The sequence below is a fragment of the Zingiber officinale genome, chromosome 2B (genome assembly GCF_018446385.1).
Source record: "Zingiber officinale cultivar Zhangliang chromosome 2B, Zo_v1.1, whole genome shotgun sequence".
NCBI classification, from domain to species: domain Eukaryota; kingdom Viridiplantae; phylum Streptophyta; class Magnoliopsida; order Zingiberales; family Zingiberaceae; genus Zingiber; species Zingiber officinale.
The window spans coordinates 151766637-151838045 of record NC_055989.1 but is presented as its reverse complement, the minus strand read 5'-3'; the positions used below and the strand labels follow the sequence as shown (position 1 = coordinate 151838045).

Sequence of the window (71409 nt, the reverse complement as noted above, 5' to 3'; positions counted from 1 at the left end):
AATCAGACATCCCGACCTGTCGAAATTTCATATCCGGTCTTCTCCACTCGGGAATCACATCTCCCGACTTACCAAAATCACACGTCTGATCTTCACCCATCGGGAATCGCACATCCTAACCCTTGCCAGAATCCCACATCTAAACTTCAATCCGTCAGGAATCAAACATCCTGAATGGGGTTAGTCAACTCTGCGCATTCGATAGTAAGGTTAGATAGCAACACATCTAACTTTAACCTATTAGTCATTCATCAAAACTTAAGTTTGACCATTGGTGTTGACTGCACCAATAGATACTCCATTAACTGCCAGAAGGGAATAGTCGATTGTTATAACTAAATTCATGAATAGTAAATTTGTAGCTCGACTGCGACACTCGACTGATTTTTTTTATCGGTCTATTGCTAAGTAAGGGTTTGCAAACAAAAAGTTAGTAGTTTGAGTAGGACCGTTGAGGTCGGCTAGGAGGGGGTTTTTGGATAGTCCTGTAAACATAAAACAAACAACCCTTCCTCGAACTCTTTAAGCTAACACTTGCATAAATAATAAGCAGAAAGTAAATCAAACATTAAAAAAGACGAGGCACCAGTATTTACTTGGTTACAACCGATGTGGTTGTTAATCCAAAGAAGATAAAGCCCACTATCAATCTCCTTTAGGCGAAAAAGCCTCGTACAACAATGAAGTGCAGAAAACAGAAGCTTAACTCTAAACTAAAGCGCACAAGCGTTGAAAATGAATTACAGGAGTTCGTTGAAAAGCTTCTGGACTAAGGTTATATTTATAGTCTTGGTCGGGGCGCTTGGAAGGGGTTCCGGGCGCCCTGAGGGGATAAAACTTTATCCCCAACGTTCAGATCGCGTTTGACGCGATCTGGTCAACAAGTCTGGTCCGGGCGCTTGGAAGGGTTCCGGGCGCCTGGGGCTACTCCGGGCACCCCAGAGCCTAAAGTCAACCGATGTTGACTTTTTCATCCGGCGACCACTGCTCCGGTTCAGTTCGCCTCGATCCGGGTCTTCTATTCCGGATTCATTTGCTTGGGTGATCTCTGCCATCCGGAAAAGGGCTCACCCGAACCCAACTTTCGGTCTTCTCGAGCGGGCTTCCCTCCGGCTTCTCGTCCCTCGGAATCGCTGCATGTTTCCTTCTCGTCCACCAGCGTACTCATCCGCAATCTTCGTCCCTCGGTCGCACCCTGTGGCGACCTTCTCGCTAGCTGCGTCTCTTGCTCCCCGAGCAATCTTCCGCTCCGGCTTTCGTCCCTCGGAACCACCGCACGCTTCCTTCTCGTCCACCGGGGTATTCTTCCGCAGCACCTCGTCCCTCGGACGCACCGCGTGCCGTTCTTCTGGCTAGCTGCGTCTTCCGCTCGAGTACCTGTGCTCCTAAGCTCCTGCATACTTAGATACAAGGTTAAAACAATACAGGACCTAACTTAACTTATTGATCACACCAAAATAACTTTGGGGTTCCAACAATCTCCCCCTTTTTGATGTGATCAACCCAAGTTAAACTAGGGTCAAAATAGATATGAAAATTAAACAATTGCAATAACATGCAACAAGATAGAAAAAAATAAATTTCAAAAAATTCAATTTTCAATTTTCTACCTCCCCCTAGACTTATACTTTTTCTCTCCTCCTTTGATCACAAAAAATAAGGTTTTTCAAAAAAAAATCTAAGGGTTAAAGAAATTTAAGAACTTTGAAAATTTTGCAATAATTTTCTCAGAAGCAAAAATATCAGAAAAAATGTTAAGTAATTTTTCACAAAAATTTGAGAAATTTCTAAAAAATTACTTTTGAAGATTTAAGAAATTTAAAGCAGAAATTTCTAACTTAAACAACTTTTGACTTATTATTATTTTTTTTATTTAAACAAAATTCATTCTCAAGTTACTGCCAGATATCTAAATTTCCATTTCAATCTTTCATTATTTTTTAGATCACAATTTTTCAGATTTAAAGCAGACAGTATTAAACATGCAGAAAATTATATCATGTTAATTTCTATTATTAGTTTATCGAGAATCTTTAATCGACAAGCTATTGTTCTAAATTCTTTCAACTCATTATTACTTAATGATTTTTTAGTTTTTAATTCGCAAAACTCTTTTCGAGAAAGTAATTTGTAATTCAAAAAAATATTCGAAGAGAGTTTTCGACAATATTTCTAGTTTGCATAATTCTTTCGAAAAAAAGTTTTGCAATACACAAAATTCTTTTGTCAAAATATTTTGTAATTTGTAAAAATCTTTCGTCAAAACTTTTTACAATTCGAGAAACTCTTTCGATAATATTTCTAATTTGCAAGAAGAGTTCGACAGTTGATTTTCTAATCCGAAAAATTCTTTCGATGATTCAATTTTTAATTCGTAAAAATCTTCAGGTAATTTTTGATTAATTGAACCAATTGTTCAGAGGGTAGAGGTCATACCTTACTTACCTCGTCGGCCGTTGGTTCTCCCCCTGTTGAATTGTTTTCTTCCGAAAATTCTCCCCCTTCATCGATGCTTAGTGAAGAAGGGTTTTCTATGTTCTCGAGATGTACTTCGGCTGTTGGTTCTATCGGTGGCTCAGTGTCTATTGAGTCGTCAGCTTCCAAAGGTTCTTCGTAGAGCTTTAAGAACTTCTCCCAAAGTTCATTTGCACTTTTGTATTCGCCGATTCTGTCTAGATCTTCATTTGGTATTACGGTTAGAAGATGAAATTCTGCCCGTCTGTTTGCCATCGATTCGTCACGTTGCTTCTTGTTCCAGAGGCATAGATCGAGTTCTTCTCCATTCGTTGCCTTTGGTTCTTCATAGCCACATTTCAATATTAAAGAAATACCAAAATCAGAATTAAGATATACCTCCATTTGTTTCTTCCATGAAGAAAACTCCCCCTCAAATGTTGGTGGATATTCGCTAGCTCCGACCATCGTTTTGTTGCTTCAGACGACGGTTGGTCCTTCTGAGGCGTCTCGGCTCTGATACCACTTGTAGGACCGTTGAGGCCGGCTAGGAGGGGGCTTTTGGATAGTCCTGTAAACATAAAAACAAACAACCTTTCCTCAAACTTTTTAAGCTAACACTTGGATAAATAATAAGCAGAAAGTAAATTAAACATTAAAAAGACGAGACACCAATATTTACTTGGTTACAATCGATGTGGTTATTAATCCAAGGAAGATAAAACCCACTATCAATCTCCTTTAGGCGGAGAAGCCTTGTACAGCAATGAAGCGCAGAAAACAGAAGCTTAACTCTAAACTAAAGCGCATAAGCGTTGGAAATGAATTACAGGAGTTCGTCGAAAAGCTTCTGGACCAAGACTATATTTATAGCCTTGGTCGGGGTGCTTGGAAGGGGTTTCGGGCGCCCTGAGGGGATAAAACTTTATCCCCAACGTTCAGATCGCGTTTGACGCGATCTGGTCAACAAGTCTGGTCCGGGCGCCCGGAAGGATTCCGGGCGCCCCGGACTACTCCGGGCGCCCTGGAGACTAAAGTCAACCGATGTTGACTTTTTCATCCGAGGACCACTGCTCCAATTCAGTTCACCTCGGTCCGAGTCTTCTACTCCGGATCTGTTTGCTTGGGTGATCTCTGTCATCCGGAAAAGGGTTCACCCGAACTCAACTTTCGGTATTCTCGAGCAGGCTTCCCTCTGGCTTCTCATCCCTCAGAATCACTGTGTGTTTCCTTCTCGTCCACCAGCGTACTCATCCGCAGTCTTCGTCCCTCGGTCGCACCCCGTGCCGACCTTCTCGCTAGCTGCGTCTCTAGCTCCCCGAGCAATCTTCCGCTCCGGCTTTCGTCCCTCGGAACCACCGCATGCTTCCTTCTCGTCCACCGGGGTACTCTTCCATAGCACCTCGTCCCTCGGACGCACCGCGTGTCGTCCTTCTGGCTAGCTGCGTCTTCCGCTCGAGTACCTATGCTCCTAATCTCCTGCACACTTAGATACAAGGTTAAAACAATACAGGACCTAACTTAACTTGTTGATCACACCAAAATAACCTTGGGGTTCCAACAGTTTGGACGATGCACTTTATTGTTATTAATTGTACTGCTATCAACACTAGTTGATTGCTATAAGTAGAATCTAGTACAGAATGTTTTCCGTTCAATTGACCACTCAACTGGTCTTTAGAGCAATTGATTATTCTTAGGGTACAAATGACTACTGCTAAGTGATCAACGTATATAGAGAATTGTGAATCTATCTACACACATGATCCGGGAAGTAATTAGAGAGTGTCACGTGGATAAGAAAAATTAGTAGTCTTGTCAAAGTGATGGTTTGAGCTAAAGGAAAGTCGGGGCACCCTTGACTCCTTGGCACCCCCAACTCCACGATGTCGCGACCCCTGGGCACCCTCATGATCATGCCTCCTTTCACTAAACTTGAATGAGAGACTTGTGATCTGGGAGGTAATTGGAGAGAGTCACGTGGATAAGGGAGATTAGTAATCTTTCCGAAGTGACGATTCGAGCCAAGGGAAATTAAGTCGGGGTGTCCCTAACTCCACTGTGCCCCGACCCTCGGGCACCCTCATGATCCCATCTCCTTAGCGCCCTTGACTCCTTGGTGCCCCATTTCCATGATGGTCAGTCTCCATGACGTCCTATCTCCTTGGTGCCCCAACTCTTGATCACCCTCATAATCCTATCTCTCCCCCCCCCCCCCCCCCCTCCCCGACTCTTTGGTGCCCCATCTCCTTAGCTACTCGACTCAAGATTCAAAACTATTTGAGGAATAAGATAATGCTCTTAGGGATTTTGAAATATTTTAGGAAGCAAATAACAATCTCGCTAGAGAAGAGGACATGTAGAAGACATATGATTAGCCTTTGCTCTATAAAGATAGTCCTCTCTGATGGCTACAGGTACACACACATATGCATCAAATCTCTAATACTCTCATCCATTCTTCTTCCACCACCATCGTTGAAAACTTTTGAGTATCAGAGTGGTTGCGTCGGGGACCCCCCCCCCCCCCCCGGCTGTCATTCTAATCCTCCCTTTCTCTGATCTTCTTCTATCTAGATTCAAGCAAATCTCCTCATCAATCCTCACTGTCACTAGGTGATTGGTGACAAGTTGATATTCATGCCAACTCACCGGTGGTTCATTCGTCGGCATTCCCAGGTGTCACTAAATTGAACTAATACTATCATCAAAGTGAAAAACTATTAGGTAGTTTTAGTGCAATATATGTAAATAAATGTATATCTCTGGTAAAATTAATTGGCCTAAAGGAAAGTTATTTTTAGGCCAGATATATATTTAAAGGTGACCTACATATAAAGAATAGGTTTTGTTGATCATGCATACAAGATGTCGGCACAAAGAAATGCATGTTGCGTGGCAAATAGCTCATATAAAGGATGGTTTTATAAGTTATGTGCATAATGTATCTATCCAAATGAAGGTACTTTATGTGGCCAACGAAAGTTATCATGAGCTATAACTTGACAGGATCGCTAACAAATTACATTGCAATTAAAATACTAATTGTGATGTTGTAGTTGACATTTCACTTAATGTCCATACATAATATGTTATCTATTATAATCTCGCTATGTTCTTGGTAATAACATGAGTTTTTGTTGTTCTCTCTTTATTTTATAGTACAATCAATAATTTCCAATATAAATAACATCCCAGTACTCACAGACACTAATTTCTCCCAATGGAAATAATATATAATGGTTGTTATGTGTTGCATGTGTTGGTGTAATCAACCTCTAGAGTTTTGATGTTTGACAATATACCTAAGTCTGGTCAGTTTGACTAAGAGTTAATCTAAACAGAACTTGATGTTTGGAAGAGAGAATTCTAGTTAGGATAACTAGCAAGGGCAAGTCCTATAGGAGGTTAGTCCTGACAAAGTTCAAATAAGTTTGTAGGATCAGATGTCTAACAAGGGCAAGTCCTAATTAGAGGTTACGTAAGGCAAAGTCCATGTAAATTTGTAGGACCAGATGTCTAGCAAGGACAAGTCCTAATTGAAGGTTAGACATGACAAAGTTCAGGCAAGTTTGTAGGATCAGATGTTTAGCAATGGTAAGTCCAAGTAGGTCAAAGGTGATCGAATGCTTGACAAAGGGCAATGGTAAATTCTTGGATGCAGTCCAAGTATGAAGCATAGTATGTCTAGTAGACTTACATGAGTACGGCTTGATCCTAAGAAATTGACCCTTAGGTGGTAGACTTGGAGGAGATACCTTTAAACAAAAGGTAAGCCTAGTAGGTTAGGTAGACTTACAAGAGTGTATCTTGATCCTAAGGGATTGACCCTTAGGTGGTAGACTTAGAAGAGAGACCTCCAAACAAAAAGTAAGCCTAGTAAGTCATGTAGATTTACAGATATGAGATAGGTTACTTGTTTATATTTTGTATAATTATTTTGTAGGAATTTGGAACTGGAAGTAAAACAAAGAACAGACAAACACATATGGGTGAACTGAACTTGACTCAGGTCAAATCAAACCCAAACTAGTTAAGTAGACCAAACTAGCGATTTGGTTGATCGAATGTGTTTGGTTCTAGATTACTGAGTTGTCAGAAATGTTAACATAGAAATTGATATGGAAAAAGATCAGATTCAACTTGATTTGGATGAGGATAAGAATAAGTCAGATGATGTGAATAAAAATAAGGCTTGATCCAAATATAACTTCATACAGATAAGGATATGATCCAACTCTATAAAAGGACACGAAAGTTCTACTACATTCATAAACATCGATTCTCTACTCTATGGTCTTCAACTCTGCACTCAAAAGACAACAAGGCTCTTCTCGTACGACCGAAGAAGTGCTAGGAAGAGTGTGAAGCACTCAGGACTCCAAACAACGATACTTTGTTTGTATTTTTCATTACAAGTTGTACTTTATTTTATATCTCTTATGCTTATGCAACTGTAAAATAGATTTCTCTACCTCCAGAAAACTTCTGGAAAGGAGACGACTAGTGGACGGACTCCTCCCGTGCTTAGGCCTTGGATGTACTGACCTTGGGGGTTGAGAACCAAGTAAATATAGAGGTTTTTCTTTTTTGTTTTATTTATTATTATTCCATTGCGTACTAACTCTAATATAAAGGCAAACGAACAAATGAAGAAATCGAAAATAAAGATGGTCGATATTCACCCCCCTCTATCAATGTGCACCAATCTTATAATCGGTATCAGAGCAAGAGACTCTAATCGAACTAACTGGCGAAGAGCAAGCATGCCAAGGATTGAGGGGGAGAAAATCTCAAAGGTATAATTTAATTAATAAATTTTAAATTTCATATTAAGTGCTTTAAGTGCAGGGAGAGAGCACTAAAAAATAAGTGTCTTACTCGTAAGATTTAAATAACACGACCGACGTCAAAGGAGAAACCATTGTCAGGAACTCGGAGGTGCAAAGACCACATCAAATGTTTCAAGTGTTAGAATTTTAAACATTACAAAAATAAGTGCCCAGAAAAAAAGACGAAAAACAAATCCACATAATTAGGAGTTGTGATTCAGATTAGTATATTTAATTATGAAAATACCCCTATGCATGATAAATTAGAGAATATTTTTTGCAATAAATTAGATAATATTTTGTATGATAAATTAAATTTAAAATTTTGAATAATTCTGATAATTCAAAAATTAATTTAATTAAAAAAATATTCATGTAAAAAATTCAAATTATGTTAATTCAGATAATTCAAAATTAAATTTAATTAATAAACATATTAACTTTAAAAATTTTAATCTAAGTAATTAAGATAATTATAGATTGATTAGTTTAAATGTTAAGATAAATTCAAAGATAAACTTTAAAAACTTAGAAATTATTAATAATAAATTTAATTAAGAAATGAACATCTAAATCTAGATCTAAATAAAATCGATCTTAATCTTTATCAATTTTTGAATTTGTTCAATCAAGATAAATCTAAATCAAAAATTTCAACTCTAATTAATCTTAATCATTCGAATTTAATTAAATCTCAAGATAAAATTAATTTAATTAATTTAATAAATCCAAAGTTAATTAATAACTCATCCAATTTGAAAAATTCTAATTTAACAAATTCAAAATTAAATAATAAGGAAAATAATCCAAATTCATTTAATATAGATAATTTAAATTTAACTAAATCAAATATTATCAATAATTTAAATTTAATAAATCTGAATAATACAAATAATCAACAAGTCAATATAGATATTAATTATATTAATTAAATCCTTGACAATATTTTTAATTTGAACAATTTTGATTTAACTAATTCAAAATTAATTAATAATTCAATCATTCAAAATAAATTTACTTCAATTAATAATCAAGATATATCAAACAATTCAAATTCTGATTTTACAAATTTTAATAACTCAAAATTAAATAATGATTTAATTAATCAAGATAATCCTAAAGATAAGTTGATCAACTTTAATCTTAAAAATTTTAAATTAAATCTTAAAAATTTAGAAAATAGAACTTCAAATTTAAAAAAAATAAAATCTCATCCTAATAATAATTTTAACAACTCAAACAATAATTATCCAAACAAAACAAATTCAAAAGATAAAATTTCAAATAAAATTAATTCTAATTTCCAAAATACAAACCTTAAAAATTTAAAATTAAATCTAAAAAGTTTAGAATTAAATCTTAAAAATTCAGTAAATAAAACAAACAAATTTTAAACCTACTAATTCAAATTTAAATAATAAAAATTAGAAACTTAATTATAAAATTAATTATAATAAAATACCTTTTAATTATGAAACAATGAATTCAAAATTAAATATGAAAAATATGAAATTAAATCTGAAATTTTCAAAATTAATTACCATAATTCAAGAAAACAAATATAAAAATATTTATAAGTCAAATATAAATTTAAAAAATATGAAATTAAATTATATAACTAACTATCATAAAGTAACTTATACTTATGAAGTTAATTAATAAAATGCTACCAATAAAATAATCAAAATTAATAAAAATCAAAATGTGTCAAATGGATTGATACATTGGTTCACATAAAATGTGTCAAATCAAGAATTTGATATATTATTAAAAAACAATTGAAATTGGTTTGACTTGATTGACACATGCATATTTATTATGAACATGCATATTCTTAATTAATTTTTATTAAATGTCATATCATTTATGCTAGTCTTTTATTAATGATTTAATCTATAATAGTTAGATAGGAAAAAAATAATTTGATTCTTGTCCAACATAATATCAGGGTGGGGTGAGATGATAGAACATTAAGGAAACTTCGTCTAGAAAGTCAAGGGTAAGGCATGCCCTACTTTGTCTACTTAGCTAAGTGAAAATAACTAAAACTAACTCACCACATCTTACACTATTTAGACAAAGATTTTTAAATAACAAGATTAAATATATAATTTATTAAAAATATTTTGTCTAGAAGTGAACGTTGCGTCGATACCCAAGAAGACCCCTATGCCTCGCCATAGCTTTGAAACTAATTCTTGAAATGTATATTTAATTGACTAACGGTTAAACCTAAATCTAATACAAGATCAAATAATCTTTAAAATTAAAAATAAATAAAGCAAAATTGACTAAACACATCACAAAACTCATAAGGATGTCATACTTAATTGCCCTAAGACACTTAGAATTGGTGAGATAATAATGACACTTATTTTTAAAATATTTTGAAAAAGCTTTCAAAATTTATAAATTATTTTTCAAAAACCTATTTTTAAAATAGTGATTCAACTTATTAATGTTTTAATACAATTCATGCTTTATTGAGTATACATATAAATAGTTTTTAAAAATTTATATATCTTTAAAAATTGGTTGACTGACACATTGACATAGACTCTTTAGGTCAACACTAAGTCCCCTAGACACTTAGATAGAATTTTTTGTAACTAACAAGTATAATTAGGAGGTGTCAAGTTAAGGGGGAGGGAGTGTTGAAACATTTTGAAAATGTTTTGAAAATACTTTTGAAAATAAATACTTTTGAAAATAAATATTTTTGAAACATCTTTGGTCTTTAAAAAATCTTGTAAATATTTTGAAAATTCTTTTGAAAATATTTTAAAAATTAATTAAGATATTTTTGAAAAAATGCTTTTGAAAATTCCTTGAAAAATGTTTTGAAAATTCATAAACATTTTTTTTAAAAAAATACTTTTGAAAACTTCCGAAAATATTTTTTTAAAAAAATTGAAAATATTTAAAAAAATACTTCAGTTGTTATTTTAATTTGAATCAACCTCTAAGACACATAAAAAGTGTTCCTTATGGTTAACAAGAATTCCTAAGGGTGTGTCTGATTGAGGGAGAATCTTGATTAAAAGATCAACATAATTTTTTAAATTATTTCAAAATTAGTTTTGCAAATCTTAGAAACTACGTTTGAAAATCTTGAAAACCCTTTGGAAAATCTTGCAAAAATGTTTGAAAATTGTTTAAAAAATCATCTTGCAAAAACTTTGAAATAATTTTTCCAAATTCCTTTAATAAATTATTTTAGAAAATATTTTGAAAGGAAATTTAAAAATAAAATTTTCACAAATAATCTCATTTCAAAAATAGTTTTAAAAATAAATACTTTATCTAAAATTATTTCAAGTGTTTTAAAAAATAAAAATTCACGGTTTGTGAAAGACCTAATGGACCTTAGGTGATTTATATTTTTTTATATGTGTCGAAGAAGGAGAGTGACCTTAAATTATAAACATTTCGAATCTCTTAACTTTGGTATAAAACCCTAAAGACCAATACCTAACTTAAGGACATTGTCAAATATCAAAAATAAAGAGATTGTTAGTGCAATCAATCTTTAGGATTTTGATATTTGACAATGTACCTAAGTCGGTCAGCTTAACCAAGGGTTGATCCAAACAAGACTTGATGTTTGGAAGAGAGAAATCTAGTCAGAATGACTAGCAAGGACAAGTCCTAACTAGAGGTTAGGGAAGGTAAAGTCCAAGTAGGTTTGTACAACCAAATGTCTAACAAGGGCAAGTCTTAACTGGCATGGAGGTTGGTTAAGGCAAAGTCCAAGCAAATTTGTAGGGTCGGATATGTTAGGACCCTTGGCGGTCAGCTGAAGGGAGTGAATAACCCTGCAAAAAATAAAACCAACCTTCCTCGAACTTTATAGCTCAATTATAATCAACACTTGCATAAAATGAATAAACGACTAAAAGAAAGAAAAGAAGAGGCGTGATGATTTACTTGGTTACAACCAGGGAGGTTGTTAATCCAAGGATGATGAAAAGCTCAATAATTTCTCCTTCGGGCGAAGAAGTCTCTTACAACAATCAAAGCTCACAATCACAAAGCTAAATAGACAAGTAAACTATTAGAAGTGTTGTTTCTCTCTTTTTCCTTGTTAATTAGCTTCTAGGACTAGGGATGTATTTAGAGCCCTGGTTGGAGCACTTGGAAGAGCTCCAGGCATCTGGAAGGGGATAAAACTTTATTCCCGTCACAACGAATTATGTTTGACGCGATCCGGATAACAATGGGGGTTCCAGAAGGGTTCCAAGCGCCCGAACCAAGAAAGTCAACCTTCTGTTGACTTTTGATCCCGATTTTCCACTCCGGTTCTGTTCTCCTTGGCCCTAGTCTTATGCTCCGGCTCAGCTCGCTTGGGTGATCTCGGTCATCCAGAATATGGCTCACCCGAACCCAACTTCCGACCTTCGAGCAATCTTCCGTTCCGGCTCCTCGTCGCTTGGAAATGTCGCATGCCTCCTTTTCGTCCGCCCGTATTCTCTTCCACAGCACCTCGTCCCTGGGACGCACCGAGCCCGTCAGCTCTCTCACATGTCGTCCTTCTCGCTAGCTGCGTCTTTTGCTCGTCTCCCCAAGCAATCTTCTGCTCCGGCTTCTCGCCCCTCGGAAACACCGCGCACCTCCTTCTCGTCCTCCCGCATACTCTTCCGCAGCACCTTGTCCCTTGGATGCATCGAGACTGTCAGCTCTCCCTCGTGTCGTCCTTCTCGCTAGCTGCGTATTTCGCTCGACTTCCTATGCTCCTAAGCTCCTGCACACTTAGACACAGGATTAAACTCCAATAGGACCTAACCTAACTAGGTTGATCACATCAAAACTACCATGGGGTACCAACAAGATGTCTAGTAAGGATAAGTCCTAATTGGAGGTTAGGTACGGCAAAGTCCAGGTAGGTTTGTAGGACCCGATGTCTGGTAAGGGTAAGTCCAAGCGGGTCAAAGGAACTGGATACTTGACAAAGCAAAATCCTAGGGGAGTGAACCCTTGGTGGTGAGATCCTAAGGAGTAAGCCTTAGGTGGTAAACTCTTGGATGCAGTCCAAGCATGAAGCCTAGTACGTCGGGTAGACTTATAGGAGTGCGACTTGATCCTAAGAGATTGACCCTTTAGTAGTAGACTTGGAGGGACCTCAAGCAAAAGGTAAGTCTAATAAATCAGATAGACTTACAAGAGTGCAGTTTAATCCTAAGGGATTGAACCTTAGGTGGAAACTTAAAGGAGGGACTTCCAAGCTAAAGGTAATCCTAGTAGGTCAAGGAGACTTACATATATAGGCTAGGTTGCTTATTTATATTTTGTATGGCTATTTTATAGGAACTTGGAGCTAGAAACAAAACAGAGAATAGACAAATACAAATGGGTCAACTAGACTTGACTTGGGTTGAACTAGACTCAAATCAATTTAGTAGACTAAACTAATGGTACGGTAGACCGACTGGATTCAGTTCTAGATTGTTGAGTAATCAAAAATGTTGACATAGAAGTTGATATGGAAAAAGATCATGTAACTTCATGATTTGGATGAGGATAAGGATAAGTCTGATGATGTGAATAAAGATAAAGCTTGATCCATGACTTCGTCCATATAAGGATTTGATCTAACTCTATAAAAGGAGACGAAGACTCTACATTCATAAACATCAATTCTCTACTCTACGGTCTTCTACTCCACACTCAAAAGACAATAAGGCTCTGCTCGTGCGACCGAGGAAGCGCTACGAAGAGTGTGAGGCACTCAGGATTTTTAAACCGATCGACGACACTTTGTTTGTATTTTTCATTACAAGTTGTACTTTGTTTTATCTCTTATTATTGTGCTTAAGATATAAGACGGATTTCTCCTCCTCCGAAAAAACTTTTGGAAAGGAGACCACTAGTGGATGGGCATCTCCTATGATTAGACCTTGGACGTACTTACTCTGGGGGATTAGGAACCAAATAAATTTACTAATCTTTCTTTCTCTTTTATTTATTATTATTACACTATGTACTAACTCTAATGAAAAGAAGAACGAACGAACGAAGAAATTAAAAAGAAAGACGGTCGATATTCATCCCCCCCCCCCTCTATCGATGTGCATCGATCCTACAACATAGACTTAGATTGTACATTAAGGAATGATTGCACCACACTCCTGTCCAATGCTAGCAATGAAAAATAGAGGATTGATCTTGAAAGGTGGGAGCAATCTAATCTTACGAGCCTGAGCATCATGAAACTGTCAATTTTAGAACCATGCACTTAGAAGCTCAATCACTGAATAATAGAATATTAAGACTTTCCTAAATTAATTAGTAAATTGATTTACCTCAAATGAAATGGTCAAAGTGTACTATGAGCATATTGAAGCTCATCTCAATTGCGATATAAAGGAAAGACATCAAAGTCATAAAGAAAGAGTTGAAGTCTATGACAAATAATAATGTTTGAGAACTTGTTGAATTGTTTGAAAGGGTAGATCAGTTAATTGTAAATGAATATTTAAAATCAAATGAGATTTGCTAAACAATATCGAAAAGTATAAGTCTTGACTTGTTGTCAAGGGATTCACTTAGAAAGAGAACATTAATTACAAGAAAATTTTCTCATGTTTATCGGTGAGAGATATCCTTAGGGTAATAATGACACTTATATCTCATTATGATTTAGAGCTACATCAAATAGACGTGAAAACTACTTTTCTCAATGGCGATATTGAGAAAATTATATATAGAGAGACTTTTGAACCTGAGAATTCAGAGCACCTAATATGTAAATTAAAGAAGTTCGTTAATTTATGATTTAAAACAGACATCTCGTCAATTATATCAAAAATTTGATCAGGTGAATACTTCATTTGGTTTTAACGGAAACCTCATTGATCAATACATATATGTTAAGTCCACTGTGTAAAAATTTATCATACTTATTATATATATGGATGATATATTCTACTAACTAGCAATTGTAAATAATTGTTGCATGAGACCAAGTCATTTTGATTAGGTAATTTTGAAATAAAGATCTTGGTGAAGCATACTTTGTTTTTAACATACACATATGTCATGATTGTCTGAGGGATATTTTTGAACTTTCACAAAATGCCTATATTGAAAAACTACTAATACAATATAACATGCAGACCTATGGACCTAAGGACACACCTATGTCAAAAGGTGAGAGATTTTACTTACAATAGTGTCCACTATCTAAACTTGAGATAAAAGAAATGTAGAAATTTCCTTATGCATCGATTGTGGGGAGCCTCATATATGCATAAGTGTATACTCATTTGGATATTGCGCATATATTAGGGATGTTGGCCAAACATTTAAGTAACACTGGGCTAGAGCACTTGAAAGCAATAAAGAGAGTTATGTGATATTTGTAGAAATCTAAGAAAATGATGCTCACATATAGGAGGTCCGATCATTTAGAGGTGAGTGGACATTCAGTGATGGAGTTTGTGAGATGCTTAGACAACAAGAGGTTCACTTCAAGATATGTCTTTATGTTGGTGAGAAGAGCTATCTCTTAAAAAAATGTCAAACAATGCTTGTAGCCACTTCGATAATGGAGGTAGAATATATAGTTTGTTATAAAACATCCAATCATTAAATTTGACTGTAAAATTTTATCATAGGATTGTAGTTTATCAATGGCGTTGATTGACCATTAAAGATTCATGCCCCGGGGATTGTCCCCGGGGCATGGTGCCGCGGTAGGACATCCATGTTGTCACTCAGGCACCCGCGGTTCGATCCCTAGCTACGGCGTATTTGTAGGAATTTTTCTCCAAATGGGGAGCGCAATCAAAGGATGATGGGCGTCTGGGTTGGTTGTCGTATGCACTTCCCGATTTACCCTGGTGGTCGGTGGGAAATTTCCATGGGATCGAACCGATTACCTCAGAGATAATCAATTATGCTAATTGGAATTATTATTTTATGACAAGAATAATCATAGCTTATTGAAGTTAAAATATATCGATATAAAGTATTTAGCAATCAAAGAAAAAGTGTAAAGTATTAATAGAGCATATCCCGACATATTTGATGTTGGTGGAACCATTGACCAAGGTCTTACTATCTAAAATTTTTCATCAACATGTGATGAGTAAGAGAGTCCTAGATGAAGTACCTATTTACTAGGACTCTATATTTATTGTTTAATGCTCTATGTGATGAACACATGCACCATTTTTGTTATCGTACGAATTTAAGTTTTCTAATATATGGGTATATTTCATTAGACACTATTAAGGAAGTCATCATGATTTATTAATATAGTTTAGCATATAGTGTTTATAAATATGATGTTAGCCTCTATTTAGAGTCATAAAGAATTATGATGGTTTGTTGCTACATGATATAAAGTATTTGCAATTATGATTGAGGCCTTTCTCTAAAGTCATAAGGAGGATTAAAAAAATAATATATATAGATCACATTCCATATAATTCTCATAATATATATCTACATCACATCTGTCATTAATGATATTAATATTATAATTATTATTGAGTTTTATTAGAAGCTAAGCTATATAATAACTATCATCTCTTTCGTTCTATATCACTAAAATTAATAGATCAAATTGTTTCACAGTATTTGACCTTTTTTTTTAGCTTCACTACGAAATTTTATATATATATATATTCGTGGGACTCATCTCGAGCATCGGGGTACCAAAGATTGGGGCGACCCGGTCGCTGGCTACAGGTAGCATTGACCGGAGGATTTCTGACGACTTGGTCAACACAGAAGACAGCTCACCCTCCGAGTCATAGAGATGTGGTCAACATCCCAGCCACGTCATCTCGGAGACTCCGTCTTCCTAGATTCCCGACAGAATCAAATTAGCATCGTCTGTGGGACGCACCTGGTCTGGAACATGAAGACGGACGACCCGGAAAGTTCCGCCATCCTCATGGCCTTGATGGGTTTCGACGAGTATATAGTATCCTCCTCACTCCACGGGTATTCGAAAGTCGAGAAATTGAGTCAGATCCTCTGCTGGTCGGCAGGTTAGTTTTTCAGCTATATTCTCTTTCGGTCATAGAATTTATCATAGTTTCTCGAGCGAGGACTCCCGTGCCGATCGGTCGGGTTTCCATCATATTCGAGCCACCAGCTCGATGCCAAAGGCTCCCGAGCCGATCGGCCGGACGTGTATATTATCCGAGCCACCGGCTCGATGTCGAAGACCCCGTGTCGATCGGCCGGGCGTATATTATACACTGAGTTGCAAGCTCATTGTTGAAGACCGTCGAGCGGTGACGTTAAACCCTAGAGTCGAATCGGCGACTATAAAAACCCCGGCTTGAAAACCACTACAGGGACCAATTCATCGGATGTCCTTTCTCCCCCGTTCGGGGTCAAGCTTATCAGAACGTGTATCTCCCCCGTTCGGGGTTGAGTGACCGGCTTATCAGATATTTTATCTCCCTCGTTCAGGGTCGAGTGATTATCATTGATATCAGACCAGTTTCAGATATTTTATCTCCCCCGTTCGGGGTCGAGCGGTCGTCACTGGTCTCGGACCAGCTTATCGGATCTTCTATCTCCCCCATTCGGGGTTGAGTAGTCGTCACTGGTATCGGACCAGCTTATCGGATCTTCTATCTCCCCCGTTCGGAGTCGAGTGTCTTCACTGTTCTAAGACCAGCTTATCGGATCTTCTATCTCCCCCGTTCGGGGTCGAGCAGTCGCCACTGGTTTCGAACCAGCTTATCAGTTATTTAATCTCCCCCGTTCGGGATTGAGTGTTCTTCGCTGATCTCGGATCAACTTATCAGCGCATCGTATTTCTTATCTCCCCCGTTCGGGGTTGAGCAGCCGTCACTGGTCTCGGACCAGCTTATCGGATCTTTTATCTCCCCCGTTGGGGGTTGAGTGTCTTCACTGGTCTCGGACCAGTTTATCGGATCTTCTATCTCCCTCGTACGGGGTCGAGCAGTCGCCACTGGTTTCGAACCAGCTTATCAGTTATTTAATCTCCCCCGTTCGGGGTTGAGTGTTCTTCACTGATCTCGGATCAGCTTATCAGCGCATCGTATTTCTTATCTCCCCCGTTTGGGGTCGAGCGGTTGTCACTGGTCTCGGACCAGCTTATCGGATCTTCTATCTCCCCCGTTCGGGGTCGAGCAGTCGCCACTGGTCTCGAACCAGCTTATCAGTTATTTAATCTCCCCCGTTCGGGGTTGAGTGTCCTTCACTAATCTCGGATCAGCTTATCAACGCATCGTATTTCTTATCTCCCCCGTTCGGGGTCGAGTGGTCGTCACTGGTCTCAGACCAGCATATTGGATGTGCTATCTCCCCCGTCTGGGGTGGACCGGTTTCCATTGGTCGCGGACCTGCTTAGCGAGTTCGCCTATCTCTCCTGTTCAGAGTCGAGCCATCTTTAATGATCACAAACAAGAGTGTCCACTGGTTTCGGACCAGGATATCTTACCGGCTCTATGCTCGCTCTGCTAAAGACTTTCACTTCCATGCGCCTTCGATTCACAGGCTACGCTCCAGTTCAGTCCACGTGTGATGTGCTCGCTCGGCTAAAGACTTTCACTTCCATGCGCCTTCGATTCACAGGCTACGCTCCAGTTCAGTCCACGTGCAATGTGCTCGTTCGGCTCACGACTGTCGCTTCTATGTGCCTTCGATTCACGGGCTACGTCCAGTTCAGTCTACATGCGATGCGCCCGTTCGGCTCATGACTTCCGTCTCTGCACATTCGATTTCATGGGCTATGCTCCCGTTCGGTTTTCGGGCTCCACTCCTGCCAAGCGCTGCTTCGCCTCTTGCTCGGTATTTGTCGAGGCGCTCACTTAGCGTTCGCCCGATGGTTGGCCTGGCAGCAGCTCGACCCTATCTTTCGTCGCTCGGTCGACACTTTGGTCTCTTGGCCACATTTTACGGCAATTAGATTAACATTTTATGATCACCTGTTGGTCATTCTCTGGGCCACTCGATCAGCACTCTAGTAGCTGTCCGACTAGTATCGCTCGGTCGTCCATTCGACCACATGCTTGAACTATGTCGCACGCCCGACGCTTCCTAGGTCGCCCAGTCGCATTTTACAGTCATCCAGTCAACAATTTTTGGATGGCTCGGTTCCCATTCTCCTAATCCTTCGGTCGGCATCCTCGTGGTCACGTGCTCGGCATCGTCCGCCCAGCGTCTATCCACTCGATCGACATCCTTCCGATCGCCCGGTCGGTATCTTCGCGGTCGTGCACTCGACACCGCTCGTCCGCTCGATCTACTCGTTATCTCGCATGTCGCTCGGTCTACTATCATTTTACTCGTCACTCATTCGATATTATTTTCGTCGTGCGCCCGACATCGTCATCGCTCACAAAGATGTTTTCGTTGCTCGTTCGACATTTGACCGGTATCTCACTCGGCATCTGTCCGATTATTGGCTTAGTATTATTTCTCATAGTCCGCTCGGCATTGTTTCCATCCCTCATGAGACACCATACAACGATTGCTCGCGTAACATTATGCGAGGGATTCAATGATGGGATTTTGTTATCGAGAGCGTTTCAGCTTTTGCGAGAGCGGTTCGGCTTTAGCGAATAACTATCTAGTCAGTCGGACTTGCACCTCCTTCGACTAGACTTGAAGGGAAGGCTTGTAATGCGAATGTAGCCTTTAGGGCTTGGGAGGAATTAAGAAGAAAGAGGGGGGTGTTTTCTGTTGGTGCAACCTTAGGTCAAGGTTGACCTGGTTGACCCGACTCGAGTTGACTTGACTCGAGTTGTATTTTGATGTTTGACTTGGGAAGATTGTTGATGCAACTTTAGGTCAAGATTGACCTAGTTGAGTTGCATGTTGATGTTTGACACTCGTGAGAGAGTTCTATTCTTGATATGGGACAAGAATAGATGTTTGGGAGATTATTGGTGCAACCGTAGGTCAAGGTTGACCTGGTTGACCTGATTCGGGAAAAAGTCCAAGTATGGAGACTTGGCAACGGAAAAGTCCAAGCAGGGAGCTTGGCACTAGAAAAGTCCAAGTATGGAGACTTGCATGGAAAGGCAGGGAGCTTGGCGCGCGAAAAGTCCAAGTATGGAGACTTGGTATCGGAAAAGCAAGCGAGGAGCTTGGCACGAGGAAAGTCCTAAGCTGGGATGTTAGGCGGTTGGAAAGTCCAGTGAGTGAAGCCATGCGGTGGGAAAGTCCTGGGATGTTAGGCGGTTGGAAAGTCTGGTGAGTGAAGCCGAGTGGAAAGTCCTAATGGGATGTTAGGCGGTGGGAAAGTCCTAGCGGGATGTTAGGCGTTGGGAAAGTCCTAAGCGGGATGTTAGGCGGTTGGAAAGTCCCGTGAGTGAAACCGGGCAAGGAAAATCCAGATGGATCGGGATGATCGACTTGGTGTTGAAAAGTCTAAGTGGGTCAAAGGATTGACCGGACACTTAGCGGGAAGTGCTAGCGGTCAAGGAGTGACCGGATGCTAGGCATGATGTACCAACAGTCAAGGTTGACCGGATGTTGGTGTGGAAGCCTTAGGTTTAGGGTTGAAAAGTTTGGATCGGGCTGCAGACCGATCCAATGATCATAGCTTATCGATCGACGGTGACCGATCGGTGACGATCGATATGCTGCGATGGTTATCGATCGATGAGACCGATCGAGATCGATGGCGGCGGAGAAAGAAGCTGATCGGTCCGTAGACCGATCAGAGGTCTAGCCGCCATGCGTCGATCCGTTTCTGATCGGTCCATGGACCGATCGGGGGAACGAAGCATAGGCTTCTTTCACGATTGGTCCGCGAACCGATCAGATGTTGCTGATCGGTCCGCACCGATCGGGCTTCGATCGCGACACCGATCGGTGCGGACCGATCGGTTCTAGCGTTGCTGGCCTAGTTTCTTCATTGTCTTCTTTGCGGTATAAAGGGTCGCGAAAACTTCTTCCTCTTCTCTTCTGCTCTGCTGTTCTAGTGCTTGAGCTTTGTTGAGCTCTTCTTCGCAAGCTTCGCGTGAGCTTCTTCCTTCGGCTGGGACTCCGACTGAGCTGCTGTTGGCGTCTGAGAAGTTGTTGCTTCTTCAACGATCGATAAGAAGGCAAGGGTTGTTTACATTTGCTGTGTATTTACTTCTTGCTTCTCTTGTATTTGTACTCCTTATCTTGCTGTTGCAAGAAGTAGTTGTGGCGAGGTTTCTCCACCCATAAGGAGCTCATATTTAGCCGGTTCTCCGGGGACTCATCCACCGACGGATTGGTAGGCTTCGTCCACCTTACGGACACGCCGAGGAGTAGGAGTTCATCTCCGAACCTCGTTACATCGGTTTATTTTTCTTCTCCTTAGTTTCTTCCTTGTATTTCCGCTGCGACTAACCCTAACTGTAGGAAGAACGCGAGAATTTGGGGCGGCTATTCACACCCCCCTCTCTAGCCGAGTACGAAGGATCCTAACAAGTGGTATCAGAGCGAGGCCGCTCTTCGACGGATCAACACCCGGGGGAGCACGGGCTAGAGATGGATCTCTATGGAGAAGATATCACGATTCAACCCTTCTACGAGTCTCACGACAACTTCACGTATTGGAGGGTAAGGATGATGTATTTTCTTAGGACTAATATGTTAAATTGGTTTTGTGTACAAGAAGGGTTTTCCCCTCCGATGGATGAGGAAGGAAAACCTATCAAGAAGAAGGAGTGGACGAAAGAGCAAATCCGACAATCCGAAATCAATGACGAGGTAACAAAAATTATTGAATTTGCGTTACCTAATAATGTTTTGTGCAAGATAGATAAGTACAACAACGCCAAGGAATTGTGGAACAACTTGGCCAAGTTCCATGAGGAGAGCTCCACTTCAAGCCATGAAGAGGAGTCAAGTGAACTAAGTAGCTCACACCATGGAGGAGAGGAATTAGAAGTTGAGGGTTACTCAACATCTAAGGAAGAAGAGGATGAGAGCACTTCTTCAAGATTGGAGCAAGAAGAAGAAGCATCTACCTCCGGAAGGGATGAAGAAGAGAGCATCCATCCATCCTCGACCCTAGGTAACTCAAACACTTTAAGTTCAAGTAAATTGCATATAATGTGTTTTGAGTGTAGGGAATTTGGACATTACAAGAGTCCGCCACTAGAAGGGCTTCTTCCTCCTTCCTAGCCGGCGCCGAAGCAGGCCGCCGGCTGCTGCTCTCCTCCACCTCCTATCCTCCGACCTCCACTGCAGCGCTTCACCAGGGGAAGGGTCATTTTCTTCCGCCCCCTCCTCGCTTCTTACCTCCTCCTCCGCTATCTGCTATTTTAGGCATCAGATCTTTCTAGGAATGGCCAGATCTGTGACCTCAGGAGCCATCTCGATGCTCCTCTCCAATCCTTCTCCTGACTCGCCTACGGACTTGCCAGATACCCTCGTCCAGATCGTCGATCTGAAGCTTGTCGACAACAGCAGCACGCGTTTCATGGGCGACCACCGGGTTTAGGAGCAGGGCCTCCGTGTTCTGATCCGCCGCCTGCTGGAACAGGTGTCACCACCTCCAACGTCCGCTACTGTCTCATCCAGCGTTCGTCAACGATTCTCGTCTCCGCTGCCGCCTCCAGCGATTGCTGCCATCACTGTCACTGCCACCTCAAACGACCACCGCCGTCGTCGCCTCCAGCGACTGCCACAGCCACCTACGGTGACCACCTTCGCCGCTTTCAGCGGTAGTCGTCGCCGCCTCATCCATGGTCTTCGTCCTCCGAGCATCCGCCGCCCAAGGGGTTACGCTTAGTATTATTTATCTGGTTCGGCCTGCGAGCTGAGAGGGTGTTTGGCCTACGTGTCGTCATTGTATTCTGGCCTTCGTGCCCCTATCCCGGCCTACGAGCCGATGTTGTGATTAGACCGCTCGTTATCTTGCATATCCATGTCGCGTCCGGCTTTGAGCCACCGGAGCCAGCTGACGACTCGATCAGTATCCCGACCAGCTCATCCATCCATCCGAGGGTGCCCCCTAGGGCCAAGGTACGTCGCCGTATTCATTTTGTACTTATTTTATTGTCCTGTTATTATGCGGATGCTTATATATTTGTGGGACTCGCCTCGAGCATTGGGGTACCAGAGACCGGGGTGACCCGGTCGCTGGCTGCAGGTAGCATTGACCGGAGGATTTCTGATGACTTGGTCAACACAGAAGACAACTCACCCTCTGAGTCATGGAGATGCGGTCAACATCCCAGCCACGTCATCCCGGAGACTCCGTCTTCCTAGATTCCTGACAGGATTATATATATATATATATGGCAAATGGTCAATATTCAATATATGCATTATAAATTATACGGTGATAAAGATGAACCTTCAAAAATTAAGTCAAAGTGGGGAGATCGATTGACAGAGCAATCAAAGACAAGAGACAGTCAACCTTCAGGATGAACAACAAGAGTAGGGACATATCTGAATGGGTCACACATCGATCAGAGCTCTAACGGCCAGTCGGACCTTAATGGCCGACTAGGACTCAAAGCAAACGGCGAGCCAGACCTTGAATGGCCAACTAGGCCCCAAAGTATGATCTCAGATCCCTTGTGCCTACAAGCAAAGTGAAATGAGTATTGAGAACTCAACCGATCGGGCCTACCCAATTGGCTACCCTTCAAGTTTCCACTTATGAGTGACGGATAAGGCTTAAGGCTAAGCATTAATGAACTCGACCAACTACTCTAGTTGATTAGACTTACAGGCCGATCGAACACTCCGCGCCTTTGAGGCAAGCAGAGAGGCTGAGTGAAAGCTGAGTTATTGACCGCACTCTACAAGACCGAGCTGGCGGTCCTCTTTGATGGTGGCCGGTTGGCCCAAAGTGGGCCCAATGGCTTTGTATGTTTTTTTGGAAGTTTGTGCCACGAATGACAGAGAATATCCTACCGATAAATCGCACTTCTAAAGCTTCTAGCATGTCACATCATAGAGATTTACAGACTCATTTTAGGAAAGGTGTCGAAGTCACTTTATAATCTATCCTTTTCTCGTGAATGCTTTGAAATGTGTGCAAAGACACAACAGTGACACTATAAAAGGAGGACTTTATTTACAACGCTAGGGTGTTAAAAGGCTTGCCTATAGTGTCCGAATGGAGGTCGACTACAACGGTTGATCGGGGCAATCAATGTCCGATCGGCAAGAGACTTGTCCGAGCGGGTTAATCGTCTAGCTCGGGATAAGACGGTAAGACAGCCAAACACGCAGTGTAGAACGGTAGGACGTTGAGGAGACCGAAGAGCTTGCCCGATTGGGAGGGACAAGCTACTACACCATTATTATATCTCTCGATATCCTTTTAGGAGATAGTGTCGCTGACACGAAGTATAGTCAACAGGCAGATTATATGGCGGAAACTTCTACTGTCTTGTCAGGGATATGCATGTCCTATTAAAGTATGATGTTAGAGGCACTTTCCTAACAGGTCCTTTCATAGGACACATTGGAGAATGTATTCATATCTCGAGGAGCGTGCACGTCGTCCACCAAGACTCTATATAAAGGGGGGTCAAGCATCGGTGGAGGTACACGTTATTCATTGTTTGCGCTTGCGTTATTGTTGCTCCACTTTCCTCTATAGTTTTGGTGACTGACTTGAGCGTCGGAAGTCAACGCAGGAGACCCCTTGGCTCGTCACTGACGTTGCTTGTTTTGCAGAGCGGGACGCAGTCTACATCCAATCAATGCAACAACCACACCCCTAACTTTACACTTTCCCATTTTTCAGATAGGATCACGTGCAAAGACACAATAGTGACACTATAAAAAGATGTCTTCAGCTATAGGTGGAGGTATATGATACTCTATAATTTCACACACTCGTTATTACAGTTTGTTTCTACTATTTTCTCCTCATCACTTGATTATTGACTTGAATATCGAAGGGTCAATATGTGGATCCCTTTCTTGATCCAATATTAACGCTTTTATAATACTCAGGATCGTGAGGAGTCTCCATCCAAACAATAAATAAAATTATGTTCCCAGTCAAATATCTTTATCATTTTTGGACCGGATAAAAAAAACAAACAAAGAGGTCAAAATCAAGATTATATAATCAAGAAATAAACATATACAGTTAATATTTAGTTTCTTAAAAATTAAATATTTTCCAATATTTATTTCTTACTATAAATTACATTCCACGGAAACGAAACAGGGACCTCGCGCGCCATGGAGAGATTGGAGCACGGCCACGGCCATGGCGATGGCGATGGCGATGGCGGCTTCCGGCGACCCACCCTCCTCCTCATCCTCGTCGCCGCCTTCCCTATCCTCTCATTCTTCGCCATCAACCACGGTATCGTCTCCGTAAATTTCCAAACCAAAAGCATCGCAATCAATCATGGAACCATCTCGCACGCACCTTCCCCGACGATCGACGGAGACAGCGCTGTGAGTAGTATTGGCTTGTTATATCCTCTTTTGTAAATCCAATTCTTTGTCCTTTAATCTTGGTTACAGGAGCAGAGGATTCGAAAGAGGAAGAAGAAGAAGCTGGGCGGTGGCGGCGGCGGTGATGGGAAGGTGGAGGAGGATCTCGTCATGGCGAGGGCCGCAATTAGAAACGCTATAATTTCCGGAGGAAACTCATCGTCGTCTAGTCTACTAGTCGTTCCCGGCGACGAGACGCCGCTCTCAACCGCCGTCTACCGGAATCCCACCGCTTTCCTCCGGTGAGACTACTCTGTTTCTTCCGTTCTTGTTCTGAGAATAATCATTGCGCTTTTCGAAAGCAAGAAAGGTTCTTTCTCCGGAAAGAGGAACTACTCGAAATCGAAAGATTCATGACTTCCCACGAGAGAAGAAAAAGATCCAAAAAGAAATGCTTCGACTGTACGCCCATACTATTCACGTTGTGATGAATGATGATTGAATTCTTCAGGAGTTACGAGGAGATGGAGAGGAGGTTCAAGGTGTACGTGTACGACGAAGGCGAGCCGCCGCTAGTGCACGACGGCCCTTGCAAGAGCATCTACACCACCGAGGGGCGGTTCATATCCGAAATGGAATATTCCGGCGTCCGGACGAGGAATCCGGCTAAAGCCCACGCCTTCTTCTTCCCCTTCAGCGTCACCAACATGGTCCACTTCCTCCACCGCCCCACTCCCTACGACATAACCAAGCTCAGGGGCTTCCTCGCCGGCTACGTCCGCTCCGTCGCCTCCAACCACCCCTTCTGGAACCGCTCTGCCGGCGCCGACCACTTCATGCTCTCCTGCCACGACTGGGTACGTACGACTCGAACTGCGGAATCGAAACAGAGGAATTTGAATTATGATGAAGCATGATTTGCAGGGGCCGTTGGCGTCGAGAGGCCACCGGGAGCTGTACGAGAACTCGATACTAGCGTTCTGCAACGCGAATACTTCCGAAGGCTTCAATCCCCGGAAGGACGTCAGCATCCCGGAGATCAACCTCTACTCCGGCTTCTTCCCGGAGGAGCTCCATAAGCCGGTGGCTCCCGGCCTCACCGCCCGGCCCTACCTCGCATTCTTTGCCGGCGGCCGCCACGGAGCCATCCGCCAGGAGCTCCTCCGGTTGTGGAAGGGGAAGGTCCCGGAGATGCCGGTATTCGAGTACCTCCCAGGCCGCCCCGGTGGCAAAGACTACTACTCCTTCCTGCTGCAGTCGCGATTCTGCCTGTGCCCGAGCGGGTACGAGGTGGCGAGCCCGCGTGTGGTGGAGGCAGTGTACGCGGAGTGCGTGCCGGTGATCGTGTCGGAGAGCTACGTTCTGCCGTTCAGCGACGTGCTGAGGTGGGAGGCGTTCTCGGTGGCGGTGACGGTGGAGGAGCTGCCGAGGCTCAGGGAGATACTGGAGGCGCTTCCGGTGACTGAGTTGAGGAGGCTGAGGGAGGGGGTGAAGGCCGTGAAGAGGCATTTCGTGCTGAACTCGCCGGCGAAGAGGTTCGACGTGTTCCATATGATACTGCACTCCGTGTGGCTCCGGCGACTCAACATCAAGATTCTCTAATAATATTTCCCTTTTTTTAAAAAAAAAAATCAATTTAGGGATAAATTGTCATGTATATCTATTTGTCCTTTTCTTTTTAAAAATTCTTGTTTTTCATTAATGTAGAACAAATTTTAGATTATAATTTCATAAATCATTAACGTAGTTTTTTTTAAGAAAATCATTTAGAAAAGCAGCATTTTTGTTCTAAAAATTATAATTTAGATGGCTTTATTTTTAAATATTTATTTGAATTAATTTCAAATATTTTATTATTTGGCAAACTCCTTAATAAATTATAAAAGTTTATTTGGCAAACTCCTTAATAAAAGTTTATTCGATAACTAAATATAAAAGCATGACACCACATATTTCAAAAATACCATTGTCCATATTTAATTTAATTAATATTCCATCAATTTCGATTAATATTAAAATAGTTTTTAACTATAAATATAATTTAAATAAAATAATAATTTTAAATATAAAGATAAATAATAATTCAATTATGATTTGTTGTCCCTCCTATTTCAATGGTCTTACGGCTACCCGTTTGCCTCCACCACACTCAACTCTGATCCCCCTTTTTCGAATCTCCTCTTCGTCTTTTTTCCATCGGCAAAAATTAGGTTTTGAATCTTGCAAACAGGTCGAAGTCTCAAATCTATCGATTTGTTGCTACAGATCGTCGTCGGATTCTTAGAAATTGGATTATTGGTAGATCGAAGCAACGGACATGGCCGGCGCCGAAGATTTCTTCATAGGAGCCGTCGACCAGGGCACCGCTAGCACTCGCTTCATCATCTATGACCGTCACGCCAAGCCCGTGGCCAGCCACCAAATGGAGTTCACCCAGTTCTACCCCGAAACCGGGTATGTGATTCCTGATCTCGTTGGCGTTTGGGTCGATCCGTCGATCACGGAGGTGGGATGATTGCTTGCAGATGGGTGGAGCAGGACCCGCTGGAGATCTTGCAGAGCGTGCGGGTGTGCATGGAGAAGGCGCTTGAGAAGGCCACGGCAGCCGGTCACGACGACGTCGGCGCCGGCCTCCGCGCCGTCGGCATCACTAACCAGCGGGAGACCACGGTGGTGTGGAGCCGCTCCACCGGACATCCCCTTTTCAATGCTGTCGTGTGGATGGACGGCCGTACCAACGACATATGCCACCGCCTCATCACCCAGCTCCCCGGCGGCCGCAACCACTTCGCCCCCTCCTGCGGCCTCCCCATCAACGCCTGCTTAAGCGCCCTCAAGATCATCTGGCTCCTCGAGAACGTGGACACCGTTAAGGATGCTGTCGATTCCGGCGATGCCATGTTCGGTACGATCGATACTTGGTTGATTTGGAATCTCACCGGCGGATGCAGCGGAGGCGTCCACGTCACCGACTGCTCCAACGCGGCGCGGACCATGATGATGGACCTCCATACTCTAGAATGGGACGCCGCCGCGCTCGACGCCCTAGGCATCCCCATCAGCATACTCCCTAAAATCATCAGCAACTCGGAGACCGTCGGCGTTATCGCTGACGGCTGGCCTCTTGCTGACACCCCCATCTCCGGTTGCCTCGCAGACCAGCACGCCGCGATGCTGGGCCAACTGTGCCAAAACGGCGAGGCTAAGTGCACCTACGGCACCGGTGCCTCCATCCTTCTCAACACCGGCGAGCAGATTGTGAAATCCACGCACGGCCTCCTCACCACCGTTGCCTACAAGCTGGGTCCCGAGGCCGCCGCCGACTACGCCCTGGAGGGCTCTATAGGCATCGCCGGCGCGGCCGTGCAGTGGCTAAGAGACGCGCTGGGCGTCATTCGGACAGCGGCGGAGGTCGAGGCGATTGCGGAGCTCGTGGAGAACTCTGGAGGCGTGTACTTCGTGCCGGCGTTCAACGGGCTGTTGGCGCCGTGGTGGCGCGACGACGCGCGCGGGGCGTTCGTCGGAATCACCAGGTTCACCAACAGAGGCCACATAGCACGGGCAGTGCTTGAAGGCATCTGTTTTCGGGTGAACGATGTGCTCACTTCGATGCACAAGGATGCAGAAGACTATGGCTACAGTGAGTTCAAGACAAAAGACGGTAAATTGTTGCTTCGCGTCGATGGCAGCGCCACCTTGAACAATCTGCTGATGCAAATCCAGGTTCAATATTATGATTTGTGACTTTCAATAACACTTTTAAAACATTTGAAGCGCCATTTTCAGAATTCACATGCTCGCATAGATCTCTTGATTTCGATTGAACTAAAACAAAGCCAATATCATGCCATTTTCAGCTTTCACTTTGCTAATACCTATTTTTGCACCTGTATTAACAATGACAATTTCTCTAACTGCTAATGTAGGCTGATCTTTCCGGTAGCCCAGTTGTCCGATCTGCAGATATCGAAACTTCAGCACTCGGAGCCGCGTATGCAGCTGGACTAGCTATCGGTGTGTGGACTAAAGAGCAGATATTTGCCTCTAGACGTGAAAAAAAGGTGACAATCTTTAGCCCGAAACTATCCGAAGAGAACAGAGAGAAGAGGAATGAATCATGGCACAAGGCTGTGTCTAGAACTTTTGATTTGGCTGATCTCTATTCTGAATAAATTATCATCAGAATCATAGTTCCATTTAGTTGTTGATCTATGAACATGAGGCTTCTGCAAATTTTGGTTCTTGGAGAATCTGATACATTAGGAACAAGTCTTTTGTTTTTATTTATTTTGGAGAAAAAAATAATGCAACATCAATTCAATTTTCTTTTCCTGGGAAGTGAGAAACAGTATTGATGTTGTTCTTGAAGTGAGTAAGTAAGATACTAGTTTGGTATTTGTGCATGATGTGAAGTGCTCTTAATCATGAATTCTGATATTGAAATTTTAACAACCATATGAACTCGAAAAGAATCATGCACATAATCTAGTAGCATTGAATTTTACAACACAAATTAAATGAAATAATATAAAGATGATGAACTTAAATGCATGAAATCCTGATCCTAAGAAGAAGAACAACTTCTGTAGGGATTTGAGTGATGGTGTCATACTTTCCTGACAAATGGAAAGCTGAAAGATTTCGAATTACCTAATTCTACGGGACGTCCTATAAATATATTACTGGATCCAATTCTATTATTAGTCCATCATTAATAATAAAATATGGATTAACAAGTTCTCCGTATAAACTCACATCCAACATCAATTCGATATTGTTGCTACTTGACCTCCGCTTGAAATCAATTTTACGACATATATCACATGGAAATAATGTTATTCTCTCATGCTTCTTCAATGTTGTTGCTAGGCTAGTTAGACCATACCACAATTCGGAACTGTCGGTTTGATAGTTCATAGGGGTCAATCCTTAATTTTAATTGTCCAAGACGATTACGGTTTATTGTTCGGAACCTCCAGTTTACGGTTCACTATTATTCGTCATAATTCAAGATTATTATATTAAAAAAATTATAAATTTATTAAAAAAAAGTTTGTACTTATTTAAGTTGCATATGTATCCCCTTAGGGTATAGACGAATCAAAGTTTACCTAGTTCTCTTACCTTTTTACTCCTTTATCTTATGAAATGGCGTTGTTACTTCCATTTGTTCCTTTAGTATTTATTCCTTCAGTATCAAATTCTTTGACTTCATCATCTAAAAGTTACATTCCTTGGCTTCGTTTTTTCTATGGTGTAATTGTCAAATAATACTTGAGCTTCCAACAAGTCGGAAGATAAAATCAATCGTCGTTCATTCAATATGTTTCCGCTGACACTGAACATTAGACAAGCAAAAATTTCTTTGGTAATTAAGCAGAGGACAGAAAAGTTTTGATTCTTTTATGACCATCACTTTATGACATTAAAATCTACTTTGCTATTTGTTTCATTAAAACTAAAAAAAGTTGTAAAATAATTTTCAAGTTTTTGTGTGGAATTTGAGGATACTCATGAATATTTTGTCCGTTTTTTAATAAAATTTATGTTTTTATAAGTTTAAATTACTACTACTAGTATTTTGTATTCCAAATATTATATTTAATATTTTATATAATATTATTTATAAATATCATATATATAATTTCTAATATTATATATAATATTATTAGGATTAGGAGAGAAAAAATCTTTAAATGAAATTAAAGCATCATACTACAAACCTAACCTTTCTGGTAAAATTTCTAACTTATATATAGGGTCTAAAAGCAAATACAACTAAATAAATTTCAGGAATATAAAAAATATTTTTCCATTTTATTTTCATTGCTAATAAAAAAAAGATAAAAATTCATTGGTATTATTTACACTACAAAAAATTGCCTAAAATTAAATCAGAGGTAGAATAATAAAAATCGAAAAGTTGTTTGATTGCATCATTAAATATTTTTAAAATTTCACAAATACTATTACAAATATTCTATTATTGTGAATATTATATATATATATATATATATATATATATATATATATTAATATTTTGTGTAAAAAATTAACATAATAATTCGTTATATATATATATTGTGTAAAAAATTAACATAATAATTCGTTATATTGAAATGAATCTTGTAATAATTGATACGTTGAATTCCAATATATTGGTATATCACGTGAACATTTTTCATGCATCATTCTATTATTTAATAAAATTTAAGTCATTGTTTTATTATAGAAGGATGCGACCATAAATAGGAAATAACAATTCTAATTGCTTTAATATAATTTTCTAAATTTTTTAATCTATCTTGAATATATAAATTTAAAATATAATATACGCAATGAATATAAAAAAATAAACCACCAATAATAGGTTGACATATAAATTTTAGTTTTTCATTACTAGCGGTATTAGAACTAACATTATCAAATGATATTGAAAATATTTTATGAGTTAGTCCATATTCTTCTAAAATTAAATATAATAATTGTGAGATGTTGTGAGCACTATGTGATTCATCAAAAACTCTGTATGTTAATATTTTTTTTTGATATTTAAGGAGTTATCAATCCTATAGCAGGTCACATTCATATATAAATGTATTTGCCAATGATCACTTTAAATATCGGAACATAAATAAATTTTATATTTAATTTACTAAATTATTCAATTAATTTTTTTCCTTATTTTACTAATTTTTAAATTGTACGAGTAAGTGTACTTCTAGGAACATGTTTAGCAAATGAATTTGTTGGTGCAATCGTTCTTAGGTCAAATTTGACCAATTTGACTAAGCTCGAGTTGGTCTGGGTTTGAGTTTCGATATTTGATAATGTGTGATAAAGAAGTCAAGTTGGTCAAGAAATGACTGGATACTTGAATGGAAAAGTCCTAACTGGAGGTTAGACAAAGAAAGTTCTTGTTGGGATCTTAGATGGCTAGAGGGGGGGTGAATAGCCTCTTAAAAACTTAAACACAAATTTCTACAAAAAACTTGTTAGCACAGCGGAATTAGAAAACTAAAACAAGAAGGAGACAATCACACTAACACACTGATTTACGAGGTTCGGGGATAACTTGCCCCTACTCCTCGGCGTGTCCGTAAGGTGGACGAGCCCTTGATCTTCGGTAGATCACACCCCGGATGACTCCGGCTAATGAAGCTCTCCTTCTCGGTGGAGTAACCTCTCCACAAAGTCTCAAGAAATATATATGTTAAAGCACAAGACTTACAGAGCTCGGTGGCAAAGAAGAATGAACTAAAGCTTACAACCACGCGAGGATCAGTGGAAACAGGAACTCACAGATCGCAGTTTTTCACACGAGAGCTCAAGAACGATCAACAGAACTTTTTTCACTTTCTTGCTTTCTTGTTGTTGTCATCTTTCCAGCATACACTGCTTCTTATGTCTCTGCTCGATCAGCCTGCACCGGATCGCTGCCAACCTGCATCGAATCCCTGCTGCAAGCTACGACGTCGCCAATCGCTTCTCTTCCTCTTCTGATTCTCTGAGCTCACACCAATAGAACCACGGTCTTCACTGGTGCCTCTGAGCTCGAACCAATCACCAGGAGTTAAGCCAATCGCCGCCTGATCACTGCCAGAAACACAACCAATCGCAACCTGTAGCCGTTGCTGCTTCAAATGCATTTGACGCAGAGAAAGCAGTGGAAAGATCCTTTGTCTCATTCCTTTGATGAGGCTTAATTTGAAACTAAGCAGTGGTATGGTATCTGCAACCTGCATCTTCAAAAGACTCACAGCAGAAGGTTAAACAAGGATGGGCAAAAATAAGTGCGAATCAGAAAACATCAGAGAAAGCGCATGCACAATGAACTTAACTGTGGATCGGTCAGCAGACCAATCACAGACCCCTGGACCGATCAGACAACAGCCTGATCGGTCTGGGGCTGGTCCGATCGGTCGTGACAACCGATCAGATTGGATGTGGATCGGTCCATAGACCGATCCAACTCCCTTTTCCCTTCCGCGATATTATCACCTGATCGGTCTACAGACCGATCAGATTGCACTCAGTGTGCTACTGAGTGCTTCCTGATCGGTCACCAGACCGATCAAAGAATTTAGTCTCATTAGATCGGTCTGCGGACCGATCAGTTATCCAAAGTATCGCTGGATCGGTCTGTTGACCGATCCAACGCCTATGTGATACTAGATTGGTCCGAGAACGAGCTACCGAGCCCTCTCTAACCTAATCCGGTCCAGAGAACGAGCTCCCGAGCCTTCTCTGACCTAGTCCGGAGAACGAGCTGCCGAGCCCTCTCCGACTTTGTCTGGTCCACAGAACGAGCTACCGAGCCCTCTCTGACCTGGTCCGGAGAACGAGCTACCGATCACCTGATCGGTCTACAGACCGATCAGATTGCACTCAGTGTGCTACTGAGTGCTTCCTGATCCGTCACCAGACCGATCAGAGAATTTAGTCTCACTAGATCGGTCTGCGGACCGATCAGTTATCCAAAGTATCGCTGGATCGGTCTGTTGACCGATCCAACGCCTATGTGATACTAGATTGGTCCGAGAACGAGCTACCGAGCCCTCTCTGACCTAATCCGGTCCAGAGAACGAGCTGCCGAGCTCTCTCCGACTTCATCTGGTCCAGAGAACAAGCTACCGAGCCCTCTCTGACCTAGTCCGGAGAACGAGCTACCGAGCCTTCTCCGACTTCGTCAGGTCTAGAGAACGAGCTACCGAGCCCTCTCTGACCTAGTCCGGAGAACGAGCTACCGAGCCCTCTCCGACTTCGTCCGGTCCAGAGAACGAGCTACCGAGCCCTCTCTGACCTAGTCCGGAGAACGAGCTACCGAGCCCTCTCCGACTTCGTCAGGTCCAGAGAACGAGCTACCGAGCCCTCTCTGACCTAGTCCGGAGAACAAGCTACCGAGCCCTCTCCGACCTAGTCCGGAGAACGAGCTACCGAGCCCTCTCCGACTTCGCGTGCCAAGTTTCCAACTTGGACTTTTCCCTTCCACATGATCAACCTTGATCAGTAATCAATCCGAGTTCAATTAACATCTGATACAAACTTAAATCAGTGTCAACATCAAAACAACAGCCAGGTCAGACTGTATCAACAATCTCCCCCTTTTTGTTGTTTGACAACACGATTTAAGTTTAGATCAGAAATGTTCTTATTTTCATAATTTTAGGGGAATCAAGATCCTCCCCCTAAGATGAATATACCATGATGTAAGGGGGAGTCTTTTGAGTCTTATCACCCCATTCGCACCTTTTCGGTATTTGACAAAGGGGGAGAGATATCTAAGTTTAGAGATGTATGAAGGTTTGATCTTAAGAAAGTCAATAACGAGAATCAAGATCCTCCCCGTTATCTTCTCCCCTAAGATCAAACCTTCATACATATCTAAACTTAGATATCTCTCCCCCTTTGTCAAACACCGAAAAGGTGCGAATGGGGTGATAAGACTCAAAAGACTCCCCCTTAACCCATACTGTCTTTTCTAAATGCACCTAGAGTTCCCTCGAAGTGTACTATGTGACAGTAAGAAAGAGATAAGATACAATCAAGTCATGGCATAGGAACAGCATATTAATATGAACTGAAGCATAAGGAAAAACGAGAAATAGACAAATGAATAGCAAAAATATAAGTAGCATAAGTATCCAAGTCAAACAAAGATATCCAACAAATAACATCCAAAACACAGACAGGCAAAGCGACACACAGAATGTATCAATCAATATCCTCAACATGAGGAACATCATCATCATCCGCGAGAGGCACGTAACCCTGAGGCGGCATGCTGGAGCTCGAAGGTGGATGACCCGAGAAATGCTGCGGAGGTGGGTAGTTGGCCATCCAGCCCAGAAGCAGCTGCTGCGTCACCAACTGCTGACTGCGTAAGTCATCGTAGCGCTGGTCGATCCGAACACGCAGTCCATGAAGATCAGTAGCCAGCAGCTCATCGTGTCGATCAAAGCGACTCTCCAGCTCGGCGATCTGCCAGCGCAGATCAGGATCGGCCTCTCCATCGTCAGCAGCAGAAGGAGCAGCAACAGGAGCAACCTGTCGTGGAGGTCCCCGTGGTAACTCACCTAGTGCTCTCCCATCCTTCCACCGAACATCCCCATTTTGCCCTATGATGCCAGACTTGGAAAATGCCCGTTTCCCAAGTCGGCAATCCTGCCTGACCATTTTGACTATTCTACCCTTAGAGACATCAACCTGAAGGGTCTCGAGCCAATCAGTAATTATATGCCCATAAGGCATATAAATAGTGGAGCTGCTAGGCTGAGAATATGATATGATCGAGGAGTAGATGTTCGACATGATATCAAAATCGAGACGCCGACGCAAACCATAAAGCATAAGACAATGATATGATCGGATCTCAGATAATGGTTTAGATGTGATAGGTAGAAGGCAGTTCGTGACAATCTTAAAAAGAATGTAGTCTTGAGGAGATAATCTCAAGGCTGCAAAAGTAGGGAAGTCAACATCTAGCTCATCTAGCCCTTGTCTAGGCTGTCTGAAGAAGTACTCATAAATATCGTCAAGTGAGATATCAAAAGGTGGAAGTAAAGGATCTGGTAAGTCAGGAAATATCGAAAAGACATTACCGGTACACCTCCGACAATCGAGATACTCAAAGAAGGATGAGACACTGAAATCAAGAGTCCGCTTAGCAACTCTTGTTTTATAACCTAGATCATTAGTCTGATGAAGGTTATTATAGAACTCAGAGACCAAGTCAAGGTTGATATCCCGTTCCAAGTAGACTAGTGAATCGAGTTTGTAGTAGGCTATGACTTCTGACACTTGTGGGCAAAATTCGTCCATGAATTTTCGATCCACGGACCTACAAGGGAGTAATTTGAATGTTCTTTGGTTGAAGGCATCCTCATAATGTTGGTTTGGAAATCTAGCCGAGACAGATGGTTGAGGTCGGGAAGTAGCCCTAGGCTTCGATTTCTCAGGTGACTTAGATTTAGAGGTCCCTTCACCCACTACTTTCTTTCTAAGGCTTAACAATGTGGTAAAATGGGGCAATGAGTGAGCACCGGAGCCACCAACAATCAAGAACCGAGACAACAGAAGATTCAGTGAGAAATGAAAACAAAATGCCAAGTTCTAGAGAAGTTAGAAGTTACCTTGGTGCCATTGAACTTTAGGCTAGGACTTCCGAGGGCTAGAGCTTCGGCTAGGGTTCGGCTAGTGGTCCGCGTGCAACGAGAAGAGAAGGAGTGAGGTGAGGGAAGGAGTCGGCTAGGGTTCCGCGTGAAAGAGGAAACGAAGAGATCGGGAAGTTTTAATGGTCTGATGGGTATACAGTTGATGAAATGATCGGACGGCTGTCCGAGCAGGACCGATCAAGCAACGCCTGATCGGTCGAGGTGTCTGATCGGTCGTGGAGACCGATTAGAGCCTCTGATCGGTCCCCGGACCGATCGGTGGTGGATCAGGAAGGCCCCGATCGGTCGTGGAGACCGATCGGGAACCTCTGATCGGTCCCCGACGATCGAGTCGTCGATCAAGAAACTTCGATACGCGTTGCGGAACCGATCGGTCGAAGACCGATCAGATATCAACAGAGTGAACTCTCACGATCGATCGTAGAGACCGATCAGATATCATCCTGATCGGTCCCTGGACCGATCAGTGTCTGATATTTAGTGATTTCAGTCTCTGAAATTCGTATCGAAAGCTCTGAAACTTGTTTCAACAACTTCCAAGTTCAGAACCTAGGATCTGAAGAGCCCACAGATTATATTCAGTGATACCAATGAATATTTCCTAATGATGAGCTCTAATGATTTGGAATTATTTAGGGCTCGAAAGTTTTAGACACTTCAAAACAAATGTGTTGATTCTCAAAGTTTCAAAACCAGAGAAGTTTGTTCTGTTTGTTTGCTGAAACTATGATCTATAGTGAACCAAGGTAATCAATCTGACTCAGGCTATCGGTTCAAAATATATCCTTGCTATGATTAGTTACAAGTTTGTCAAAATTTCTTCACCAACTTGTCCCATTTTCAATCAAAATCAGGAAGGTATCAGTCAAGGGTATCAATCAACACATCAACAAGGTTAGATGATTTCTAGACACAGGTCCAACCAAGATTCCTTGGTTGGAATATATGAGTAAGATCTATGAGCCAAATACACATGAATTATGTAATGACCTTCCCCATACTCAATTTATGTCTCTTCAACCTAATTATTCAAGAGATGCATGATACATTTTGAATAATTTGGTTGATCCTAGCATCTCACCCCATTTCTAGCAAACAAAAATATTTTGTTAAACCTTATAGTTTGTGTGAGATGTTCCCAAATTGCCCAAATTAATTTCCCAATTTCTCTTGTCATTTTAATGGTCCTTATTGATCATGATGTGGTCAAAATGACTTATTGAGACAAACACATTCTCAATTCCCTCCTTAAATGACTAAATTCATTTTCCGGAAGGGGTTTGGTGAAAATATCGGCTAGGTTTGACTTTGACTCAACATATGTGAGTGCAATGTCTCCCCTAGCTACGTGATCTCTAATGAAGTGATGACGCACTTCAATGTGTTTGGTCCTTGAATGATGGACTGGATTTTTCGTTAGGTTTATTGTGCTAATGTTGTCACACAACACTTGCACTCCCTTATACGAAAGTCCATAATCTTCTAGAGTGTGAATCATCCACAACAATTGTGATACACTCTCTCCCATGGCAATGTATTCAGCCTCGGTTGTGGAGAGAGCAACACAATGTTGCTTCCGACTTGACCAACTAACCAATGATGATCCTAAGAATTGGCAACCCCCACTAGTGCTTTTCTGATCCAATTTGCATCCAGCATAATCGGAGTCGGTATAACCTATCAAGTCAAAAGACTCAGTACGAGGGTACCAAAGACCTACTCTAATTGTGCCCTTAAGGTATCTCAGAATTCTCTTAACTGCAATTAAATGAGATTCCTTGGCACAAACTTGATATCTAGCGCACATGCCCACAGCAAAAAGTATGTCCGGCCTACTAGCTGTGAGATATAATCATGCTTCTATATTGCGTTAGATCAACTGGTTTTCCACTCTCATCATTGTCAAGGCGAGTGTTTGTCGCCATTGGAGTGGATACTTCCTTAGAGTCACTCATTTTGAATTTCTTGAGCATCTCTTGAGTATATTTTGTTTGATGGACATAAATGTCATCTCGAGTTTGTTTGATTTTAAGTCCAAGGAAGAAAGTCAATTCTCCCACCAGACTCATCTCAAACTCACTCTCCATGTGAGTGATAAATTCATTCAAATAGTCCTTGTTATTTGAGCCACAAATTATGTCATCGACATACACTTGGGCTACAAAAATATTTTCACCATCTCTACGCAGAAATAGTGTTGGGTCTATTTGGCCTCTTACAAAACCCTTTTCTAGTAAATATGTTGACAACCTTTCGTACCAAGCTCGTGGTGCTTGTTTAAGCCCATAAAGAGCTTTCTTGAGCTTGTACACGTGGTTTGGAGCTTCGGTATTCACAAACCCTGGTGGTTGTTCAACATAGACCTCTTCTTTGATGAATCCATTTAAGAAGGCCGATTTAACGTCCATTTGATAGAGCTTGAAACCTCTATGTGCAGCAAAAGCTAGCATTAAACGAATGGACTCTAATCGTGCCACGGGAGCATAAGTCTCATCATAATCGAGACCTTCGACTTGACTATAGCCCTTGGCTACAAGTCTTGCCTTGTTTCTTACAACTTCTCCCTTTTGATTTAACTTATTTTTGAAGACCCATTTAGTTTCAATAATGGTGGTCTTCTTAGGTCTAGGAACTAAGTCCCACACTTGGCTCCTTTCAAATTGACCTAACTCATCTTGCATAGCTATGATCCAATCTGGATCGCGCAATGCCTCATCAACTAATTTTGGTTCAATCTCTGAAATCAATGCGACTTCATTAGACTCATTTCTAAAGAATGACCTAGTCCTAACCCCTTGTTGGATGTCTGCAAAGAATCAGTTTGAGTTCTTTGTTGCCTTTGCTCACCATCATGAGAGTCAACTTTGACTCTTTCTATGTTTCGATCATTCAAACTTAGTCTTCTAAGTTCAAATTGAATTTCTCCTACATCCCTTGATTGATCATTTAAGTTAGGGATTTCTTCAAACGCTACATCAGAGGACTCTTCAATCAATTTAGTCCTATTGTTGTAGACTCGATAGGCTTTGCTGGTGAGCGAGTACCCGACCAGTATCCCTTCATCAGCCTTGGCCGAAAATTTTCCAAGATGGTCCTTGGTGTTCAAAATAAACACCTTACAACCAAACACCCTAAGATGTTTAATTGTAAGGGGTTTTCCAAACCAAAGTTCATGAGGAGTTTTTCCTAAAAACCTATGTATCAGGACTCGGTTTTGCACATAGCAAGCTGTATTCACAGCTTCAGCCCACAAGTAACTCGGTAGTGAGTACTCATTGAGCATACTTCGTGCAGCCTCTTGTAAGACTCGGTTCTTTCTCTCCACAACCCCATTTTGCTGTGGGGTCCTTGGAGTAGAGAACTCATGCCTATATCCCTTTTCTTGACAGAATTCTAAAAACCTATGATTTTGAAATTCCCCACCATGATCACTTCTAATGGTTTTAATTGTTGTTGATTTTTCATTTTCAGTTCTTCTACAAAAAGAAATAAAATGATCTATGGTTTGATCCTTATTTTTCAAAAAGAAAGTCCATGTATATCTAGTAAAATCATCAATAATCACTAAGCAATATCTACTACCATTCAAAGAAATGACACTACTACAATCAAACAAGTCTATATGCAGTAAATCTAAAACAGTAGAGGTACTTACAGCGCTTTTACCTTTATGAGTTGCTTTTGTTTGCTTACCCTTTTGACATGCATCACACAATTTGGTCTTTTGGTACTTGATGCTTGGTAAGCCTCGCACTAACCCTTTGTTGACCAACTTCCGGATATTTTTCATGTTCACATGAGCCAACCTCCTATGCCAAAGCCATGATTCTTCTTCTTTCGACATGAAACACTTAGCAAGAGCATTAGTAGCACTTTTAAAAGAAACTTGATAAATGTTATCTACCCTTGTGCCTACTAGTACCGTGTCAAGTGTGTCAATGTTTTTGACTAGACATTGACTCGAATGAAACTCAATTGTGTAACCCGTATCACACAATTGACTGACACTTAGGAGATTAAAAGTCATCCCCTTGACTAGAAGGACATTCTTGATTTGGAGGCATTCGGATATATGAATGTCTCCAACTCCTATAACCTTAAGACTACCATTGTTACCAAATGACACATTACCTCTATTTTTGTTTTGAATGGTAGAAAATAGTGACTTGTCCCCGGTCATGTGCTTGGAGCATCCACTATCAACAAACCAAGTTGATAGACGCTCCCCCTTTACCAATGCCTACAAGACACGAAAGATAGATGTTTTATGTACCCAAATCTTGGGACCTAATGCATCTACAATGAAAGACTTAGGCACCCATGCCTTTGTTACCTTCTTCCTAGTCTCATGAACCCTAGAAACATGCGATCTATGAAATTGGGTTCTTGACACTAAAGAAATAAAGCTAGACTCCTTAGGTTGGTATCCTAATCCAGCCTTGTTGTAGACCGCCCTTTGGGCATTTAGAATCATGTCTAGGGTCTTAGAGCTAGTTGAGAATTTCTCAAGCATTTTCTTGAGTTTCTCAACCTCACCCTTCAAGGCCTTGTTCTCATCCTCAAGGAGCTCTAGATGTAGGTCATCAACCTCATCTTCCCTAAGAGCTCTCAAGTTTTCTACTTCTTCTTTTAATGATTTATTTTCTGTTTTTGATTTTTTAAGCAAGGTAGACAAATCTGTAATAGTCTTATAACATTTTTCTAAGTGAGAAGAGGTTACCTCTTCATCATCTGAAGATGATGAAGCCGCGGCTGAAGTGCTTGAGTCATCACTCTCGGACTCGGACTCCTCCCTTGCCATGAGTGCCAATTGCCGAGTACTCTTCTCCTTCTTCTCTTCCTCCTCCGATGAGCTTGAGGAAGACTCATCCCATGTGGCTTTGAGGGCTTTCTTTTTCTTGGCCCTTTCCTCCTTCTTCTTGGCCCGTTCCTCCTTCTTGAGTTTTGGACACTCACTCCGGTAGTGACCTTTCTTGCTACACTCATAACAAGTAACGTTAGACTTATCAATATTTTGATCTACAGTTTTACCTTTGTATCTCCTGCTTCTTCTCATGATCCTCCTCACAAAATTTGCCATCTCGCTTGATGATGATCCACCTTCATCATCGGACTCGGAGGAGGATGAAGATGAAGGAATCTCTTTTTCCTTCTTCTTTTCTTTCTTTCTTCTCCCATCCTTGCTCTTTTCTCCTGCAACCAAAGCTATACCTTTCTCCCTTTGACCTTTGTTAGCAAGTTCATGAAGTTCCATTTCACAAAAGAATTCGTCTAATTTAACAATGGAAAGATCCTTGGAAACCTTGTAGGCATCTACCATAGATGACCACAAGGCATTCCTTGGAAAGGATTTAAGAGCGTACCTTACTAGATCGCGATTCTCCACGCGTTCATCTACGGAATGTAAACCATTGATGATTTCCTTGAACCTCCCATGTAGTTCACTTACCGTTTCATTTTCCCTCATGGTGAGGTTTTGGAGTTGATTCAAGAATAGGTCCCTCTTGGCTATCCGAGAATCACGAGTTCCTTCTTGGAGCTCGATAAGCTTGTTCCATAAATCTTTTGCACTCGAGAATGGACCTACCTTGACGAGTTGGTCCTTTGCAATCCCACATTGTAAGGTGACTACTGCCTTGGCATCGGCTTGCCCTTTTCGAGTTTGTTCGGTAGACCACCTTGATGAATCGAGTTCCTTACCTTCTTCACCCTTCGGTGGTGTGAATCCTTCCTTGACCGAGAACCACATGGAGATATCAGTCTTGAGGTAATACTCCATGCGACTCTTCCAATACTGGAAATCTGCTCCATCGAAGAAGGGTGGTCTGTTGGTGCTGAATCCTTCCTTCATGGCCATCTTCTTGCTCCTTAGGATGTTAGTCCAAATGAAGAGCACCAGGCTCTGATACCACTTGTTGGGATCTTAGATGGCTAGAGGGGGGGGTGAATAGCCTCTTAAAAACTTAAACACAAATTTCTACAAAAAACTTGTTAGCACAGCGGAATTAGAAAACTAAAACAAGAAGGAGACAATTACACTAACACACTGATTTACGAGGTTCGGGGATAACTTGCCCCTACTCCTCGGCGTGTCCGTAAGGTGGACGAGCCCTTGATCTTCGGTAGATCACACCCCGGATGACTCCGGCTAATGAAGCTCTCCTTCTCGGTGGAGTAACCTCTCCACAAAGTCTCAAGAAATATATATGTTAAAGCACAAGACTTACAGAGCTCGGTGGCAAAGAAGAATGAACTAAAGCTTACAACCACGCGAGGATCAGTGGAAACAGGAACTCACAGATCGCAGTTTTTCACACGAGAGCTCAAGAACGATCAACAGAACTTTTTTCACTTTCTTGCTTTCTTGTTGTTGTCATCTTTCCAGCATACACTGCTTCTTATGTCTCTGCTCGATCAGCCTGCACCGGATCGCTGCCAACCTGCATCGAATCCCTGCTGCAAGCTACGGCGTCGCCAATCGCTTCTCTTCCTCTTCTGATTCTCTGAGCTCACACCAATAGAACCACGGTCTTCACTGGTGCCTCTGAGCTCGAACCAATCACCAGGAGTTAAGCCAATCGCCGCCTGATCACTGCCAGAAACACAGCCAATCGCAACCTGTAGCCGTTGCTGCTTCAAATGCATTTGACGCAGAGAAAGCAATGGAAAGATCCTTTGTCTCATTCCTTTGATGAGGCTTAATTTGAAACTAAGCACTGGTATGGTATCTGCAACCTGCATCTTCAAAAGACTCACAACAGAAGGTTAAACAAGGATGGGCAAAAATAAGTGCGAATCAGAAAACATCAGAGAAAGTGCATGCACAATGAACTTAACTGTGGATCGGTCAGCAGACCGATCACAGACCCCTGGACCGATCAGACAACAGCATGATCGGTCTGGGGCTGGTCTGATCGGTCGTGACGACCGATCAGATTGGATGTGGATCGGTCCATAGACCGATCCAACTCCCTTTTCCCTTCCGCGATATTATCACCTGATCGGTCTACAGACCGATCAGATTGCACTCAGTGTGCTACTGAGTGCTTTCTGATCGGTCCACAGACCGATCAGATTGCACTCAGTGTGCTACTGAGTGCTTCCTGATCCGTCACCAGACCGATCAGAGAATTTAGTCTCACTAGATCGGTCTGCGGACCGATCAGTTATCCAAAGTATCGCTGGATCGGTCTGTTGACCGATCCAACGCCTATGTGATACTAGATTGGTCCGAGAACGAGCTACCGAGCCCTCTCTGACCTAATCCGGTCCAGAGAACGAGCTCCCGAGCCCTTTCTGACCTAGTCCGGAGAACGAGCTGCCGAGCCCTCTCCGACTTCGTCTGGTCCAGAGAACGAGCTACCGAGCCCTCTCTGACCTGGTCCGGAGAATGAGCTACCGATCACCTGATCGGTCTACAGACCGATCAGATTGCACTCAGTGTGCTACTGAGTTCTTTCTGATCCGTCCACAGACCGATCAGATTGCACTCAGTGTGCTACTGAGTGCTTCCTGATCGGTCACCAGACCGATCAGAGAATTTAGTCTCACCAGATCGGTCTGCGGACCGATCAGTTATCCAAAGTATCGCTGGATCGGTCTGTTGACCGACCCAACGCCTATGTGATACTAGATTGGTCCGAGAATGAGCTACCGAGCCCTCTCTGACCTAATCCGGTCCAGAGAACGAGCTGCCGAGCCCTCTCCGACTTCGTCTGGTCCAGAGAACGAGCTACCGAGCCCTCTCTGACCTAGTCCGGAGAACGAGCTATCGAGCCCTCTCCGACTTCGTCAGGTCCAGAGAACGAGCTACCAAGCCCTCTCTGACCTAGTCCGGAGAACGAGCTACCGAGCCCTCTCCGACTTCGTCCGGTCCAGAGAACGAGCTACCGAGCCCTCTCTGACCTAGTCCGGAGAACGAGCTACCGAGCCCTCTCCGACTTCGTCAGGTCCAGAGAACGAGCTACCGAGCCCTCTCTGACCTAGTCCGGAGAACGAGCTACCGAGCCCTCTCCGACTTCGCGTGCCAAGTTTCCAACTTGGACTTTTCCCTTCCACATGATCAACCTTGATCAGTAATCAATCCGAGTTCAATTAACATCTGATACAAACTTAAATCAGTGTCAACATCAAAACAACAGCCAGGTCAGACTGTATCAACAGTTCTAACTAGTGGTTAGGCAAAGTTAAGAAGTCTACTAAGTGACTAGTTTTAACTGGAGATTAAGCAAAGGAAATCCTAACTAGAGGTTATACAAGGATGAGGTCTGCTGAGTGACTAGTCCTAACTGGAGGTTAGACAAGGGAAGTCCTTACTGGGGGTTAGGTAAGAGAAGTCCTAACTAGAGGTTAGGTAAGGGTGAGAAATCTACATAGTGACTAGTCCTAACTAAAAGTTAAGAAAGGGAAGTCCAACGGGAAAGTTGGCAAGAGGAAAATCCAAGTAGGTTAAGAAGGACTGGATACTTGGTGAAAAAGTCCAAATGGATCAAAAGTTGACTAGACACTTGGTGATTGAAAATCCAAAGGGAAGTTGGCACAAGATGGAAAGTTCAAGTGGGTCAAAGGTTAATCAGACACTTGGTGATCGAATATCCAACGAGAAGTTGCCATGAGATGAAAAATCCAAATAAGTCAAAGGTTTACTGACACTTACTGAAAAAACCCTGGCAAATCAAGGTTGACTGGATGTTGGGCAAAAGAACCCTAAATTCAAATGTCGGGTATTAGGGTCGGACAATTGATTAGGGCATTAGATTGATCCAAAACAATCGATTAGGGTAATTAATTGAGAACATTTTTGCAAGAGCACAAAAGGTACTGGAATCGATTGGACAATCGATTCTGACAATGCCAATATTTGATTAGGGCAATAGATTGGGCAACGTATCTCTTGCGAACAGAAAAGTTCTAAATCAATTGAGACAATCTATTCAGGCTTTACCAATAGATTGGGCTAATCAATTGGGACCTTTTTGTGAGAAAACAGAAAATGCGAGAATCGATTGGGCAATCTGTTAGGCAGTTTTCTCTCTCACAAACAGAATCTTTGGAATCAATTGACTTAATCAATTAAAAGGTGATAATCAAATGATATGACTCATCAATCGATTAGACATGCAAAAAAGAACCGTTCTATAAGTTTTGAGCGATCGATCTGACATAACAATCGATTGAAAGTAAGACCAATCAATTAGTAAATATCAATCAACACTAGGAAAGGGGTTTTCATGAAGGTTTGAAGAATGGAAAGCTAACACCAATTCTTGGGAGGTTGACGGAGAATTGTTGTTGTATTTTCAAATGATCAAGAGGCATTTTTAAGTAATAAGACAATAAGCTAACTAAGATTTCATTATTGTAAAGTCATTTCTATTTCATTTGTCTTTTCTTTTGTTTATCTTGTTGTATTTGTTGGAGTGTATACTAAAAGCCTAGCTTCTGTAAACATTTATTTTTGAAATAAAAGAATCACATTAGTCAATATCTGCATTTATTTGTTAAATGTAATTGTTCAATTAATTTATATAGTAGATAACATGGAGTGTGGTGTCACACTCAGAAGATCATGTTGTCGGTTCTCTATAAATTATAAACAGTTGCTCACGACTAAGATGGAAAGGAACAAACCATCAGAATAGTCGTAGTGTAATTAAGTATTAGTTTATCTTGACTAATAAATTACACTGATACACTTTAAGTGTATTGAGTAGGATCATTTAGGTAAGTTCTTTTCGTACTGACTTAGTAAAAGAACTAGACCTTAGTTATTATGGAAGTGTGTGCTCTTAATCCTAATATAATAACAAACACATATATTTAATATTTATTTTTTTGACTTATCAAAGGGTGAGGTTTAGCTCGATAAATCAATATGTCTGATAAGTTGGGACATGATATTACTTATAGCGTGTGTTATTGATTATAGAAGGAATCTGTGTCCTAGTTATCTAGGTTGAGAATGTCCCCAAGAGGAGCTCATAAGGATTGTCATGTTAAACTCTGCAGGTGGACTTAGTCCGACATGACAATGAAGTTGAGTGGTACTACTCTTGGAGCTAGATATTAATTAAGTTGTCAGTTACTTACTTAATTAGTGGGCATTCGTAATCTTAAACACAGGGAGACTAACACACTCATGATAAGAAGGAGCCCATAATGTAATTTGGGATTGGTGCGGTAGTACGATAATAACTCTCTAGTGGAATGAGTTATTATCGATGAACTTGAGTTGTGTGTTCGGGGCGGACACGGGATACTCAAGCTCATCGGAAGGTCAAAACCAATTTCTCCTCTAGGTCCCTGTCGTAGCCTCATTATAGCCTTAAGTCCATCCAAATGTAAGGCTCTTCTTGGTGTCCAAGAAGTGGGTCGGTCCAATGCTTGGTGACCAAGCAAGGGTCGGCCACATCCTCTTCTATAGGGGCCGACCCTTTGCTTGGTGACCAATCATGAAGGGGCCGGCCACAATATTCAAACAAGGAGGGTTGTTTTTGAATTTTTAAAATCTTCTCTTTATAGAAACTATAAGTTTTAAAAGAGAGATTTCAATTTTAAAAAACTTTCCTTATTTGAATTTGGTCATATGTTTTAATAGAGAGTTTTAAAAGTTTAAAACTTTCCTTTTTTAACCATCCTCATGGTTTAAGAAAAAAAGAAAGATAAGTTTTAAAATTAAAATTTTCTATCATCATGTTAAAAAAGGAAATTTTATAAGAGAAGTTTTAAATTTTAAAACATGGTTTTAATTTTTAGAACTTTCCTTTTTTAACTCCTACTTTAGGAAAGAGAGCTTGTAAATTTTATAAGAAAATTTCTTCTTATAAAATTTTTAAAAAATATATTTCCTTTTCTCTTGATGAGGTGGCCGGCCATCTTGCTTGGTGCCCAAGCAAGGGGACGTCCATAATTAAATAAAAAAATCATTAAAAAAATTAATGTTGGTGATTGATTCAATCAAGAGAAAAAAAAAGGAAAAATTAAAAGGGAAAAGGAAAATAGGGGAATATTTTAATTTTTGTAAAAATTCTTCCCTTATTTGCCTTGGGCAACTAATATAAAAGAAGGGGTGAGAGGGCTTCATGAGACACAACTCTTATTCTTTTACTTGGAGATCTCAAGTGGTCGGCCCCTCTCTCTCCCTTCTCTTTTCCTTTTTGCTCTCTTCTCCTTGGTGGTGTTGGTGGCCGAATTTTAGAAGAAGAGGAAAAAGCTCTTAGGTGGTGTTCATCTTGAAGGATCGTCGCTCATATGACGTCCAAGGCGAGGCGATGAATACGGCAGAAGATCTCGAGGTCATTAGCTTACAAAGAGAAGGTATAACTAGTAATTTTCTTCCGCATCATACTAGTTATTTTTTTTGTAAGAATTCTAAATACAAGAGGCAATTAGATCTAGTTTTTCAAATAATTTTTTCGAGTTTGTGTTTTTTTCTTTTTCAAATTTGTGATTCGATTGTTCTTTTGGTTAACCTAGAGTTATTTAAGGAAATTAAATATTAGCTTTCCTTAAAAGGCTTTGCCTAGGCGGTGGTGGTTGTTCCCATATCCAAGAAGGTCATGTGCCTCGCCATGCAGTCCTGGAAGCCAATTTTGGAAATTAATATTTAATGGAATTAATAACTTAGGTAGATTTGAATCAATAGTGTTAAGTTCAGCTTGCGATTTAAATCTAAACCATTAAGAACAGATAAGTTAAATTTAGAATCAATGATGTTAAGTTCCGTCTGTGATTCCTAATTTAACTTCTAAAGAACACAATAGGTTATTTAAGGAAAGGTTCGACACTTGTACAAAAAAAATTTATACAGTGGAACATGTACGTTTTCCTAGGACTAACCAACAATTGGTATCAGAGCTAGGGTTTGCCTCTGTGTGTTTAGAATTCAAATAGATTATGCACATGACATACATAATTTAGGCAGGATAATAGTAGGATGTGCTAACTCTTTGGTTGCAGGCTCCAACTATTATGGCTTATTGATGTTGTGTGTGATTGGACCCTTGGACATGTCAAGGGTAATATTTTGTATGTGCATGATTGTATGTATCAAATATAGCAGGAGCTGTATTATTTTTAGAATTTTATTTTCGATCTAAATTACATGTACATTCCCTCGTGGAATATAGGATCGATATATGTAAAATTTTATTTTTATCGCGGATCGAATTCTTGCGAGGCGTGGTACTTTTGGAGCACCAGAGGCGCAGCGGAATAAGAAGCAAGATGGATGCGACGATTCGACCCGATGGCGGTGGTTAAAGATGGCAGCAACTAGGGTTGGTTCATATGGAGGACAATAATAGAAAAAGCCCATAATAGTTGGAAAATAATTTCCATATTTATTGTTTTTATTTATTGTGATGTGTGTGTATGCATGTGATGTATGCTAGGATAGTTTAAAATTCCTCACTTTAAATAACTAAGTGGGAGAGAGATTTATTTTAATAAATTCCATGGTCTCCATTACTGGTTTGTAAGTGATGCAAACAAACTTGCGCATTGGCTCTGAGTGCCTTCCTCCATATCGGATGAGTTTGTTCGCGGATCACTAGATCAAACTTCCATTTTGGATGACTATAGGAAATTAATTAAGAGCGTGTGATCTTCTCCATCGGAAGGGGCACAATCTTATTAATGGACTTAGTGTCAAGTAATGATATACACTTAGACACGTCTAATAGTATCCTCCCCATCGGAGTCACTGCTATTATTTGTGTGATCGAAGGAAACCAACTATTAATTTTATTTGTCAAAAATTTAGGTTGACAAGATAATAAAATTAATGGGTTATACCCTCCTTTTACAAATGTTGAATTTGTATACGTCCACACTATCGTGGCATATAAAATTCATGGTGTTTTGAGGTGTTGGTTAATTTAAAATAGTATTGTTTGAGGAATCAATATTATTCTAAATTTAGAGTCCTGACCAAAGTTATTTTTGTGATTCTTAGGATGACTTTCAACCCACTGGCCATTATACTGAAAGAGAACAAACTTACTGGACCCAACTACATAGATTGGAAAAGAAACCTGAATATTGTCCTTACTGCTGAAAGCTATAAGTTTGTACTGACTGAGGCTTACCCTGATACACCTGACGGTGACTCTACCCCAGAGGAGATTGAATATTATAAGAAATGGGTAAAAGCTGATGAGATGGCGCGGTGTTACATTTTGGCATCAATGTCAAATGTATTGCAACATCAGCATCAAGATTTACCAACAGCTTATAATATAATGAACAATCTCAAAGAACTCTTTGGGCACCAGAGTCGGACTGCTAGGCAAGAGGCAAAGAGAAAATTAATGACAGCCACCATGTCTGAGGGAACACTCGTAAGGGATCATATCCTCAAAATGATGGCCTATCTGAACGAAATACAAGTTCTTGGAGGAGAAATCGATGGGGAAACCCAGGTCGATATAATTCTCCAAACGCTACCCAGAAGTTTTGAGTAGTTTCGCCTGAACTATAACATGAACAAAAAAGAGTATATGTTGGTGGAACTTCTGACAAAACTACAGGCAGCAGAAGGTATATTTCATCAAAGTTCTCAGATTCACTATGCTAAAAATGGTTCTACTTCTAAGCCGAAAGGCAAGAAGAAGAAGAAACAGGTCTTTTCAGCAAAGAGAGTAAATAAACCTCAGGGACGAAAAGGTGGAATGAAGAAGCCAAAGGGCAAGTGCTTCATCTACAAGCAGACAGGGCGTTGGAAGGCAGACTGTCCTCGTAGAAATCAGAACAATAAAGGTATATCTCATGCTCTAGTAGTTGAAACATGTTTAGCGGTGTTATCTACCAGCACCTGGTGTGTAGATATGGGAGCCAATAATCATGTCTGCAATTCTTTGCAGGGGTTCCAGGAAACCCGACGACTATTTGATAGAGAGATAACTGTCTACATGTGTAATGCTACTAAGGTGGCGGCTGTTGCAGTGGGAGACGTCTACTTATCATTTGATAGGAATAGGAAATTGGTTTTAAGAAATTGTCTTTATGTACCTAGTTTTAGAAAGAATTTTATTTCAGTTTCTAAACTGTATTTGGATGGATATTCAGTTTCCTTTAGTAACAATGTGGTTATAAACAGAAATAAAGTGATTATCTGTTCTAGTGCATTGGTTGTAATTTATATACTTTAAATCCAATTTCTCCCACAAAGCAAAATATGGAAATTAATAACACATCTTCTAACTCTAATAAGAGAAAAGAACCTTCGAAAATGAACCAAATGTATCTTTGGCATCTAAGGCTTGGTCATATTAACTTAAGTAGGTTTCAAAGGCTTGTAGCCGATGGACTCTTGGGTCCATTAGAGTTGGAAAACTTTCCAACATGTAAATCCTGCTTGGAAGGTAAAATGACCAAGAGACCTTTTAAAGCCAAGGGGTATAGAGCCAAAGAAGCGTTAGAATTGGTTAATTCTGATTTGTGTGGTCCTATGTCTATCCAGGCTAGAGGTGGTTTTGAATATTTTGTCTCTTTTATAGACGATTATTCAAGATATGAATACATTTACCTAATGCGCCGCAAGTCTGAGAGCTTTGATAAGTTCAAAGAGTACAAGGTTGATGTGGAAAAACGTCTAGGTAAAAGTATCAAGACACTACGGTCTGATCGTAATGGCGAATACCTCTTAGGAGAGTTTAGGAATTACTTATCAGAGGTCGGGATTCAATCCCAATTGTCCGCACCTGGTACACCCCAACAGGATCGTGTGGCAGAATGAAGGAATAGGACTCTTATGGAGATGGTTAGATCGATGATGAGTTATTCAGAATTATCAAATTCGTTTTGGGGATATGCTCTGGAAACGGCAGCGCATATTCTGAACTTAGTACCTTCTAAATCAGTATCTTCTACTCCCACAGAATTGTGGAATGGGTGGAAGCCCAGTCTAAGACATATTCAGATTTGGGGTAGTTCAACACATGTGCTGAAACCAGATACTGATAAGTTAGAATCTCGTACAGAAGTTCGTGTGTTTGTGGGTTATCTCAGAGGAACGAAAGGTGGTTTATTTTATAGTCTTAAAGACCAGAAGGTCATTGTTAGCACCAATGCCCAGTTTTTAGAAGAAGACTATATAATGGATCACAAACCCAGTAGCAAAATTGTTCTAGAAGAACTTAGAGAGGACACGTCTACTTCAGTACCAACAGTACAAGATGAAGTACCACAAGAGACTACAACACGTGTCACACATGATACACAACCACAGATGGTGTCTCGTCGTAGTGGGAGGGTTATAAGGCAGCCTGAGATATTCATGTTTTTGGGAGAGTCTTCGGACTTGATCCCGGGTAAACATGAACCTGATCCCCGGACATATGATGAAGCACTCCAAGATATAGATGCAGTATCTTGGTAAAAGCCAATGAATTCCGAAATAGAATCTATGTATTCTAATAAGGTCTGGGAGCTTGTAGAACCACCTGATGGTATAAAAGTCATTGGATGCAAGTGGATCTACAAAAGGAAAAGAGGGACAGATGGGAAGGTAGAAACCTTCAAAGCAAGGCTTGTTGCGAAAGGGTACACTCAGAAAGAGGGAATCGATTATGAGGAGACTTTTTCGCCGGTAGTTATGCTTAAGTCTATCCGGATACTATTATCCATTGCCGCTCATATGGATTATGAGATTTGGAAAATGGACGTCAAGACAGCTTTCCTTAACGGAAGTCTTAAAGAAAAGATCCATATGAAGCAACCAGAAGGGTTCATTGAAAAGGGCAAAGAACATTTAGTGTGCAAGCTTCAAGATCTTGGAACATCCGGTTTAATGAAGTAATCCAGTCATATGGATTTATTCAGTGTCCGGATGAGTCTTGTGTATACAAGAAGTGTAACGGAAACATGATGGTATTTCTTGTACTATACGTAGATGATATTTTGTTAATTGGCAACAATGTCAAGGTATTATCGGATGTAAGGGTATGGTTGTCCAAACAATTTGATATGAAGGACTTAGGAGAATGTGCACACATTCTTGGGATCAAAGTTATAAGGGATCGCAAGAAAAGAATGTTGTACATATCCCAAGCTTTATATATAGATACAATCCTTACTCGTTTTAACATGCAAAATTCCAAGAAAGGTTTCTTACCTTTTAGGCATGGAGTAGCTTTATCTAAAGAGATGTCTCCGAAGACATCAAAGGAGATAGAGGGTATGAAGGTAGTTCCTTATGCCTCGGCTGTAGGAAGCCTTATGTATGCAATACTGTGTACGAAACCTGATATGTGTTTTACCGTGGGCATGGTTAGCAGATATCAGAGTAACCCTGGACAAGGACATTGGATTGCGGTAAAGCATATATTAAAGTACCTGAGAAGGACTAGAGACTATATGGTAGTTTACCAGGCAGATGATTTGCTCCCTGTAGGTTACACGGATTCGGACTTTCAATCAGATAGGGACAATAGTAAGTCCACGTCAGGCTATGTGTTTACTCTAGGAGATGGAGCCATTGCATGGAGGAGTGTTAAGCAGAAATGTGTCTCGGACTCAACCATGGAAGCTGAGTATGTGGCAGCCTCTGAGGCAGCCAAAGAAGTTGTATGGCTCAGGAACTTTCTAATGGACTTAGATGTGATTCCTGGTTTGCCTAAGATCGTCACAATTTATTGTGATAATAGTGGTGCAGTTGCAAACTCGAAGGAACCACGAGCCCATAAAGCAAGTAAACATATAGAGCGCAAGTACCACCTGATACGAGACATCGTCAAGCGAGGAGAAGTTGTTGTCGCTAAGATTGCATCAGCAGATAACCTGGTAGATCCTTTCACTAAGGCCCTTCCGGCGAAATCTTTTGATCGGCATGTGGAGGGGATGGGAATCAGATGTATGACAACAGATATGACAGCTTAATCTTTTAGTATAAGTGGAAGATTGTTGGAGTGTATACTAAAAGCCTAGCTTTTGTAAACATTTATTTTTGAAATAAAAGAATCACATTAGTCAATATCTGCATTTATTTGTTAAATGTAATTGTTCAATTAATTTATATAGTAGATAACATGGAGTGTGGTGTCACACTCAGAAGATCATGTTGTCAGTTCTCTATAAATTATAAACAGTTGCTCATGACTAAGATGGAAAGGAACAAACCATCAGAATAGTCGTAGTGTAATTAAGTATTAGTTTATCTTGACTAATAAATTACACTGATACACTTTAAGTGTATTGAGTAGAATCATTTAGGTAAGTTCTTTTCGTACTGACTTAGTAAAAGAACTAGACCTTAGTTATTATGGAAGTGTGTGCTCTTAATCCTAATATAATAATAAACACATATATTTAATATTTATTTTTTTGACTTATCAAAGGATGAGGTTTAGCTCGATAAATCAATATGCCCAATAAGTTTGAAAATGATATTACTTATAGCGTGTGTTATTGATTATAGAAGGAATCTGTGTCCTAGTTATCTAGGTTGAGAATGCCCCCAAGAAGAGCTCATAAGGATTGTCATGTTAAACCCTGCAGGTGGACTTAGTCCGATATGACAATGAAGTTGAGTGGTACTACTCTTAGAGTTAGATATTAATTAAGTAAGTTGTCAGTTATTTACTTACTTAGTGGACATTCGTAATCTTAAACACAAGGAGACTAAACACTCATGATAAGAAGGAACCCATAATGTAATTTGGGATTGGTGCGGTAGTACGATAATAACTGTCTAGTGGAATGAGTTATTATCGATGAACTTGAGTTGTGTGTTCGAAGCGAACACGGGATACTCAAGCTTATCGGAAGGCCAAAACCAATTTCTCCTCTAGGTCCCTGTCGTAGCCTCATTATAGTCTTAAGTCCATCCAAATGTAAGACTCTTCTTGGTGTCCAAGAAGTGAGTCGGTCTAATGCTTGGTGACCAAGCAAGAGCCGACCACATCCTCTTCTATAGGGGTCGGCCCTTTGCTTGGTGACCAAGCATGAAGGGGCCGGCCACAATATTCAAATAAGGAGGGTTGTTTTTGAATTTTTAAAATCTTCTCTTTGTAGAAAACTATAAGTTTTAAAAGAGAGATTTTAATTTTAAAAAACTTTCCTTATTTGAATTTGGTCACATGTTTTAATAGAGAGTTTTAAAAGTTTTAAAACTTTCCTTTTTTAACCATCCTCATGGTTTAAGAAAAAAAGGAAGATAAGTTTTAAAATTAAAATTTTCTATCATCATGTTAAAAAAGAAAATTTTATAAGAGAAGTTTTAAATTTTAAAACATGATTTTAAGTTTTAGAACTTTCCTTTTTTAACTCCAAGTAAAGAGAGCTTGTAAATTTTATAAGAAGATTTCTTCTTGTAAAATTTTTAAAAAATATATTTCCTTTTCTCTTGATGAGGTGGCCGACCACCTTGCTTGGTGCCCAAGCAAGGGGTCGGCCATAATTAAATAAAAAAAACATCAAAAAAAATTAATGTTGGTGATTGATTCAATCCAGAGGAAAGAAAAGGAAAAATTAAAAGGGAAAAGGAAAATAGAGAAAGATTTTAATTTTTGTAAAAAATCTTCCCTTATTTGCCTTGGGAAACTAATATAAAAGAAGGGGTGAGGGGGCTTCATGAGACACAACTCTTATTCTTTTGCTTGGAGATCTCAAGTGGCCGACCCCTCTCTCTCCCTTCTCTTTTCCCTTTTGCTCTCTTCTCCTTGGTAGTGTTGGTGGCCGGATTTTAGAAGAAGAGGAAGAAGCTCTTGGGTGGTGTTCATCTTGGAAGATCGTTGCTCACACGACGTCCAAGGCGAGGCGAGGAATACGGCAGAAGATCTCGAGGTCATTAGCTTACAAAGAGAAGGTATAACTAGTAATTTTCTTCCGCGTCATACTAGTTATTTTTTTTGTAAGAATTCTAAATACAAGAGGCAATTAGATCTAGTTTTTCGAATAACTTTTTCGAGTTTGTGTTTTCTTCTTTTTCGAATTTGTGATTCGATTGTTCTTTTTGGTTAACCTAGAGTTATTTAAGGAAATTAAATATTAGCTTTCCTTAAAAGGCTTTGCCTAGGCGGTGGTGGTTGCTCCCATATCTAAGAAGGTCATATGCCTCGCCATGCAATTCTGGAAGCTAATTTTGAAAATTATTATTTAATGGAATTAATAACTTAGGTAGATTTGAATCAATAGTGTTAAGTTCTGCTTGCGATTCAAATCTAAATCATTAAGAACAGATAAGTTAAATTTGGACTCAATGATGTTAAGTTCCGTCTGCGATTCCTAATTTAACTTATAAAGAACACAATAGGTTATTTAAGGAAAGGTTCGACACTTGTACAAAAAAATTTTGTACAGTGAAATCGATACATTTTCTTAGGACTAACCAATAGTATTCTCATGCTCGAATTTGTACGAGGCTTCTCCGCCTCCGAATTGTTTCCGAGAAAGAGGTTTTCATAGTGCATATTATGTGTGAGGAGTGGACTCTTGGATTAGTCAGCTCAAGCAGGTGGATACCAAGTAAATCTAAGTATTAGCATTGCGGAGTTCTTCACTTTAAGTTTCTGTTGTCATTCAAGTTTAAAGAAGTAAAGCGAGCTATTCACCCGCCCACGCTCTTACATATCCTAACAAGATTAAGAGATTCTTTACAAAAATCTTCAAAAGTTTATTTAGATCTAAAACTAAATGAAAGATGTTTTACAGAAATAAATCTAGCTAATAATTTTCTTAATTTATTATCAAAATATAAAAATAAACCAAAATGAATACTTCCACTAATGGAAAATCAAAATCTAGATAATTATATTTGAGAACGGTCAATTTCATATTCCGTAGGGTGTTTTACTTCTACATGTCGTTTCAATAACCTAAAGCCGCTGCTGGTTTAGAATTTATAGGAAGCATTGTAATTCTTACATTTTACACGTAATTCTATCGACAAAAGAGTTATCTTCTCAAAATATTTTACAAAAATAGAAGACTTTAATGAAGGAACTTCCCAAATCTTAGAAGTAATTGCATTTGTTTCCTTATATTTCTGGTGTTGAGTCAAATTCAGAAGTTATTCAGTCTCATTATCGATTGATTGAATATTCAGATTCACTATTCCCTTGCCCCTCCGAAATTGAGATGATGAACTTCCTCTTGCCCTCGGCCTCCTTCTATTGTAGTCGGAACTCGGAAGCAGAAGTTGAAAGTGTGTAGAATTAGAGTTGAAAGTATGTACAAATTGTAGAAATTAATAAGGAAAGTAAAGAAGATAGGTGTGGAAACATTGAAAGAGGCTCTCTATTTATAAAGTTTGGAGAGTAACGAATATTAAATTGTAATAATTGATAAAAAAAAATAACGAAATGATCTCAACAATTGGGAAAAAAAAAATATTAAAAAAAAACTACACTAATTCATCCCTAATGGCTAAGTGGTTCCCACAGACAAAAAAAAAAAAAAAAAAAACCTCAAACTGACGGGCCGAACCAACGGTTAACCTCTAGTTCGAGGGTATTTTTAAGATTGAACCATAACCGGCCGAGCACCTTTCCAGGCCGATTATGATTTTTTAACTGAAAACGAGTCAACAGGTATTCAACCCGTTGACCCAATTTCGAATCCTAGTCAAGTCCGATTCAAATCCAGCCCGAGGTCGGGTCTAAGTCCATCATCAAGTATTCATGAGTAGGTGAAAACTTTGAATTTGTTTTCCATAATTTTAAAAACTTTAAAGGGTTCGATGAAAAGAAAGTGAAGTGAAAATATCATATATTTGAGGGGGCATCTGTAATACTTTCTCACAGAAACATTTTGTCCCAGAAATTCCAGGAATAATCCAAAGAATCTAATAAATGCCTTCGGCCCAATAATATCTTCTTCGTATCCGCTTCGCTGTTCCAGCTTGGCCTCTGTCGACCTCGATTCAACGCCAGCAAATCGGACGATCGATCTCCTCCCTCGATTCCCTCCGCGGCTCCTCCATCTTCTCCGCTGCCACCGACGCGCGCGCGCTCAAGTGCGGTGGTGCTGACGCCTTTGCTGCTCCTGCTCAGGATATGCCCATGGCGGCGTCGGTGGCGTCGCCGCGGCGGACGATCCGGGAGGTGGTGATCCAGTCCATGCTCGCTTACCAGGCCCAGCAGCGGCGGCGGCGGCGGAAGCGGAAGAGCCTCACGTGGGGCGGTGCCGACAGTGGCGATGGCCGCGGCGATGACGGAGACGTCGGTTTCTGGGAGGAGGAGGAAGGCACCATGGAGATGGCCCAGATCGGGGCCGATCGGACTAAGAACGTGCTCATCCTGATGAGCGACACTGGAGGCGGGCACCGGGCTTCTGCCGAGGCCATCCACGACGCGTTTAGGATCGAATTCGGAGATGAGTACAAGGTAGATCTCGCTCCTTTCGTCAGCGGTTGTTTTCCCCTCTTTTCTGATGATTCTATCTAAGAATGCTGGTCTCTTCCAGCGATCTGGTGTTCGATTTTTTTTTTATTATTATTTTTGCCTCGCAAAGGCCCTATTTGCTGTCGGATCTAGCTTACTTCTGTTCTAGCGATTTTAGAAATTGAAAATTGTTCGCCTGATTGATATCTCCTGCCGTCCCGCATCCTGGTTCTCTCTGATTAGTTTGTTCACTTCATTAATTGTTGTCCTCTTAACAGAATTTTTTTCTTCTTCCTTTTTTACCCTCTTTTTGCCTTTGCTTACGGGAGATAACAAGACTGTTTCAAGTTTCTTTAATCAAGCAATGTGTGTGTCTGCGAGGAAGATTTCATTTTGAGTGTGCAATTGTTCTTCCTTGGTGCAGGTCTTCGTGAAGGATTTGTTTATGGAGCACGCCGGATGGCCTCTAAATGACATGGAAAGGTCCTATAAGTTCTTGGTGAAGCACGCGCAGCTTTGGAAGGTGGCCTTCCACAGTACGTCTCCTCGTTGGGTTCATAATCTCTATCTCGCCGCCATTGGATCCTTCTATGCTAAGTAAGTTTTCATGTCCCCTATGACTTCAAAATGATCCTGAGTCAACTGTGCACGTAAATGCAACTCACACGTCTACCACAGGATATTCGTGGTCAGCGACTTAGTCTAATTAATGCTTTTCTGAAAGATAAAAAAAATAAACAAGTTGATCTAGTTAATTAAGTAAACCAAAAAACAAAGTCATTTGATGAATCAAACTTTAGAATTGAGTTTTGGATCTTCTTTTGTCAACCAAATTATACTTGTTCATCGGTTATCTTCTTTGAGGGCTTAACTTGTGGCTGTTGATCCTCATTGCTAAATATTTGATGCTTCTGCTAGTTCTTCAGATTTGCTTATATTTTAGTTCTTGTCCTTGTTTGCCAAGTTGTTTCTTGTGGGTTTTGCACTTCTTTGTGGATCTTACATCATCTGATTGATACGCCTTTAGACCTTAATTTAGGATTTAAGTTTAAATATTCTACGTTCAGAATAATTTCAGTAAACAAATGCTGCATGCTAAATCATATATTTTTTTTGAGTGAAGGAAGGTGGAAGCTGGTTTGAAGAAGTATAAACCTGATATAATTATTAGTGTCCATCCCCTCATGCAGCACATCCCTTTGTGGGTGCTGAAATGGCAGAACCTTCAGAAAAAAGTTGTTTTCGTTACCGTCATTACGGATCTCAACACCTGCCACCCCACCTGGTGAGTCTTAAGTGTCCATGTCAAGGTATCAGACTCTCTGCATCATTATCCTTAACCAAATTGGTGCACTGTTACCTATTCAGGTTCCATGTCGGTGTCAATAGATGTTATTGCCCTTCCGAGGAAGTAGCAAAGAGAGCTTCTCTGGATGGCCTAGAACCTTCACAAATCCAGGTTTTTGGTTTGCCCATTCGACCTTCTTTCTGTCGTGCAGTTCTTGTCAAGGTTGGTTGTCAGGTTTTTTGGTTTGCCCATTCGACTTATGTGTGGAAATTTAGTTGGCTTGTTTCTTTACAGAGTGATTTGAGAAAAGAATTTGAGATGGATCCTGAGCTTCCTGCGGTCCTACTCATGGGAGGAGGTGAGGGAATGGGACCGGTTAAGAAGACAGCAAAGGCCCTTGGTGAATCACTATTTGACAATGAGCTTGGCAAACCAATCGGGCAACTTGTTGTCATCTGTGGCCGAAACCAAACTTTGAGGACTACTTTACAAGATATTCAATGGAAGATACCTGTGAAGGTACTATAATAATTGTTCATCGAGAGGGATCTAACTTAGCCTTCACTTAAAACTTCTTTTTGTTGGCTTTCACTTAAAACTTGATTGGCGATGACAGGTAAATGGATTTGTAACCCAAATGGAGAAATGGATGGGAGCTTGTGATTGCCTTATAACAAAGGTATAAATCTGTTGTCATTTTGTAGCTACTTTTTTTTTTCTTCTTCTTCTTAGAATCATTCTGTTCTGTGCTGATCTTTCCTGTTGCTCGCCTTCTTAGGCTGGACCTGGTACAATTACAGAGGCTTTGATAAGGGGTCTTCCTATTATCCTAAATGATTTCATTCCCGGACAGGTTTGTTTCTAATTAGTGGTTTGATTCTAAAGGTTCCTAGATATAGACTGGCTAGTGTTATCAAATAGAAGCATTAATGGTTTGGATCCAACGATGACATAAAGTGAGACCCTAGTTTTCATGTCAGTAAAATCCTATGCCATGAAATTCATTTACTATTTTGGCCTTGCTTAATCAAACAACGCAAAGTGTAACTGTCATCTTACTTCCATCATGCATTAAGTTATTTGCACCGCGAACTTTAAATAATTGGAGAAGTATTCATTTCCCCATCAGATGCTACAGGATGTGTGATCAATTCCTTGTTCTTAGCCAACAATCATTAGTAAACCATATAAGCCAATATTTTAGAAGAGTATCTTTGTTTTAACTGTGGAGAAAATCGCTCCAAAAGCTATGTTCTTGCTTGTAGGAGGTTGGCAATGTCCCTTATGTCGTTGAGAATGGAGCCGGGGTATTCTCTAAAAGCTCAAAGCAAACAGCTACTCTCGTTGCTAGCTGGTTCAGCTCTGACTCTGAGGAGCTCAAGAAAATGTCAGAAAATGCCCTCAAACTGGCTCAACCTGATGCAGTTTTTGACATTGTAAGGGACATCCACGAGCTCGCCCAACAGCAAGGGCCATTATCCCAAATCTCAGAATCCCTGACATCGTCCTTCCGCCAACCGGTGTGATATGGATACATGCTCGATCGACTTGTGTTCTCCTAATTGCTGCTGCTGCTTGTACAGCTATTGTCAATATTTTGGTTTTCAAAGCAGGTTTACTTGCCCTGTGCTAAATCTGCTTTTTAAGTTTCTAGATTGTTTATCCTTTAGCTGTTTAGGACAGATTCTCTTCTTTTATTTGAATTGCATGCTGTTTATTTCTTAAATGTATCGACAAATATGTTCATGTATATGTATCATTATTCATTGGGTTTCAGATTGTTCATTTGAGTATTTCATTCATGGTTACTTGAAACATTGGGTTTCATGTTTTTCATCTGATCGTGTCATTGTATTATTTCATTCAAGGCTATCTGATAAACTTCTGTAGTCAAGTCCATTCTCTCTATCGTACGAAGAATTTTCAACATTTTACTGCATTAAGTAAGTTTCAGTATTATCTGAATCATATACCTAACTTTTATAATAACCAAATCACATATCATATTTGTGAAATACTCGTTCTGAAGTGAAAAGTTTCGAATCAGCTTTAAATCAAAACCAACGTACTCTTGTAAACCTTTCTTAATATATTTATATTCTTAGATTTAAATTTAATAGCATAAATTGAAAATAGTGAATTTTTCAACAAAATTTATTATAAGATCTAGGATAATAAAATTCACTAACCAATACTATTAATAGGTTCTTAGGTCTCTCCTTATTAAAAAAAATATATCAAATTTATAAATTTTCGAATGATGTATGTCAATCAGTTAATTTCGAACATGAATATCTAAATTCGATAACATAAATTAAAAATAGTGATTTTTTGAATTAGTAAAGTAAAAAAATAGTGAATTTTTGAATTAGTAAAGTAAAAAAAATTAGAGAGGTACTCTCAATTTAATTTAATACTCTCAATTTATACTATCAAATTAGATCCAAGAATATAAATACATAAAAGAGATTTTTAGGAGTACAATCATTTTGATTTGAAATAATTTAGAGTTCTCTAAATCCATCAATCAGTTTTGTTCAAAGCTGATTGATAGACCTATAGAGAAAGAGGAGGGATATTTCAAAAATATAATACGTGATTTGGTATTATGAAAATTAGGTACATGATTTGAGTAATATCATTTTGCAAAAGGTGATCACTCACTCCAGTGCTCCCGTCAATTCGTCCCTAAACTAACATGGAGGAGGTAAATTACAGATGACTACTAGCCATTAATACAGGTGGCTAAAACATGAGAGAAAACTTACTCAAATACACTGAGTTTCAACCTTAATATCTCACGTAACACCATCCCATTATTTAAGTAATATTGAAACTTAAGCGGCTCATTAAAATGTTGAAGCAATTTTTAATGTCATTTTTTGTTGCTATTTATAAATTTATTATCCACCTTTATTATTTTGTTGATGTTCTTCACCTAACACATGTTACACGCCTAATGCAGCAACTAACGTTCAGCGAAATTAATTGACCAAATAATTCAATTTTAGTGTTCAAGAATTTTGATCTAATTTCTCTCCTTTTATTTATTTACATTAATTGCCACTTAATAAAGTGACAAACATATGACATTATTTTATTTCAACTTTCTAATCTATAAACTAATTGTCAATCTTTTTAGAATTTTTATCTTCATTTCCAAGCAAGGGAGAAAATTTTTTTACGCAAGAGATTTCTTCTAGAGGTAAGTAAGTTCATGTTGACCCTGACGGGGATATTAAAAGTAAACATATTCGTCTTTTGTCATCGTGAAATCGTTCGGGAGGAATTACCCATGAGTTGGTTCTCGACTAGTTGAACCGATTGTTTGAATTTTTATATTTGTGAAAAAAAAAAAAAAAATCTTTTTAGTTGAGCAAGGAACTATCATCGAAGATGACACATTAAGCCAACTAATGCCCCCACTAACCCCGCCTTTCTTTATTGGAATTTCATCAAACACCTTTTCTTCCTCCACTCGAACGCCATGCTTCTTCTTCCACCTCCCTTCTCCTTCCACCATTCCAAGAATCCATGGATTGGTACTCTTGGCTCTCCGACGCCGACCTCGATCCCGACCTCGTCTACCACCTCTCCCTCCTCTTCTCCGGCAACCAGCTAGGCGAAGACGACATCGCCCACTTCGACCATGAGTTCCTGAAGAGCATGGGAATCTCCATCGCCAAGCACCGACTGGAGATCCTGAAGCTCGCCAAGAAGAGGAAGTACTCCGGCCTCCGCCGCTTCACCAGGTTCCTCGCCGCCGCCGGGAGCTCCATAGCCAAGTATCTTAGCTACTCCCTGCTCCGCCGGAATTCCTCAGCTATCGTCGTCGTGGCGGCTCCGGCGCCGGCGAAGGGGGACATGCTGAAGAGGCGAAGGAAGATGGTAGTAGCGGACGGTGGCGGCGGCGGCGGAGCCAGAGTGGCTCCTCCGACTGCTGCGGTGGCTGTGAAGCACGCCGGCGAGATCAGGTGGGACTCCATGTTTCAGGACCTCAAACCAAATTGACCAGCAGCAACGTTGCAGTCGGCTTGCCATGTAATTACATAAATATTTCACATTAGTACACTTATTTTCCATATTTTCACAAAGCAAGCCCTTCGTAGTCGAGTCCTTATAGTTCATATTTTCGCATAAAGGACCCTCCACGACTCGCGGCACAATTTATACAACTATTAGGGGCTTTTCATATATTTTTATTGCATGAAATACCACAACATTTAAGGGGTGAAATGACGAAGTATAAACCATATGAAAATGAAACGAACCATTCGATCCTGTAAGAACTGTCACGGATGGTAAAGCACTTGGCAAACGTATCTATAGAATCTAACACATACATGAAATCTCATCACCTATTCTAATCATCACAATGCTACAAAGTTTGATATTTTCAACAAACATTCTTATGGCGCCTTTTCTTGCGGCATCGGCTGTCCCGATCCGACGACAAACTGCTTGTTGTACTTGCGGTGGCGCCTCTCCCTCGCGTAGATCACCCAGAATATCAAGGACAGCATCACTGCGGCGGAAACCATCACCAGCCCTATGTACACCAGTTTGCTGTTGCTCTCCAGATCCGGGCAATTGTTCTGGCTTATCCCCGTGAAGGTATCGCGCACAAAAGTGCAGTCTTCTAGCTGAGTAAGGAATGGCACGTACAAGTATAACCCTCGGCTGACGTTCACAGCAGCTGCCATTTGGTTGTATATGCTCGGGGTTACCCGGCCAACCGTCGTGCAAACCTCGGAGCCTGATTCAGTCATAGTTTGGCAAACATAGCCTTTCCACACCTACATTGATCACAAAGATAAATTGGTATCATTTCGAAATTGTATATGCAACTTCTCTAGTTGTCGGTCGTTTTACCTGTGTTGCGTTGTTGAAGTCGACCTCTCCAAGAAAGCATGGCCGGTTATTCAAGTCCGGCATGTATGGATTGCAAAGAAGAGGCATCAATGGGCCGGACTGATTAAAGTACAAAGGTTTCAATTGAGGAGGAAAGTTCTGGTTCGAAATATTGGCGATCACCTGATTGACAACATTAACTAGCTGGAATGTGACTTCCCGGCTTCGAGACAAGGATTCATTGGCAGTGGCAACATCGACACAAGGAAGAATATCGTCGAGAGCTGTATGAGCGTATGGATGATCAACCCACTCATTCATCGCAACACATGAATCAGCCACCACACTGGTAAGATCCCAATAGAAACACTCAATGTAGTGCCTTAACAACTAAGAGATACTCTTGGCACATTCTTTCCTAGGCCTAAGTTTCCGTTTAAGTATCACTATGCGATAAATATTTATCGAGCAATCACCGTATACTTGTAGCTCGTATAAACAAAGTTACTTGTGTATGTATCAAACAAGTATAGTAGTACATGAACTTACTTGTGTAGTATGAGGAAGACACCGCACAGAATGAATGTGCCGGTCACTAGAATCCACCCGACAACTACTAAACTGCACGAATAAACATAAGACAAACAAATCAACAGTTATGCTTCGATAGAGAAACTATGAGTAATCCAACTATAGATAGCACATGTAGATTTCGAGAAGTTGTCACATACATGGAGACAATGTACTGCAATCCAAGTATAGAGAGCACTGCACGATAAAACCGATCGAAATACCGGTAAGCAATCTAACTGAAAAAGTATAGATTCTCCCCCTAAATGCAATACTCACAGAATCCTATAAACGCCAAGAGAAGCATCACTGCGGCAATTATGATCAAATCCAACCTCCTGCAAAGCAGAAGAATATATAGAACTTAGGCATGCTCTTTCGAACTAAACAAGAAGTTCAAATTATCATTACACTCGATCCAGCACGCGACGAATCTTCCTGGAGTTGTCTGAAGTTCGATCGGCAAGTTGATTAGCCGACTTGTTAACTCTTGCTTCGATGTCATCAATGTCAGCTCGGACATTGGAGGGAAGGAGCACCTGATCTACTGTGATCTTCTTGGCATCGGATAAACTGTCTGAGAAGTTCCGGAGGTTCTCCACCGTGAAGTTTGCCTGACTGACGACGTAGTCCATAGTGCTGTAAGTGCTTCTGTGGAACTTCCCCTGTCCTGTGTACAGAACCACACATCCGATGCTGTACAGAACATCACCACTCGGGTTATGAGTTTCCAAAATCAAGCGAATCTAAGGCGAGATCTAGGGTTCTTACATTGCGGCGCAGGTGAATAGCACGAGGAGGATGAGGGACAGTGCGTACGCGGCGCGGGAATAGGAGTAACTCCGGCGGCGGCAGCAGAAAAACCAGCAGCAGATGAACAGCAACACCAGCCCAAATCCGATGAACCACGCCAAAGCGATGGCGAATAGCGGCGCCGCCGTGTACCCGACAGACTGACAAACACAAAGATGCGATGGAAGGAACAGATCAAGAAGAGAAAGAACAAGATGAAGAGGTCAAGGAGTCTCACGGCCCAGTAGTGCTTCTCACTGATGTTCCAACCGCCGGTGTATCGATGGAATCCGTCCAAGGGATCTTTCCTGTGCGTCCTCGGAGCAGCCAGGACGAAGGAGCTATTGTCCACGACGACGACATCAGCCGGCGGCACCTCGGCGGCGGATCTCCTCGGTAGAAAAATCCCATCTTGCAGCCCTCCACCTACGCAAATCCTCCACACTCAGCAAACAGAACGCTCAAAATCTTTTCTTTTTCTTACCTTTTCGACCTCCAAGAAAGGATTAATACCTGATAAGGACGTCAATTGCTCGATACGGGAAGAAGCAGCGAAGCAAGATATGAAAGGAAGGAAGAACAAGAGAAGAGCAAGAGCTTCTGCAGGTTTAGAAAGCGCCGCCATGCTCAACTTGTGGAGCTCCTCCGGGCTGTCCAAGACGACGCCTTTTTGAGCTCAGAGGCGGCGGAACGGCAAGGGTAGAGCGGAATTGGGGCCGGGAAAGCAGCTGCCCTCGATCCTACAAGCGCATTCGATCAGGTTCCAGGGTTGCTTCGCTTGAGTTCTTGTTGCTTTCCTCTCTGAGAGATAGAGAGATAGAGCAAAGTCGCTTTAATTACGGAAAAGACCCGTTTGTGCTTTACATGTCGGCCACTGGCGCGTTAGCTAAATTACCTCTTTGCCACTGTATTTTAAAATTGATAACTGGACACCTGCCGCCCAGATCTGAGGGGCAGAAATGGAATTTCGCGATAAAATAAACGCGTGGCCGTGAAAAATCGAGTTGGTATCCATTAATGTTTTATTAGTAATTTGAAATTTGATAGTGAAAGAATTGGTTTTTTTTTATTTAAGTATCTAATTAGAGAGATAATATTAAAGGATAGAAAGATATTAATAAATATTCATTAGAACAAGATTGAATGATTAAAATTACTTTGATTGCCATCAAATTAAATTTGATAAAAAAAAAAGATTGTTTTAAAATTTTATATAATGTGTGAGATTTGGGAATCAAGAGAGTTGTGATGTGGATAGGTTTAGCGATAATGAAATCTAATTACAAGGCCCGGAGAAGATTTGGATAGAAAATAATAAATCAAAAAAATGGTTGTAAATTATTTTTAAGCTCGTTAAGATTATAGTAATTTTCATTAAAAAAAATTTTGAAAAATTTTAAAATGAAATTTATTTTAACTTTTTTAATATGAGATGTTTTCTTTTAATAAAAAAATCATTATCGGCAGAGAAAAGTTCATGAAACCCCTTAATATTTTTAAAATTTTTGCCCAGGGGAGGTGGGTCCCTCATCGACGCTGGCGCGTGTACGGCTCGAACCCAGCAGAGCCCACCGTTTCTAATAGGCCGAAGCAGAGAGCGACAGGTACTTCGCCTTGCGGGGCCCATGCGAACGACACGTGACCCATTCGTGGCAGCGCTCTGTGGCGGCCGTTTTTTTCTATCTAAAATTTAGAATAAAAACAATATTTTATTACATTTAAATATCTATTTTTACAAACTAATACATTAATTTTACTATAATTTAGTCTGTCTTTATTTTTAAATTATTTTTAATATAATATTTATTTTTTATTATCTAATTCACTCCTTTTTTTTAATTTAGTAAATTAATACGATAGCTAGCTGATGTAAAAAAAAATATATAAATTATAAAATTTATAATAAATTTTGTGTTTAAAAAAGTTTATGTGATGCTCTTATAAAGGTAAGTCCCAGCAAAATGACGGGTGTACTTGCAGGACCCACAATGGAGACCGTTTGTTTGGTTCAACCACAGGCCAGGTGTAAAACGAAGGAGAACCCGACTGCTATTCTTTAAAGGTCGGGCTTTTCTTATTCTATGTATTATTATTATTATTAGCTGTGACCATGTGATGTGGTCTGGCAGCTGAGCTACCGTAATATTTTACGATTTATTATATATATAAAAGAGTATAACAGTTCAATTTGAATTCTAACCACATTCTACTTTAAGTATAGATATTCGATAAGCGAACTATTTCAGAACTACTATTCAGCCTAATTAATTATTTTTTTTATAAGGGAACTAAAAAACAAGAATCCACATAGATTATATATAAGCAAAAATAAAAAAGACTTTTTTTTTCAATGTTACAGTCACAAGCGCCTTCTCTCAATTTTAAACATCTGTCCTAACTTAATAAATTAATAAATAAATTTTTCTAATAAACGGTTGACTAAAAATATTAAATTGATGAATCATTAACTATAAATATTTCCTGATAAAAAAATTTTATAGAATGAATCAATCAATATACCTCTGGCAGCGACTTCCTTCAGTGAAATCGCAGCGCGATTTAGGTGGTAGCTAATGTGGCTAAGTCCAATTCAGAGTAAAAATCGTAGACTTGGCTCTACTCCCCCTCCTCTTCCTCCGTTTTTTCGCGACTTCTCCTCCGTGCCCTAACGAGTACTCCTCCTCCTCCTCCTCCGTTTTTTCGTGACCTCTCCTCCGTGCCCGACCTCTACTCCTCCTCCTCCGTTTTTTCGCGACCTCTCCTCTCCTCCGTGCCCTACCTCTACTCCTCCTCCTCCTCCTCCATTTTTTCTCTTCCATCAGCGATCGTGCCCTAACTCTACTCTTCCTCCTCCTCCGTTTTGTCGCGAACTCTACGCCTCCTCCTCCTCTTCTGTTTTTTCGTGACCCCTCCTCCCGTGCCCTAACTCTACTCCTCAACATCCTCCTCCTCCTGTGCTTTAACGTGACCCCTCCTCCCGTGCCCTAACTCAGTTTTGTGGTGGTGTGTGAAATTAGGCATTCGAGAAGGACCCCAGAGAGTACACCAGGGAGGAGGTCGATATCGAGTACGGACAGACTTGACACTACATTGACGGTCGCAATTTCGGTAACCCACTTTTTTCTTTTCATCTCTGCACTTCACCGATCCTCATGTAGATAGGAAATGAAACAACCTCAATGTTCATGCTCATATGTGGATATTTTTTTTTGTTGAATTTTGTTTCTGATTCTAATCAATCAAGGCATGTTGCTATTATTACTTTCCGGCAAGTATTTCTTTCCGGTAACCCACATGCTCAGTTTATCTAATGTAGAATGTTTGTGTGAAAGTCCTTGACTTATTGTTGTTTGTAAATTAGTTGTATGCATGCAATTAGTCTATTATTTGCAAATTATATGAATCGGGTGAAGAATGATATTGTTTCATGTTTTTTTATTCTGTCTCTGTTTTCTATTTAATTTTGGTCCTGTAATTTTTTTAAAAAATAAATGTAGATGAAGAAAGTGTCATGGAAGCAGAAAAAATTGATTTAATTGAGATAAAGGATAACAATAACCCTACGGACCAAGACTCATCTCCATCTAGTGTAAATGAAGTCAAGATTCCTGAGATTGGAATGACATTTTCATGTGAAGAAGAAGTTCGTACTTTTTATAATTCTTATGCTCAGAATGTTGATTTCGGTATTTGCAAATTAGGTGATAGAAATGGAGATGATGGGAAGCAAAAAAATTTCTCTATTGGATGTGCCAAAAATGGTGGGAAAGTATCTCAAGCAAAAAATATTTTATACCCTCGACCTTCTACTAAGATGAATTGCAAAACTAAGATTAATGTTGTTATTCGAAATGATGGGAACTTTGTGATAACTAGTCTAATTCTTGAACATAATCATATCTTGAGTCCTGGAAAGTCACGACATTTTAGATGTAATAAAATATTGGATTCAGCTATAAAGAGAAAATTACAGCTAAATGATCAAGCTGGAATAACTTTAAGCAAAAGTTTTCAATCATTTGTAGTTGAGGCTAGAGGGTATGAGAATTTGGCATTTGATGAGAGAAAGTGTAGGAATTATATTTCAGAAGCTAGAATGTTGAGGTTAGGGGATGGAGATGCTAAAGCTTTGAGTAATTATTTTTGTCGCATGCAAAGTAGGAACTCAAACTTTTTTTATGTGCTTGATTTAGATGGGGAATCTCGAATAAGAAATATTTTTTGGGCAGATGCAAGATGTAGAGCTGCGTATGAGTACTTTTCTGATGTTGTGACTTTTAATACAACCTATTTGACTAATAGTTATGACATGCCATTTGCTCCATTTGTTGGGGTGAATCATCATGGTCAATCTATTTTGCTGGGATGTGGATTATTATCAAGCGAAGACTCAGCAACTTTCATATGGTTGTTTAAATCTTGGTTGACATGTATGTTCGGACATGCTCCAAAGGCTATAATCACAGACCAATGTCGTGCCATGACAATTGCAATTGAAGAGGTATTTTCGAATTCGCATCATCGTTTGTGTCTTTGGCATATCATGAAAAAAATTCTAGCAAAATTTGGTGGTCATGCTCAATACAAAATGATAAAGAAACAATTGAAAAACATTGTTTATAACTCACTTACAGTTGATGAGTGTGATGAGAATTGGTTGAAAAATGATTGAGGAGTTTAATTTGGAAAACAATGATTGGTTGAAATCTTTGCATGAAGAACGACATAGATGGATACCTGTATATGTTAAAGATAACTTTTAGACAGGTATGTCCACATCTCAAAGAAGTGAAAGTATGAATGCGTTTTTTGATGACTACGTCCATTCTAAAACATCTTTGAAGCAATTTGTTGAGCAATATGATAATGCTTTGAAGAAGAAGATTGAGAATGAAAAACATTTGGATTTTGTTTCTTTTAATTCTACCATGTCACTTATTCTTGGTCATCCTATTGAAAGACAATTTCAAAATGCATACACTAACAACTTATTTAAGTTGTTCCAAGATGAAATAAGAGGATTGATGTTTTGCGATGCCTCATTATTGAAGGAAGAAAGGACAACTTTAATATTTGAAGTAGTAGAAACTATTTTGGAAAAAAATGGAGAACCCGTAAGGGAAGTTTCCTTTAGGGTACATTATACAGAGTTAGATTGCAAATTGAAATGTATGTGTCGTCTATTTGAGTTTCGGGGAATTTTATGTAGGCATATGATCAAAGTGTTGATAAGAATGAAGGTGACTGAGGTTCCTATAATTATATTATGGACCGATGGTACAAAGATATTAAGTGTGGGTATCAAAGTATCAGTAACATCTATGATGATTTTGTTTGTGATGGAGAAAGACATCGATATAATATTCTCACTCCATTGATACAAGAGATTCAACAACTTGGTGCAAAAAATGATGATAATTGTTCTATGTTGGTGGAAATCTTGAAAGACACGAAGGAAAAACTAATTGTTAATGGTCTTGAGCATTCAAGGGTTGAACAACTGAAAGGAGTATCTACATCTGGTTCAAAAGCAATACACTTTCCATTAAAAGTTAGATCTCGAGGTCGTCCATCCACAAAGAGAAAACAATCTAAGATTGAACAAATTGTGAAGAAATCAGTTGTAAAGGCCCGAAAAGAAGGTAAGTGATGTTGGATCGAGAAGCGCTAGAGGGGGGGTGAATAGCGCTCGCGGCTTTCACACTTTTCGAAATCGTACGAGTAAAAATAAATGTAACGGAATTAAAGAACAAGCAGATGAACACAGTGGATTTACTTCGTTCAGAGCCTATGACGACTCCTACTCGAAGGCCCGCGATCCTTGATCGCTTTCCGTGGGCAACAACTATAAGCACGAGAATTATTACAATCTACGTACAAATTAAAACAATAATTAAAAGTACCGAAAACACTTAGAGAATATGAATTCTGGAGCTCAGGGTCATCGGAAAGTAGTCGCAGCACTTCGGGAATCTTTCGTTAGCAGCTAATCTCGTATAGGGATCACTTGGAATAGTTGTATCAAGCTGCTGGTCGAGATGTCCTTTTATTGGACGTTGAAGGCGCCTTAAACCCCAAAACTTATCCCTGTTCCTGTGCTGTGATAACCTCCGCTGGCTGCTGCTTATCCCAACCTGAAGGCGCCTTCATCAAAGCTCCAAGGCGCCTTCAATCCCTATGAAGGCGCCTCCAGCTCCACTTCGCAGCCAGCTTCAGCCTTGCACCCGATGCACCTCCAAGCTCCATGGAGGCGCCTCGGACACTGTTCATCCGAGGTTAATCTTTGCACTTTGGTCCCTGCAAGATAATTAATCTCAAATATACCCTGTAGCACAAAGTTAGCATATAAAACATAATAGATATGATAATGACAGTCTCCGGACTGTCCGGGTCTGACTTCGGGTTTCCATCCGGAAACCCTAGGTTGACCCGACGTCTACTGTTCCCTCTGCGGGGAACGCGTCGTCACCTACTCCACTTAGGAGATTTACCTGCTGCCAGTGCGATCCTCCAGATTGACTGGACTTTTGCTCCGCGTCCGATGCTTCCGGTCTTCATGCTGGATGTCCGGTCCTCGACCCATCCAGACTTCTACCCGGTTCGCGACACCAAGATTTTAACCTAGGGTTACCACCCCCTAGGATTTTTGCCCGAAGCGTCGACCCGCTAAGACTTCCCGCATAGGGTTACCACCCCTTAGGGTTTTCCACCTGCCTAACAGCAGTTAGGACTTTCCTGAAACACTCACTCAAATACATTAGATAACAAGTAAGCTTAACTTTGAACCCTTTGCCATTATC

At 40.4% G+C, this 71409-nt stretch overlaps 5 protein-coding genes across 6 annotated transcripts; 4 read left to right on the top strand and 1 right to left on the bottom strand.

The window, feature by feature from the left end:
• The first annotated feature begins 24404 nt into the window (after positions 1–24404).
• LOC122047893 (probable glycosyltransferase At5g25310) lies at positions 24405–26343 on the top strand. 2 transcript variants are annotated; one of them, XM_042609425.1, is made up of 4 exons: positions 24405–24635; positions 24711–24916; positions 25126–25471; positions 25539–26343. In XM_042609425.1, the coding sequence occupies exons 1-4, from the start codon at positions 24414–24416 to the stop codon at positions 26214–26216; spliced, it is 1452 nt and encodes a 483-aa protein (XP_042465359.1). In that variant the 5' UTR covers positions 24405–24413; the 3' UTR covers positions 26217–26343. The 2 variants fall into 2 exon arrangements, with proteins under 2 accessions (XP_042465359.1, XP_042465358.1); XM_042609424.1 differs by having other exon boundaries at positions 24705–24916; positions 25539–26342.
• Positions 26344–26743: 400 nt separating this feature from the next.
• Positions 26744–28993, top strand: LOC122047892 (glycerol kinase-like). The gene is made up of 3 exons (XM_042609423.1): positions 26744–27068; positions 27140–28337; positions 28541–28993. Exons 1-3 carry the CDS (start codon positions 26932–26934, stop codon positions 28784–28786), a joined length of 1581 nt encoding a protein of 526 aa, XP_042465357.1. The 5' UTR covers positions 26744–26931; the 3' UTR covers positions 28787–28993.
• Positions 28994–56590: 27597 nt separating this feature from the next.
• LOC122047891 (probable monogalactosyldiacylglycerol synthase 3, chloroplastic) lies at positions 56591–60181 on the top strand. The gene is made up of 8 exons (XM_042609422.1): positions 56591–57111; positions 57533–57705; positions 58232–58393; positions 58477–58618; positions 58691–58915; positions 59013–59075; positions 59175–59249; positions 59662–60181. The coding sequence occupies exons 1-8, from the start codon at positions 56782–56784 to the stop codon at positions 59920–59922; spliced, it is 1431 nt and encodes a 476-aa protein (XP_042465356.1). The 5' UTR covers positions 56591–56781; the 3' UTR covers positions 59923–60181.
• A 1629-nt stretch (positions 60182–61810) lies between these two features.
• Positions 61811–62523, top strand: LOC122047890. Its single transcript, XM_042609421.1, has one exon. The coding sequence runs from the start codon at positions 61931–61933 to the stop codon at positions 62405–62407; it is 477 nt and encodes a 158-aa protein (XP_042465355.1). The 5' UTR covers positions 61811–61930; the 3' UTR covers positions 62408–62523.
• Positions 62524–62651: 128 nt separating this feature from the next.
• Positions 62652–65440, bottom strand: LOC122047889. The gene is made up of 9 exons (XM_042609419.1): positions 65123–65440; positions 64848–65035; positions 64589–64770; positions 64229–64513; positions 64097–64155; positions 63979–64015; positions 63797–63868; positions 63269–63593; positions 62652–63192 (listed from the first exon to the last, which is right to left on the bottom strand). The coding sequence occupies exons 1-9, from the start codon at positions 65232–65234 to the stop codon at positions 62806–62808; spliced, it is 1647 nt and encodes a 548-aa protein (XP_042465353.1). The 5' UTR covers positions 65235–65440; the 3' UTR covers positions 62652–62805.
• Between the last annotated feature and the right edge of the window lie 5969 nt (positions 65441–71409).

Excerpts from the sequence above, each read along its gene's own strand:
- LOC122047893 (XM_042609424.1), top strand. The coding sequence starts at position 24,414 with ATGGAGAGATTGGAGCACGGCCACGGCCATGGCGATGGCGATGGCGAT. Across the intron at positions 24,636-24,704 it reads CGATCGACGGAGACAGCGCT|GAGCAGAGGATTCGAAAGAG; the intron begins GTGAGTAGTATT and ends TCTTGGTTACAG. Across the intron at positions 24,917-25,125 it reads AATCCCACCGCTTTCCTCCG|GAGTTACGAGGAGATGGAGA; the intron begins GTGAGACTACTC and ends TGAATTCTTCAG.
- LOC122047892 (XM_042609423.1), top strand. The coding sequence starts at position 26,932 with ATGGCCGGCGCCGAAGATTTCTTCATAGGAGCCGTCGACCAGGGCACC. Across the intron at positions 27,069-27,139 it reads CAGTTCTACCCCGAAACCGG|ATGGGTGGAGCAGGACCCGC; the intron begins GTATGTGATTCC and ends GATTGCTTGCAG. Across the intron at positions 28,338-28,540 it reads ATCTGCTGATGCAAATCCAG|GCTGATCTTTCCGGTAGCCC; the intron begins GTTCAATATTAT and ends CTGCTAATGTAG.
- LOC122047891 (XM_042609422.1), top strand. The coding sequence starts at position 56,782 with ATGCCCATGGCGGCGTCGGTGGCGTCGCCGCGGCGGACGATCCGGGAG. Across the intron at positions 58,394-58,476 it reads AACACCTGCCACCCCACCTG|GTTCCATGTCGGTGTCAATA; the intron begins GTGAGTCTTAAG and ends TTACCTATTCAG. Across the intron at positions 59,250-59,661 it reads ATGATTTCATTCCCGGACAG|GAGGTTGGCAATGTCCCTTA; the intron begins GTTTGTTTCTAA and ends TCTTGCTTGTAG.
- LOC122047890 (XM_042609421.1), top strand. The coding sequence starts at position 61,931 with ATGGATTGGTACTCTTGGCTCTCCGACGCCGACCTCGATCCCGACCTC.
- LOC122047889 (XM_042609419.1), bottom strand. The coding sequence starts at position 65,234 with ATGGCGGCGCTTTCTAAACCTGCAGAAGCTCTTGCTCTTCTCTTGTTC. Across the intron at positions 65,036-65,122 it reads GCAATTGACGTCCTTATCAG|GTGGAGGGCTGCAAGATGGG; the intron begins GTATTAATCCTT and ends GGATTTGCGTAG. Across the intron at positions 64,016-64,096 it reads CTTGGCGTTTATAGGATTCT|TGCTCTCTATACTTGGATTG; the intron begins GTGAGTATTGCA and ends TTTATCGTGCAG.